General features: G+C 46.0%; 2 protein-coding genes and 1 non-coding gene across 9 annotated transcripts in view; 1 reads left to right on the top strand and 2 right to left on the bottom strand.

The window, feature by feature from the left end:
* Positions 1-1,477: 1,477 nt before the first annotated feature.
* Positions 1,478-1,585, bottom strand: LOC124981483 (U6 spliceosomal RNA). Its single transcript, XR_007108006.1, has one exon. It is a non-coding gene; the product is annotated as a U6 spliceosomal RNA (small nuclear RNA).
* A 6,538-nt stretch (positions 1,586-8,123) lies between these two features.
* On the bottom strand, positions 8,124-35,646 carry Mpp3 (MAGUK p55 scaffold protein 3). Of its 3 annotated transcripts, none has more exons than XM_047542765.1 (19): positions 35,567-35,646; positions 34,381-34,434; positions 34,038-34,156; positions 33,726-33,803; positions 32,500-32,580; positions 32,143-32,280; positions 30,315-30,396; positions 28,923-29,008; positions 28,125-28,199; positions 24,495-24,691; positions 22,460-22,524; positions 21,104-21,124; positions 20,540-20,581; positions 19,292-19,456; positions 19,108-19,188; positions 16,620-16,713; positions 16,336-16,444; positions 14,790-14,912; positions 8,124-9,158 (listed from the first exon to the last, which is right to left on the bottom strand). In XM_047542765.1, the coding sequence occupies exons 2-19, from the start codon at positions 34,403-34,405 to the stop codon at positions 8,982-8,984; spliced, it is 1,758 nt and encodes a 585-aa protein (XP_047398721.1). In that variant the 5' UTR covers positions 34,406-34,434; positions 35,567-35,646; the 3' UTR covers positions 8,124-8,981. The 3 variants fall into 3 exon arrangements, with proteins under 3 accessions (XP_047398721.1, XP_047398720.1, XP_047398722.1); XM_047542764.1 differs by lacking the exon at positions 35,567-35,646 and adding an exon at positions 35,241-35,481; XM_047542766.1 differs by lacking the exons at positions 32,500-32,580; positions 35,567-35,646 and adding an exon at positions 35,241-35,481.
* Positions 35,647-48,470: 12,824 nt separating this feature from the next.
* The window catches only part of Cd300lg (CD300 molecule like family member g), a 16,361-nt gene continuing 3,695 nt past the window's right edge, over positions 48,471-61,136 (top strand). Inside the window, exons 1-6 of one of the 5 annotated variants that reach the window (XM_047545493.1) lie at positions 48,471-48,575; positions 50,162-50,497; positions 53,575-53,676; positions 54,522-54,606; positions 55,942-56,054; positions 59,203-59,255. In XM_047545493.1, coding sequence (XP_047401449.1) covers positions 48,533-48,575; positions 50,162-50,497; positions 53,575-53,676; positions 54,522-54,606; positions 55,942-56,054; positions 59,203-59,255 — 732 coding nt within the window. In that variant the 5' untranslated portion in view covers positions 48,471-48,532. Of the gene's footprint in view, positions 48,576-50,161; positions 50,498-53,574; positions 53,677-54,350; positions 54,607-55,941; positions 56,055-59,202; positions 59,256-61,136 lie in introns of all 5 variants that reach the window. The other 4 variants (XM_047545491.1, XM_047545495.1, XM_047545494.1 and 1 more) reach the window with 4 other exon arrangements.

The raw sequence follows: 61,136 nt of genomic DNA, 5'->3' as shown, positions 1-61,136 counted from the left end.
ACCAATGAACTACACCCCCAGCCCTTTTAAAATTTTTGTGGTGCTGGGGATTGAACCCCCCAGGGCCTTGTGCTTGACAGGCAAGCACTCTACCAACTGAGCTATATTCCCAAGTCCCAGCCTTTTTCTATTTTAGTTTGAGACAGAGTCTTGCTAAATTGCCCAAGCTGGCCTTGAACTTGCAATCTTCCTACTTTGGCTTCCTGAGCTGCTGGGCTTACAGGCATGCACCACCATTCCTGGCCATGTCCTTCTTTTAAGATTAGTTTGGTCCATTATATATAACTTCCTCGAGGTTCATCCACGTTGTATGCATCGATCACTTGTTCTTCTTATAGATGAGTAGTATTCCATGCTATGGATGTGTCACATTTATAACCATATGACCACTGAAAGACATTTGAGTAGTTTCTAGGTTTTTAAAAAATATTATGAATAAAACTATTATGAAGACCTGTGCACACATTTCTGCATGAAAATAGGTTTGGATTTCTCTGGGATAAGTACCCAAGAGTGCAATTGCTGGGTCATATGGTTAGTCTGTTTTTAGTTTTAAAATGAGCCTACAAAACTGTGTTCCAGAGTGGCCATACACCATCTTACATTCTCACCAGCAATGAATAAGTGATCCAGTTTCTCTACATCCTTAGCAACATTTGATATTATCTTTTTTAAATTTTAGCCATTCTGATATGTGTGTAGTGACATCTCATATGGCTTTAATTTGCATTTCTTTGATGGTTAATGAAGTTGAACATCTTTCCTGTGCTTATTTGCCATCTGTATATCCTCGTTGGAGAAATGTCTGTGTCTATCCATGTCTTTTGCTCATTTTTTAAATATTGAATTCTGAGAGTTATTTACATATTCTAGATCCAAATCCTTTGCTAGATATGTGGTTTGCACATATTTTCTCCCAGTTTGTAACTTCTCTTTTGGGCCTCTTAACAGGGTCTTTCACAGAGTGAAATATTTTTATTTTTATGATGTCCAATTTATCAATGCTGAAAGTGTTCTGTATCTTGACTGTATCCATGTCAATATCCTTGTGTGACATCATACTAGTTTTGCACTATACCATCTCAGGGGGGAACTGGGTAAGGAGTTCACAGAATCTCTCTGTATTATTTTTTACATGCATACAAATCTATTATTTCATAATACAAAGGTTAAAGAAAAAATCAAGGTAGTATATATTATTAACTGGTTCAAATTGATCTCAGTTTGAGGAACAACCATTCTTCTAGACATTCTGGGGGGTCATCCTTTACCCTTTTATCACCACCCCCAACCCCAGGCATAGCTTAAATTGACAAGGCCTACTTCTCAATCTCTATATGTGCTGCCTTCCATATTTCAAGCACTGATGATTTATTAGGATTTTTTTGCATTTATTTTGTAGGTACTGGGGGTTGAACCTAGAGGACCTCTACTACTAAGCTACAGTCCCAGCCCTTCTTACTTACTTACTTTATTTTTTAATATGGAACAATTCATGAATTTGCATGTCATCCTTGCAAAGGGGGCCATGCTAATCTCCTTGGTATCGTTCCAATTTTAGTATACGTGCTGCCAAAGTGAGTACCTTTTTACTTTATTTTGAGACAGGGTGTTGGTAAGTTGCTGAGGCTGGCCTCAAATTTGCAATCCTCCTGCCTCAGTCTCCTGAGTAGCTTGAATTATAGGCATGCACTACCATGCCTGGCCAGGCACTTGTGATTTATGACTAGTATTATTAATGCAAAAATACATCCATATCACTCTCTAGCTTACTGCCTCCAGTGATTTCCCATTCTTCCATAATGGGACATTGCCTTAATTATGACATACAAGGCACTCTGTGATCTTGTCCCTCTGACTTTGCAGACTCTACTAATAGGAATTCTTAATTTCAGTGAATAAATGTCAAATGTTGATATAAGTAGTGAAGTAGTTTATTAGAAGAATATAGATTCAGCCTGGCATGGTGGCACACGCCTGTAATCCTAGCAGCTCTGGAGGCTGAGGCAGGAGGATTGTAACCTCCTGCCTACTGAGTTACCAGTCTCAGTAGCTTAGCAAGACCCTGTCTCAAAATAAAAAATAAAAAGGTCCTGGAATGTGGCTCAGTGGTTAAATATCCCTGGATTCAACCCTGTGCAAAATAATAATAATAGTAATAATAATAATTCATTAGTAGCATTTTCTAGAAAACCACAGAACCACATTTTAAGCTACACATTAAGAGACCATATTAACGGCCTGGTGTGCAGGTGCTGCAGCTTGCTTTGCTGCCCCTAGAACTAGAACTTGCTGAACTGCTACTGCTACCTTTAAAAAGTCATCATTGGGTTGGGTTGTGGCTCAAGTGGTAGAGCGCTTGGCTGGCATGTGTGAGGCCCTGTGTTCCACCCTCAGCACCACATGAAAATAAAATTAAAGGTCCATTGACAACTAAAAAAAAAAAAAAAAAAAAAAAGTCATCATTGTCCCTGACATTCTGTCACTAGCCCCAATTCTGTTTCAGAGAAGGTGTATCTGATTGGTGTAAATAGATCCTCTGCCCACTCCTTAGCTGCAAGGGAGTCTGAGAAGGTGATACATGGTGTTTTTTTGTTTTTTGTTTTTTGTTTTTTCCACTTTGAGACATGGGCTCTGCCTCTCACCAGGAGAAGACAGAAAGTTTACCCCAAATTAGGAGGTTCAGATGCTAGACTGCCACAAAATGACAAACTTCTGTAACCCTGTAACTCTTTGCTCCTTGCCTTTTTCAGCTAACAGGGAGGCTTGTGATTTTTCTCTTCCCATTAATTTTTATGCTGTTCCCTCTGCCTGGAAATCCACAGCTCTTCCTCTTTGCTTGGACACCTGTTCATTTTCAACATGTGAGAGCTTCCGTCCTCTAGGAAATTTCCATGAACTGCTCAGTTGGAGTTCCTTTGGGTACAGTTTCATTCAGAGGTTTTCCTGTTGTCCTTGCTAATACTGATTTTTAGTTTGATTCCAGAGAACAACTATAGGCAGAGAACAATCCTATTATTTCAATTCTTTTGAGTTTGTTACAGTTGTCTTATGACCCAGGATACCATCTATCTAGGTGTATATTGTATGGGCATTTAAAAGAGAGCTGTGGCTGTAGCTCAGTGGCACAGCGCTTGCCTAGTACATGTGAGGCACTGAGTTCTATCCTCAGCACCACATAAAAAAAAATAATAATAATAGGGGGCTGGGGATGTAGCTCAGTTGGTAGAGTGCTTGCCCAGCATGCACAAGGCCCTGGGTTCAATCTCCAGCACCACCAAATAAAATAAAAGTATTCTGTCCATCTACAGAAAAAGAGAATGTGTTTTGTGCCATTATTGGTAGAGTGTCCACAAACTCTGTTGGATGCTGTGGTTCAGTTCTTTAGATCCTGATGATTTTCTATCTGGTAGTTCTATCAATTGTTGAGAGTGTGGTGTTGAAATCCCCAGCAATAATTGTGGCTTTGGTTAATTTTCCCTTCAGTTCTATCAGGTTGTGCTTCATCTATTCTGAAGCCCTGGTGTTTAGTACATACACATTTAGGATTGTTATATCTTCTTGGTGGATTGATTCTCTTATCATTATTTAATGTCCCTCTTTGTCTCTAGTAATTTCCTTTCTTTGAATCTGACTCTGAGAGTAATACAGCACTATTGCTTTTTAAAATTTATGTTTGCATCATAGATTATTATATTTTTACTTTCAGTCTGTGTCATCACATTTAAAGAAGTATACACTTGTAGACAGCACATCATTGAGTTGTTTTCTTATCTACTCTGATTTTTTTTTTTTTTTGCAAGTGTGTGTGCACGCGCGCGTGTGTGTGTGTGTATGTGTGTGGCATTGGGGATTGAACCCATGGCTCCACGTTCATGCTCAGCAAGCATTAACCACTGAGACACAGCTCCATCCCTTTTTATTTTTATTCTGAGATGGGGTCTCACTAAGTTACCCGAACTGGCCTCAAACTTGTGCTCCTCCTGCCTCAGCCTCCTGAGTAGCTGGAATTACAGATATGTGCCACCACACTGGCCCACAGCCTTTTAATTGATCCTTTTGTCTTCCTGTTTTAGTCAGCTTTTGCATCACTGTGATCAACATACCTGTCAAGGACAACGCAGCAGAGGAAAAGTTTATTTTGGCTCATGGTTTCAGAGGTTCAGTCCATGGTCGGTCAACTACTTAGCTCTGGGGCTGAGGTCAGGCAGAATATCATAGTGCAAGGGCATAGCAGAGGAAAGCAGCTCCGGACATGGCAACCAGGAAGCAGCGCGAGAGCTCTGCTCACCAGGGACATAATATAAACCCCCAGTGACCTCTTCATCTTTACCTACCTGCAGTTACCACACAGTTGATCCATATCAATGGATTAATTCACTGATGAGGAGAAAGCAATCATAATCCGAGTGTTTGCTTCTGACCATTTTTGCATTGTCTCACACATGAGCTTCTTGGGGACATCTTATACCTAAACCATAACACTTTCTCACTTTTAAAATATAATTATCTTAATTCCCCCACAAGCATTGAGTACTACATCAGACAATGATGTTATTTTGCTTCAACAGGTAAAGAAACTCAAGAGGTGAATGATAGTGTACTGTTTCCTTATGTTTTGTCATTTTTTTTCCTTTCGGAGGGTCCCAGTCTTCCTCTGATACTATATTTGTTTGGAGAGTTACCTTTAGGGAAATTGTTTTTCCCTTCTTCCAATAATGTCTTTATTCTCGTTCATTCCAGAAGGAGAGTTACACCAAATACAGAACTCTAGAGTGACAATTAGGGGCTGGGGATATAGTCAGTGGCAGAGCACTTGCCTGGTATGTGTGAGGCCCTGGGTTCAATTCCCATTACAAGGGGAAAAAAAAGATTGATAGTTGTTTTCAGAATTCGATAAAGGTGTGGTACTTCTTTCAAGCCTCGATAGCTTCCCTTTGCCTAGTTTCCTATTGCAATTTTTTTTTTTTTTTTTTGTACCAGGAATTGAACCCAGGGGTGCTTAACCATTGAGGTACACCACCAGTGCTTTTTATTTTTTTTATTTTGAGACAAAGTCTTGCTAAGTTGCTTAGGGTCTCACAAAGTTGCTGAGGCTGGCCTTGAACTTGTGATCCTTCTTCCTCAGTCTCACACACTGCTGTAGCAGACATTACAGGCGTGCACCACCACACCCAGACTAACTATCTGATTTTAAAATGAGCTTCATGCATATGCTGAAATCTTAAGTTATTAAATAAATCAGCAAGACCTATCATTGTTTGAATGTATGGTACTGTGACTGGTGGTATAAATGAAGTGACACCTGATAAGTAGATGCACAATATGATTGTCCACATGCTTTAAAGCATGTACATATTTGAATATACAGTGGCAAAAGCACCACTGGCAAATTTGCTCACGTCTGAGCCCCATGTGTGAATGACAGATGGTTGTAACTTTCTTAAACCCATCTCTTGCATGGAGTGGAGTGGATGCAGGAAAGGCTACTCATCACTGCATCAAGGTTGGCAAGCAAGATGAACTCACTTGCTAATTCTGTTCGATTGATAGTGAACACTGTGTCCTGAAAGATCCAAAGGCAGGGCCTAGATTTGACAGGAGAGTGCTGTGATCAATGAGTAATGTCTGCTATGGGTGCAGGAATGAGTGGCAGCCTATATACCACCCACTTAACTTCCCCGACCTAGAATATTCGTGGAGAGTTCACAGTCCCTCTGGCTGTAGAAACAGGCAGAGGACTTACCTGTGTTTAAAGGCCCAAGGAAACAAAAGGTGCATCTTGAGGAGTTTCAATGAGATTTATTGGTGTGGCAGCCCAGAGTGATGAACTTCTGCAAACATTTTCCCCAGGGGCTCAGAACAAACCTACTGCTAGTTGGGATGGAACTTGGAATTGCATTTACATGTATCACACCAGTATATATTTTAAATAGGTGCATTAAAAAAACAAAACAAAACAAAACACTTTTCTGCCTTTTACAGACAGCAAGAACATGTCTTCCAAATGACCTCCATCCCTGGGGCCCTATTCTTTCTACTCCCACAGATCTGGTGGCAAACAGCTGTAGACCAACTTGTCTTGGGGGTGGAGCAGCTACCGCAACAGGAAATAAAGCAAGCACACTTTAACACCTTGCTTATAATATGTAAAGAGAATCACCACATTTCATCTCAGAATTGGGTAAAAACATGGAATAAGAAGCAGAAAATGTCTGCTGAGTAGTATGAAATGCAGAAAACATCATGATCTGGTGCCCGATCACTGGAGTCCAACTTTGGAGGACAAATCACCCAGGTGAGACTTCATAGGGTCTCCACCCTGGTGTGCTCCCTACGGGGTGTTCAAAAGTTATTTTTATCTAAGTATTTTTTTGCCTGGGAGTAGACTTTTTTTTTTTTTGTACTAGGGGTTGAACCTGGGGATGCCTGCCACTGAGCCACATCCCCAGGTCCCCTGCACTGCCCCCCACATTTTTTTTTTTTTTTTAATTTTGAAACAGGGTCTTGCTAAATTGCTGAGGCTTGCCATCCTCCTAACTCAGTCTCCCAAATCGCTGGGATTACAGGCGTGCGCCACCACACCCATCTGGAAGTAGATTTAGATTAGAAGAAGACTTTTAGTCTTCTGCCTAACAACTTTGCATGTACCCCTCATGGGGCAGCTACCTTCCCGTGCCTGGTTCTCTGTGGGATAGCTTAAGACCAATTTTACTTGATAAGAATCCAATACTCGGGCTGGGGAGATAGCTCAGTCAGTAGAGTGCTTGCCTTGCAAGCACTAAGGCCCTGGGTTCGATCCCCAGCACCACAAAAAAAAAAAAAAAAAAAAAAAAAAATACAATACTCTGTAAGTGCAAGGAGGTCGCCATCCTTTTGCTAGAAAGTTTGGAAGAATGTGATCCTGGTAGTTGGATCTGCCAGGGTAGTGAGCTAGCGAATAGCAGAGTCCTTGTGCAAGAAGGTAAAATGGAAGTTTCTAAATGGGCAGCAGACCCTCTCCCTGATGCTTCACCTGGGACCTGGCCTTCTTTATCTCCTCATGAATAAAAGCTTGAAAATGTAGATGTGTAAGCAGCCTCTTTGTAGTCTTAGAAGTTACAGATATGTTACATACTATTGCTCACCCCAGCTATGAACACATTCCTCAGTTATAAGTCAATTATTTAATGGGTAGCCTCGAGGACGGGACCACAAAACAGTGAGGCAGCATTATATAGTGGTTAAGAACCATCTCTTTTTGGGTATGGTGGCGCACACCTGTAATCCCAGCAACTTGGGAGGCTGAGGCAGGAGGATCTCGAGTTCAAAGCCAGCCTCAGCAATTTGGTGAGGCCCTAAGCAACTCAGCAAGACCCTGTCTCTAAATAAAAATTAAAAAGGGCTGGGGTTGTGGTTCAGTATTAGAGTGCTTGCCTCGCACGTATGAGGAACTGGGTTTGATTCTCAGCACTGCATATAAATAAATGAATAAAATAAGGTCCATTAACAACTAAAAAATTTTTTTAAAAAGTCTGGGGATGTGGCTCAGTAATTAAGCACCTCTGGGTTCAATCCTCTGTACCAAAAAAAAAAAAAAAAAAAAAGTAGAAAGAAAAAAAGAATCATTTCTGGTATTAGGAAGACTTAGGCTTAAATATGACAGTTTTGCCATTTCTGTAAATGTTGTGTAAGCTCAGGTACATTATTTAAACTTTCCTTCTTTTTTTGGTCCAGGTATTGAACCCAGGAGTGCTTAATCACTAAGCCACATCCCCACATCCCCAGATCTTTTTGTATTTTATTTAGAGACAGGGTCTTGCTAAGGTGCTGAGGCTGGCTTTGAACTCAGGATCCTCCTATCTCAGCCACCTGAGTTGCTGGGATTGTAGGCGTGCACCACCATACCTGGCTAAGCTTTCTAAACCTCATTTTATCTCAATTATAAAATGAAATGATAAGAATATTCACTGGCTTGGTGTATTTGTGAAAGTGGTGCAGGTAAAGATCTTAGCATTGCACTCAATACAGAAAAAACACATACATCGACTGTTCCTCTGAGCAACTAACATGGATCACAATCCCTGTGTGACATTAGCCACTTTTGCTCAGAGACAACCCATCAGGCCCATGTTCTGAGTCTATATACTTTTATTTTGGCAGAACTGATTCATCATGGCTTAGACACAGTTTTGATGGGAGGAAGGGGTCATCTGGTTCCCTATGATCTAGAACAACAGGAGCCCTAATAATCTGAAGGTGAGGACAGCTAACCAAGGCCAATATCGATAACAAGAGAGAGAACTGATGCAATAGACCAAATAACAAAACAAGGACTCAGTTAGGAGCATGAGGGTATTCAGAAAGGGGACAAGCAGCCTTCCATTCCTCAAGAGTCCCTAAAGGCACTACTGCTTTACAGAATAGTACAGTGATTCACGTGGACAGTTAAGTGTGCCTCAGCCTTCCAGAAAAAGTTCATGTATGCTCACTATTTAAAAAGTCAGGGAACCAATTTTTCTATTACCAGACAAGTTTGGAGTTGGAAGCCAGGGGAACTTCAACTACATGGAAAATCCCCTTGGATACAACATCTTAAGCTTCCAACACAGTTGGATAAATTCAGTGTCACTGTTTATAAAGCTTAAACATTGCCGTAAATCAGTACTACATAAATTCACCACCACCACCACCACCAAAAGACAGTGGCTACTTAACTTTGGTACAAAGAATCAAGGTCCACTTGCCTGCGATACTTTAATGAATGATATGTGTGGTTTTGTGACATGCCCCTTTTAACTCATGAGCTAAAGGGGTGCAAGTGAAAAACGACAGACAAAAGCCAACAACAGACAAGACTTCCCATTTCTACTCTTCTCGATGATGGCGTCTGTGGAAAATTCTGCCCCTCTCTGCACTCGACATTCCTTGATGGTAAAGTGAGGGAAGCTGGACCATCTGGTCTTCGAGGTCCCCTCCAGTCTGGATGTTCTGGGATAAAGTTACCTGACCCAACTAACAGGTACCCAGTGGGTGTCCTTGCTCAGCTTCTCTAAGAGCACCTTGAGCTGGCTGCAAGCGCCCTGCAGATCTTCCTTCACCAGCACAGCATCCATCAGGTGCCCGTAATGCTGGTCAATGAAGGCGGCAGAGGCGGCCATCTCCTGCTGCTCCTCATCCTGCAAGGAAAGAGGCAGTATGGAGCAAGAAATCTACATGTAGCCTTTGTGTCCAGCAATGTTCCCATCTTCAATTTTTAAGGGATGAGGGGATGATGATGCACCGCTATTCACCAACTGCGTACATGAGAACAGAATGTAGTGACAACAGATCAAACTTCAAAGAAAGTTAACGGGCAGCAGACATCGTTCAGTCATTCACTCCCCAAATACCCAGAGGATCTATGAACTGAAAATACAAACTGCTTTGGGGGTATGTTGATTTTGTAAACTTCATATATATGTCAATATCATATTTCCTGCCCCAAAAGAAGGGTTTCCCAAGAAATAGTACTATTGTGTTGCACAAAAATGTATGCATTAAATAATTATAAAAACTATAAATAACCTTTACTGTATAAAAACAAAGAAAGCATGTCAGGAAACAAAGGGGGGAAGAAGATGAAGAATGTGTAACTCTAATATCCTTCTAAAAACTCTTCAATTCACCATGTAGAACTCCATTTTCTTCTGTTTTTTTTTTTTTTTTTTTTTTTTTTTTTTTAGTACCAGGGATTGAACCCAGGGACGCTTAGCTCTAAGCTACATCCTCAGCCCTTTTTATATTTTATTTTGAGACAGGGTCTCCTTAAGTTGCTGAGGCTGGCTTTGAACTCGAGATCCTCCTGCCTGTCTCCCAAGTCGCTGGGATTACGGTGTGCACCACCACACCCAGCCTCGATTCTTCTTTTCATCTCTTCAGGTCAAGGCCAAACAGCAGAATAGACAAGGAAGAATGGCTTAAGAAAATGTCAGCGCAACTCCATCATTCTCTTCTCCTTAGGAAACTGATTTCTTTAAGATAAGCACTCTACCAACTGAGCTATCTCCCCAGCCCAGGAAACCTGATTTCTTTAATCAGATTGCCTTCCTAACACCTAACATCGAGGTGTAGACCAAGACCTTGTATTATCCAATCTGGGAAGTGCTCTCTCCTTCATTCAAAGAACTTCTACTAAGTAGAATTTCAGGAGTGTAGCAGATGAACAGCCTGGTTTATGGAAGAAAGGAAAGTGGCCGATCGATTCTAAGAAAAATTCCCACATGAAACTTGCTGCCAGCATTCACCTCTCTCCTTTTCTGTCCCTTCCTGGTCCTCTGTGGCTTATTCTGCTTCCAGGGGCTCAGAGTTTTCATGCTGCCCTGTGGGAAGAGGGAATTCTATCCTCCCTATCCCTCCATAGAGACCCACTTTCAAAATATTCCCTCCTCTTCTCCCTTGTCACCAATTTATACATTCATGAGGGCATCTACAATTTCAGGAGATGTGTTCTAAAGGTCCAGGGAACAGTTTTTCTACCATCCCACAAAGACAGTAGAAACCTGAGAAGGTTGAGATACCGCCTCTCCTTTTTTCCCCCAGGAGAAGAAAAACTGGCTTCAATGGGGAGGCGCTTCGTCATTCTCCATTCTATCTTTTGGGGCTGCCCTCATGCTGGAAGCACTCTGTAGCATCCCCATGTGGCCCCTACAGCTTCAATCCCACCTCCCCCACTCAGAGACACACACACACACACACACACACACACACACAGAGCCCGTGGACCTGCTGCTGTTTCCAGAGTTTGCCTTCCTGCATGGTTTATCCGGAGGCTTTTAGACTTTTGAGTAAAGATAGAAGGAAAATTTTTGCCACAAGTCCCAAAATCTTCTTAATAAATATTTGCCTCTAGGAAGAACTCAAGTAAACGTCTGATAGAGTGCAATGTACAACATTTCCTTTGCATCCATAAATCCCCTGGACCTTTTTCCTGGTTAGTAAAAGCAGAACTCATCCCCTGTGACTTCACTAAGAGTCACAATCCTGAAAAGCATATAAAAAAGATTCCCTCCACCCCATGCCATCTCTTGTCCCCATTTTGGATCAGCCTAATGGATCAGAAGGCAGAAGCCCCATTAACTTGTGGGACAGCAAACAAATGGACAGAGGATCTGCCCATAGGGTCTTTTATCAATCCCCCTAGCTGAAACTCAAGGGCCAGGTAATGGACAAATATTTAGTGATTAAAAAAAAAAAAAAACAAAAAAACTCAGGCCTTATATAAGAATTTTTTCAAATGTGGTCTGGGATTTGCCTGCATACATTAAAATCACATGAAAGTATATGTGTTAAAAATGGAGATGCTGAGCCCCATGCCAGCCTCCCAGGTCAGAGTCTTTGGGAGCAGAGCTGGCACCCTGTATTTAAACAACCTTGGCATGACCTTGGTGCCTACTCATGTTGAAAGTGACTCTGGCTTCAGGACAGTGGGACACATTTGGAGAGAAGCAAAGTGGGATTTCACAATTGGCAGGTGGACTGACCCACAGACAACAAAAAATATCAGCCAGCTGCGCATCTGCCTGGAGCGCACCTGCGTGGAACGCAGCTTGCTGGTGAGCGCTGAAGGAAATGGACTAGATGGCAAAACCGGTCAGACTGGAGGGACACCAGTAAAAGACTGCAGTCCACTGCAATGCCAGCCATGGGTCAAGCAGGGTCTGACTCCTAAAAAGTTGGCACTTCCTGTGAACCTGATGGTTTGGCAGACCTTCCTTTGTATCTTAGGAAGCTGATTCTTCTTTCCCCTTGTGTCTTCTTGATTCTTTTTAAATAAGTTTTTCCCCATGGTTATTAAATTCTAACAACTCTAAAATATTTGTTTAAAAAAGTAAAATCAAATTGATAAGCTGATTCTAAAATTTATATGGAAATGCAAGGAACCCAGAAGAGCCAAAAGGATCTTAAAAATGAAAAAGAAGTCAAAAGATTCACATTTGTTGTTTTCAGAACTTACTACAAAGCTACAGTAATCAAGACAATGTGGTCCTGGCATAAGGCTAGATCGATGAAATAGAATTCAGAGTCCGTCCAGAAATAAATCCTTACTTTTTTTTGCCAACTAATTTAAACAAGCGTGCCAAGATAATAATTTTAAAAATGGTGCTGGGAAAACTGTATATTCACATGCAAAGAATAAAATTGGACCCCCTACTTCACACCATACACATAAATTATATAAAAATGGATGATAGTTTCAAATATAACTGATAAAATTGTAACTTTTTAAAAAAATAGCAGCAAATTTTTATGACTGGATTATTAGGCAATGATTTCTTAGATATAACACCAAAAACCTAAAAAAAATTTCTTGAATTTAGAAGCAATAAATTCAAAAATTTTAATGTCAGACACATGGTACATTCTTGTAATTCCAGCAACTAAGGAGGCTAAGGCAGGAGAATCGCAAGTTCAAGGCCAGCCTAAGTAACTTAATGAGGCTCTAAACAACTTAACAAGAACCTGTATCCAAAAAAAAAAGAAGAAAGAAAGAAAAAAAGAGGGCCAGGGGAATGTAGCTATCTCAGTGATAAAGTTCTCTTGGGTTTAATCCCCAGTACCAAAAAAAATTATTTTTAATGTTGAGCTTCAGATGGCACTATCCAGAAAGTGAAAAGACAATCCATTGAATAGGAGAAAATACTTCCAAATCATACATCCAATAAGGGACTTATACCCAGAACATAGAATTCTTTCCATTTAATAATAAAAAGATCAATAATCTAATTTTAAATGGACAAAATATATGTAAAGACATTTCTCCCAAGAAGATACACAATTGGCCAATAAACACATGAAAAGATGCTCAACATCATTAGTCATGCCAATTAAAATCACAGTGTGGGCTGGGGTTGTAGCTCAGTGGTAGAGCACTTGCCTAGCACACGTAAGGTACTGGGTTCAATCCTCAGCACCACATAAAAATAAATAAATAAAATAAAGGTATTGTGTCCAACTACAACTAAAAAAAAAAAAAAAAAAGTCTGCTACCAGTTCACACCCACTTAGGATGGCTATAATCAAAAAGATAGACAATAGCAAGTGCTGGAGAGGATGTGGGGAATATGGAACCCTTGAATACTGCTGATGGAAAGGTTAAATTGTACAGCTGCCATGGAAGAGTCTGGAATTCCTTCAAATGTTAAACAGAATTATCAGCAATTCCACTCCCAGGTCTATCCCCAAGAGAAATTAAAAATAAATGTTCGAATAAAAACTTGTATCTGACTGTTCATAGCAACATTATTCATAATAACAGAAAACAGAACAACCCAAATGTCCATTAGTTAATGAACAAAGAAATAAGATATAGTATTAAATGTGATGGAATATTATTCAAACATAAAAAAGAATGTGGTACTTACATATGAATGGAACTTACATATACTAAGTAAAAGAACTCAGATTTTAAAAAGGCCACATATATGATTCTATCTGTATGAAATATTTAGAATAGATAAATTTATAGCAACAGAGACTATAGATTAAGAGTTTCCTGAGGATAGGAAAGGTTTTTTTTTTTTTTTTTTTTGGGGGGGGGAGGTGGGTAGAGTTTTCAGTTTATGATTATCAAATGTTATTAAATGTTTCTCAAACACATGACTTTAATTGGTTATATAATAGTCCATTCTATCCTGTGAATATCCTGCCATGAGCTGGGGATATAGCTCAGTTAGTAGAGTGCTTGCCTTGCAAGCACAAGGGTTCAATCCCCAGCATTGCAAAAAACAAAACAAAACAAAACAAAAAACCCACCATGATTGTTCCTGTCATATAGTCTATTGAACTGAGCCCTGCTATTAGATATTTTAGATTGTTTTTTATTGTTTTATTCTTGTTGCTATTACGTCCACCATGATAAATGTTCTGCATGTCTCTAAATAGTTCTATGCCCAAGTTCCTCTTAGTGTTTCTAAAGGGAAACATTTCTAATGTTCTAAATAATTCATTGATGTGGACAGTTACCTCAGAGAATTAGCATGAACTAGGACTATGTCAAAATCTTTACTTGGAGGGAACTTCGCCATCCAGGGGAAGATGTGAGAGGGCCTCCCTCAGGTGGAACCAGTCAGGCTGGACAGTAAGCCAAGTCTGCTGTGGAACTGGGTAGCTTCTCACCCCCATAACAACTTCCCCACTCCCCAGCTGACCCTGCTGAAATGGGAAGAGATGAATCCCCATGCCCATGTCTTCTAGGAGAACTCATTCAAATATTCAGTTTTCAGGAAGGGGTCCTGGCAAGACTGAGTTGAACAAAGAATCTATGACAGTTGAACAGAAGTTTATTAAGAAACCATTGAATGATCTCATCTAATAGTTTCAAAAATAGATTCATTTGTTGATGATTTGAACTACTTTGAAAGGAATGACAATGACCTTGTTAGTTGGTGTTTCAACTTAAAAATACTTGGGTTTGGCTTAGGAGTTCAACAGATGAGTGTGGTTTGTCACACTCAGATTAGGTCTCTGACAGATGTTAGTCCCTTATTTGGTGGCAGGGGGGTGCTTATGTGAAGGAGTGGGGGTGGTAATCCTAGGCAAAGCCACCTTGCCTGGATTGGGAAGCACTTCTGGCTGTCTGACCCTGAGCTTTCTGGCCAAGTGACCATCTTTCCTTAGACTTGCCAATAGGCAAGATAGAAAGATGGTCTCGTGCAGAAGGTATGTCCTATGTCCCTCTTCCACTGAAAGTACCCTTCTGCAGCTAGAAGCATTCCCCAGAATCATCCCCTTTAAGCCTTCATAAAGGAAAGGATCAATTTGAAACTTACAAGTGGGGTTGCTGTGTCCTCACAAGCTGGGGACATAGGTGGCGTCTTCCTTTTTTCCTGAATTGCAGGTTTTACAAATATAACATAGGGTTTGAACTCTGAGGTCCTCAAATGTTTCAGTGCCTGAAAAAGAAAGTTCGGGAAAATTACACACTTTTGAAATAGTCTATTGTGAAACATACTTTTTGAAAGCTTGATCCTCATGTGCTTCCCTCACATAACCTCAACAGCAAAGGTTCCGGTGACAATGGACTTCACTGCACAGACTAACTGCACACTTACTCATCCTTCACTTTGACACTGAACTCAGCTGGGCCCTGAAGGCCACTTACTGAGAAAGGAAGGTTCCAAAGTCTCAGTTCAGAGTTGCTGACTCTCTTAGCTCAGATCCCTCTAGCTCCAATTAACCTTCTCAGGCTCCTCCACCTGCCCATTCCTGATGGTCCAGGGAGCAGGATTCAATGTGCATCTATTTAGTCTAACATCATCAATTTGTCTACATTCATGCAAACTCTGTGCTATCACACATGCCGCCTCCTGAGAGTCAAAGAAAAGATTTGCAAAGCAAATGAAAACATGACCTAAGGGATTAGTTGGAAAGAACTTGCAGACTTGAGGTTTTCCGTATGCAAATCATACAGTTAATGAGTATTTACACTGTAAAAACCTCTGTTCTGGAAACACTAGTATTAAACTGCTACATGCCCTATCGGCACAGGCAAAGATCAATAAAATCACTCTTTGAAAAACTTTTGAAATTTAGACTTTGAATTTTGACCAGCAACTCCCAGTAAGTCCAAATGAGTGAGGGTTTTCCCTCATAGGCAAAAATGTGCTTTTTGAAATGTTTCAAGTCGACTTCTGTAAAATAAAGCTTACAGTTTGTATCATAAAATCAAAGATCTGTTTCTATAAAGGACAAAAAAAAAAAAATCCTCATATGTGTTCAAAGCTTGGAAGTTTTTCTGAAAGACAAGGTTAAAAAGATGGCCAGGTCCCTGTGGAGCCCACAGCATACTGGGTGTGTGGAACTGGAAATGGCTTTGATGCTCCGCACAGGGTCACATCTCCCTCCCTCTCTTTCCCTTTCAAATTGCTCTCCAGACCGCCTCTCCCATTGTCTCCCCCAGGGGTTCTCTGTGTCACTAATTTCACTGGTCCTGGTTGGGGGAGGGTGGCCTGGCACAGAGAGCTCAGCCCCAGCTTCGCCTGGGTACTTCATCTAATTCTCTGTCACGCTGTCACTGGCTGGGTGGTGCCACTGGTTTTTTTTTACATGATTTTCTCCATGCAGGGATTACTGTCCTGGGTCTGTGGGCCACCAGGGGCCCATGAGTTCCCTCTAATTAATGCAATATTTGTGGACAGAGATACATGTTTGGGGGTTCAAAGTTTTTATTCTATTCTCAAAGACAGACCCAAGGATATTTAACATTTGATATTTCAGACTAAGAATTCCTTAGAGGTCAAATGTTCTGTAAAAGCTACAATCCTCTAGGTTATAACCTCCATTCACTAGACATGCCCCGCTGGCCCGGGAACTCACTTCCGGTTCCACGTCCACCAAACAAACTTTGTTTCTGGCCATAACAGCCCGAATGGCCTCCAGGCTGGTTCCATAGAGGTTTTCCTTATATTCACCATGCTCCAGGAACCTAAAGCACCACCACAAACAAGGGAAAAGAACTTTAGGTCCTGAGCTTTGCCAAACCAGTAAAAAATAAAATGACATCCCAACGCAACTTCTCTCCCACTTCCCCTGCCCCTTCTGGAAGCCCTCCTAGGCGGTCAAGCTACCGGGAGGGCTAACTGGCCCACCAAGCAACATACTTGCTGTGATGTAAGTCGGCCTCAAATGCTTGCTTAGACACAAAGTGATACTCCACCCCTTCCTTCTCATGGCTCTTTCTGGGTCTGGTGGTATCTTTTAAAGAAAGAAGAAGGAGAGTTGGGCAAAGAGATGTCACATCACAATGAATGAGAATAGCATCAAGCTGTGCCCACCCCAGGAGGCATTCATCAAGTGTCCTGGGTGTCAGGCATTGTGCCTTTTCCAGACTTATCTGCACGACTCTTCAATATAGGCCAAAGGAGCCTCCCATTTTGCAGCTGGGGAAAACTGAGGTTCAGAGAAGTTAAACACCATGTTCAGCAACCCACAGCCAGTAGGCAGTAGGCCACTCTCTTTAGCCCATGCCAAGCACATGCCCTTTGCTACTCTGCTGAACTGCCTCCTTGATGTGGGGCTTTGAAGGACCCTAGTTTTTTGTGGAGGGGGTGGGTACTGGGGATTGAACTCAGGGACACTCGACCACTGAGTCACATCCCCAGCCCTATTTTGTAATTTATTTAGAGACAGGGTCTCACCGAGTTGCTTAGTGCCTCGTTTTTGCTGAGTCTGGCTTTGAGCTCGCGATCCTCCTGCCTCAGTCTCCCAAGTCCCAGGGATTACAGGGGCGCGCCACCAAGCCCAGGACCCTAGTTTTTAGTTCATTATTATTTTTCTTTTCCTGAGAGCAAGAGTGCCACAAAGACATTGGGCCCTACTCTGTGCTTTTAATTCTTTATTCGGTTATTTCTCCTTTGGAGAGGAAAGGAGATATAAAGACAGACAGCCCATTATGGATTGGATGTGTTTCAGCAGAGCTGGATCTCAAAGAAATATGTTTAACCCAAGGGCTCCCCCATTGATTTCCGTAATGGAAGTGAGATGCACACTTCTGGGGACAACCAGGTCCTTTCAAAGCAAGTGCACCCACGAGACAACACAGCTTTTTCCAAAAGAAAACATGAGAACTTAGAGGACAAGGTTTTTCTGGCCTTTCGGACACTTTGTATTCCCTATTTGGCATCGTAGTCCAGCCCCTGGAGGAGCTAGTGGACCACATCTCCCAGTCATTCACTTGATTTAAAACTTTTATTCACCCACAGAAAGGATTTTAAACATCTCAATGAGCATACAAGACCCTCATGATCTGCCCAGCCTTCCACTCAGCTTCACCTCCTGCCATGTCATCCATACTAACAACCCAGTCCCTGGTACGGTTACCCAAGGTCGCACCTTCATCCCTTTGCACACGGCCCCTCTGCACAGTGAGCTCTTCCTCTCTTCTCTTCTCTGCCTGGAAAATTCCTATTTATTCTTTAACACCCAGCATAAAAGTCGCTGCCTCTGGCAAACCATCCCTGACCCCTCTAGTTCCTAAAACCCAGCAAGAAACAACTAGAAGACCCCCTGAGGTTCTTCAGGGCCATCGCCGCTATGCTGTCAGAATGGCCTCCACAGTCCTTCCAGCTCTCCTGCATCCCTGCCACTTCAGTCTGGCCTCCGAGAGACAATTGCAACAACCTCTAGGCTGGGCTGTGGGCCCCGACACCCGGAGGAGAGCAGTAGAATCAAAGAAAGGCTCTGGTAGGCACTCTGGAAAGTTCTATTCCTGCTGCCATAGCATCCCCTCAGGCATCCACAGTGCATGAGTGAGTCCCCAGAGGCCAGCCACAGCGAAGGGCAGGATGTGGCAGGCGGCGGTGGAGAAAGGAGCCTTTGTGCCACTCTTAAACACATGACTGGGGCAGGCTGTCTGGGGTCCAATCTTGGCTCTTATCAACTGTGTGACACTGGACAAGGTAGTTAACCTCATGGAGCTTCAGGGTCCTCCTCTGCAGAACGGGAGGATGATAACAAGCCTCTCCTCAGGGGTACCAGGAGGGCCAACCAAGGCTCTACACACAGACGCGCTTGGTGCAGTACCTGGTACCTCTGTTCTCCTCCTCCCCTTCCCCCTCCTCCTCGCCATCATTATCACATTCAGGAACAGGACCCTGGCCCAGGGATCTTGGCATCAGTGCTGTCTCTAGCAGCAAGAAGTCTGAGGAACTGGCAGGGGTGGCATTACCCAGGACTGTACCCCAACCCTGACAGGCTGAATCCAGCTACAAGGGAGTGCCAGGCAAAACTTCTCTGTGCTTCTCTGTCCTGCTCTCTTATCTAAGCAACAGCGGCTGGGTGTAGGAGTCAGAGTCACTGGGAAGAGGAGGCTGGAAGACCCCCAACTGTGGAGATCCTCTTGGTGTCAGGCTGAGGCTGCCACGGTCTACAGTATGCTCTGGACTCAGCTCCCTCCCCTGGCAGGAACCAGGCAGGTGGTCCTCCAGCTCCCACCTCAGAGAGTCTCAGTGTGCCACTGAGAGTCAGTTTCTTCCCATCATGCCTTGCCTTGGTCCCACAATTTGCCCACCCACAGCAAGTGGTGCCTGGAGGTCATTCACACCCAAAGTGCGTGCACCCAATCACACACACCCACATGAGCCCTCTTACGTGGAACAGCAACACCAAAGCGCTGTGGGTTCTCAGCCACCACCTTTTGCTTCAGCTCATGGAGTCGGGCTCCTAGAGACCCTGGGAAACAAATGGAAGACTGACAGGGTCTGTGTTGAGCTCTCTCCCCACTCCTGTGGGGAGGAAACCAGCCCACTTCCCAGAAACCCAGGATGTCACCTACCAATCAGAACCACCAGGCGGGGCCGTTCACCCGGCTGCTGTTGGTACCTGGCCACCTCCTCGTAGGTCAGCAACTCTGGGGACTCAGCACTGGCACACATCTTCCCTTCCTGTGAGCTACCCAGCCTCTCCCTGCAGCCTAGCCGGAAGCTCCTCCGGAGACCAGCTTGGAGAAGGGCAGAAAGACGTGGGGGTATCTGTCCCAGCATCTCCCAGGAAAGACCTTCTTCACCTGACCAGACCTGGCAGTAGGGCTGACCCCATTGGCCTCCCCACCCTCCGGTTTAGAAAGAGGCTGTTCAGGGAGCACAGTGATACAATGAAAGGGTGGCCCCCCAATACCCAAAATCTAGGGTTCAAGATCACTGTTTTGCCGGGCATGTAAGTGACTTTGGGTGAGTCTGCATCTCTCTGAGTTTTGATTCCCTTATCTGTGAAATGGGAATGCAAGTGTGCAATGGGTGGTCTTAGATTGGATTCTGGATCCAGGAAAATGCTCTAAAGGACATTATTGGGACAACTGGTGAAATTGTAATAAAAGCATATAATAGAATTGTACACATGGTGAATTCCCAGAACTTGATCATCATCCTGAGTTATGTAAGAGGATGTCCTTGTCCTCAGGAAGTACATGTTGTGGTACTTAGGGGCAAAGAGGCATGATGTCTGCATCTAACTGTCCCATGACTTAGGAGACAAATGCATATGTGTAGAAAAGGGAGGGACAAGGCCAACAGGGCCACAGCTCCCAGCTGGGAATCTGGGGTGAGGACATGGGAGCTCTTCCTAGGATTCCTATCACATCTCAGTAAGTTTGAAATCACTTCAAAATAAAAGTTAAAAGACTTTTTGCCTGTCTCTAAGGCCTTTGAAAAAACTGATAAAAATAAAAGAAGTGAAGGTACTTTGGAGGCCAGTAAAACACTCCATGAATGTATACTGGTGGCAGTCACACTGAATAAACTTTAATTAAGATGATGATAAAATTAGTGTTAACACGGTGCTCAGTGTGCCCTTCTGTCCAGGGCTTTTTGCCCAGGGGCTGGGTAAAAGCCAGCATGGAGACCCCCAGGGATAGACAGGCTCAGTCTCTTCTCCGGTTGACAAGGTAGAGGAAGAGGATCCTGCAGGCTGGCTGCTCCCGATCAGCTCCCAGGGCTCTGCCCACATCTTTCCTCACTCAGAAGCCTGAGGCTACAGACCATTCGTGGGCCGGGAGCGGGTGCTGAGGGACAGCCCAGGTACTTACCCACATAGTGCCCCTTGAAGTACCCCTCACAGTCACAGGTCTCTATGAACCAAACAGAGAGAGGGAGGCCAGTGAGTCATGCTGGACATATCTTCAGGCCCAGAGGGACCCAATTTCTGGATAGTCAGGCAGAACCCTCCAGAGTAATGTCCCAGGGGAACTCAGGAAAAATACCATATCAGGGACAAGCCCTTCTGTTTCCCTGAGTTCTCCATACTTAGGCCCCAACAGCCTTCCCAAGCCCTGGTGGGAGTTCTGGGCAGAAGATCTCCTCACGGTCCTGAGTTGGAACCAGTGGGAATAAGGCAGACAGTCCCGCTACCCTGCCCTCCTCTCTTGGCTCCTACCTAGCTGCACCCCACAACATTGCTGAGTCTAAGGAAGGCTGGCGCCTTCGTACTGGCAGGAGGCGAGGGTCCCCAAGTTCTTGAATCCCATCTCCACCCTACACATCTGGCTGCAGTCACTCAGATGGGGGAAGGAAAATCAGCTCTTCCAGCCCCAGATGTTCCACAGGAAAGGGGCCTCAATCGGGCCCTCACAGGGGACAAATACCAGGCCTACCTTTGTCACAAGGCTGATCATCTGCGGTTTGCACAAAAGACAGATGGGACAGCATTAGTAGAGGGGACCATGAAGCCCTGCGGCTAAGAGGCAGCCACAGCCTCAGGAGCCTGAGGAGCCTTCCATCTGTCTCCTGTTCCTTTCCTCCAACAAACCTGTGATCTGAGCTGTGGTATGTCATTAAACCCCAAGACCTGCTCTAATTAGTCTTCTCGTGTGTGTCTCATTAGCAGCCCAGGGAAAACAGCTCATGGCTGGTGGAAGCAGCCTCCAGGCCAATTTACCCAGCAGCCTTCCCACCTACAGGGAGTCAAGAAAAGTGGCCACTGGCAGTGACCGATGGAGTGGCTTCTGCTGGGGTCCTGTGGTGGGATTAGGATCTACTGTCCCTTTTCTGAGGTTGGAGGCTTGCCTGAGAAAATAAGTGCAGGTGCCAGAGGATGGGGTGGGGTGGAGCAGAGCTGCGGACCAACCATGCTCAGGCCACCTGGCATCTGCTCAGGCCCCTTCCTTGGTTACAGCCTCTGCCTCAGAGAGGCCAGATTCTGGAAAAGCCTCCTTTCTAACCTGGGGCTGTTGTGAAGGTTAAAAGGTGTGGCTCGGCACTGGAGCACTTGCCCAGCATGCACCAGGCCCAGGTTACATCCCCAGCACCACAAAAAATAAAATCGAAGTAAGTAGAAGGTAAGAAGATAGGTGGACATATTTTCTAAAAGGTAATGTGTTACGCAGGACAGGGCTGTCAGATAAAATACAGGACACCCAGGTAAACTTGACTTTCAAATAAATAACAAAAGATTTCTGAATATGCCTCACAGACTGCAAGGGATGTACTTATACTAAAAAAAAACAATTCATTGTCTAACAGAAATTCACATTTAACCGAGCATGCTTGATTTGTATTTGCCAAATCTGTTACCCTATCAGAGGCACAGGTCACTCAGAGCCTCCTCCGTTCCCTCCTAAAATCAGTGGCTCTTGAAACTGTTCGTCAGAGAATCCTTTGGGAATCTAATGAAAGCTGCTGACAGACCCTCTCCCAAACACACGTACATACAATAGAGGTTGGCACACCATTTTGGGAGGTGGTAACATATCACCAATACCATAGATGGACCCCAAATATAGAAGCTCCTTTCTGGGGAATAGCTGCCCCCACCTCACCCTCATTTTACCCCCTCAAGCCTCTCCCATCTCACTTTCCTCTGGAGGTCTACAAGCTCAGACAGGACTCCTGATGATGTCCTGTCTTCTCAGATAATACATCCATCCCAGTGCCAGCTTCTTCCCAGCACAAAGTACCCAACTCCTAACCCCAGTCCCTCCCCAAAGTGCCATCCCTGCCAATCTACTCACAGGGAGGCTTCTTGAGGCTCTGGGGGCTTGGCAGGGTGCCTGTGGCTCTCCGGTAACTTAGTCGTCTGCAGGGATACAAGGGGATGGGAGTTCATGAGCTAGGACATACTTAACAGAGCAGCTGAAGAGTCTTCTGGAAAACTTGGGAAAAACGAGGTCTGGATCCGACAAGTGGGCCCAAGTCAGGCACTTACCCAGCCTCCCCATTTCTGAGGAAGCTGGAAAAAAAGCAGAACAAGTCCCAAACTCCCAGAGGAGAGCTCAGCCTAGAGTTGACCAAGATGGCTGTCAGTGGAAAGGCAGCCACCAAGATCATATCTGAGTTGAGGAAATGCCCAGGGCTCTTGGAGGTATCTGGCTACCCACATTTAAATGCAGCCAAGAGCCCTCCCTGTCAGCGATCATGTTGCCAAGACCTGTGAAGCCAGAAATATAGATGGATCTAAGGGTCCCCTGTGGAAACACAGCAGCAGTTCTCACAACTTAACACCTCAAAACCACATGAACTTTTATCAGAACGCAGATCTCAGGCTCTGCCCTGGAGTTTCTGCTTCAGCAGGTCTAGGATGAAGTTCAAAGATCTGCATTTCTGGCAAATTCCCAGGTGATGTGGATACCTCTGACCTGGGGACCGCACCAAGAAGACCCCTGAAACAGGTGACTGTGAGGTTCTGTCATCACTGCATTCCGTACCCCAAAAGATATGAGGAGGGCTACAACCCAAGGGGAAGCGATAATCCGGTCTGCCTTGCCCCCTGCCCCAGGATTTGCCTTCTTGGCAATCAATCCTTAGGCGGAAAAATGTGAACTATGAAGAACACCCTGTGTAAGATAATTTTTGCAACCTTAACACAGAGAAGAATTGGAGACCACAGGCAAGCGGGCAGCCACAGGCGAGTAGGGGAGTCGCCTGACACTTCCTGAGAAGCCTTCCCTGTGGGCCTGGTGAGGGCACATCCTCCTCCCCACACCATCACAGAGACCTCTGGGCTACACCATAAGCCACACCAGGACCTTCCGACTTCCTCCACGCCTGGCACAGGGCCAGCCCAATTCACAATGCATACCCGCATAGCTCCTGAGGAAATTTCCTAAATCAAAATCATACTACAAAGAATACATAATAAGATGGGAAACACTAATGTCAAAATATTAAGTTAAAAAAAAAGAAAAGGAAATAAAACCCCAAATCTTATATGTGATACTCAGGAAGGAGATAAACTATAATGTTCATATGATGATAAGATTTGGGATAATTTTCTTTTCTTAGTCCTTCTCTTCCCCATTTTCATATTTTGCTTATTTTGTTAAACACTTTTTTAGTTGTTAAGGGACCTTTTTAATTTTTTTAAAAATCATTTTTATTTTTATGTGGTGCTGAGGATGGAACCCAGTGTCTCACACGTACTAGGCAAGTGCTCTACCACTGAGCAATAACCCCAGCCCTCTTATTTTTATTTCTAAACTTTCTCTAAGTGTGTATTATAAAATATGGTTGGACTGCTGCATCCATGGTGCAGATTCAACCAACCGCAGGCTGAAAATATTTGAAAAACATTGCATCTGTTAGGAACATTACAGACTTCTTTCTTGTCATTATTCTTTAAACAATACAGAACAACTACTTGCATAAAATTTCCATTGTGCTAGGTATTACAAGTCACTTAGAGATGATTTAAAGTATTCAGGAGGATGGCGTAGGTTATATGCAAGTACTACACCATTTCATTTAAGGGATTTGAGCATGTGCTGATTTGGGTATCCACAAAGGGTCCTGGAACCAATCTCATGGATGCTGAGGGACAACTGTATACATTAGCTTAATAATGTAAATATTGATACATTCATTTAAATCTCAAACGGACATCACCACTAATCATGGAACAAGAAGAGACACAAGTTCAATTGATACTTACCTCCAAAAACAACACTCAGTGGCTCACTCTGGCTGTTGGTGGCAGAGACTTAGGAGTTTGTCCAGTAACTGGGCCATTGGCCACTTGGGAACCTCCCCATGTCAGCACCCCAGACCCACCTCTCCTGGAACTGCTTGGAGGGGATAAGGCCGGCTCGAAGGTTGGTATCCCCCACTCGCTTGGCTTGCCACCACGTGGGGTCATCCTGGCTCACCACCTCCAGGACCTGCCTGCGCTGGAAGGGTAGGCCTGCCTCCTGGCAGGGGATGGCCCGATCCTCCCGAGGGTCGTAGTGGAAGAGGGCCCTCATGAACACCTGCAGGGGAAGGGCCCAGGTGAGCCGATGGGTGTGTCTACGCCCCGATGAAAGCTAAGGAACAAGCAGCCCTGGCACTAGAAAACTAATCAGCCACTCAGCGTACGCGTTTTTCTCTGTTCTTCAACCATCCTGGACATTCTAGCCAGGAAATCCATCGAGAACTGGAAAATTAATAAATGGGCCCCACGGCTGAATTTCTCTTTCCAAACTAAACATTTCCACATTTACCGAATCTACTGTCCTCGTAACAGCCTCATAGTGTATACACAAGGCAACAACCAATCCTGGGGACAGAAAGTAAAGGCAAGCACAATTCACAACTCTAATGTTATTTTTACTACACCAACTGCTCCTAGTGAAGTCAGGAGCCATCTGTTAAACAGGTAGTCTAGACTTTCTGGTAAAAACACAAATATTAACAAAACTACTGTTCTTTATCATCCCATGGGGGTGGGGGATTGAGGGTGCTGGGATGGAACCCAGGCCCTGAGCACACTCGGCAGCTCTCTACCACTGAGCTGCACCCCCTATCCCCACCATCACTTCTTAGTGGGTAACTGACACCCACATTTTTTACAGTTCAACCCTGCCTCATCTGTCACTTGGAGAAGTCCCAAATCCCTGCTTGCCCTGGAGTCCCCTCTCTGGAGAAGATGTTGTGAGGACACAACACACTTGCTTGTTCTCTTCTATAACCCAGTAGCATGGATTTATTTTAAGTATTTCTAGTTCTAGACCATTAGGGCCTAATGACTTCAATAGCAAATAGAAAGAAAAACAAAACAAAACAAAAGACCAGCCAAGGGTCTTCCTCAGACAGATCCAAATTATGTTGCTGTATGTACCAACCAGAAAAGATTCAGTTAGACAACAATAAGAACTTCCTGTCCGAATGTTGTGGAGATAGATGCCCGCATCCTGCCACAGATGTTCCAGGGGCCCCAGGCACTCAGAAAGGTATGATCTTTATTAAGTGGATGCCCGACTCAAACACTTGGATCAAGAAGAAATATTTAGAAGGAACAAGTTAAGGGACAGGCTATTCATTCTGTCCCCTAGGAAAATCAAGTTTTCTTCCTGTATCATGCCAGAGTCCTTGCATGCATACAGGGACCACAGTAGCTTGTCCCAGGAAGAATCTGTTTCCATGAGGTAAGAGTCAACATTATTTATACCCTGGGATTTAATCAAAGGGTGCAAACAAGAAACAGCCATGTAAAGATTATTTCTTCACTTGCTGTAAAAACAGTCACTGAAGACCTTGTCCATTATTAATCCTCATTCAAAGCATTTAGTGACATCTCCTCTGTGCCAGAAGCTGTTGGGTCCCTTTTTTCATGCACTTAGTACCCAGAAGCAGGGGTGGGACTGGCCTGCTTTCTTCCATCCACTGATAGAAAGCATGTAATTCATTATCTCCTTTCAGCCCTGGCTGCCAGAAGTTCAGATTCAAATTTATTATGAAATCAAAGCAATGCCCTCCTCTCTTCCTCTACCTCAGCTCCTGTCTTTTTTTCTTTTTCTTTTCTTTCATTCTGTCTCTTTTTTGTTTTTTCTATTTTGAGACAGGGTCTCATGTTGCTGAGGCTGGCCTCAAACTCAGGATGGTCCTGTCTCATTTTCTCAAGCAGCTGGGACTTCAGGCCTGGGACACTGTGCCCTGCCCGGCTTCAGTTCCAGCCTTAATGTTCTCTCAACTGGGCTTTTACAATGGCCTCCTACTAAGCTCCCTGCCTCCAGCCTCCATCCACTCAACCTACCTCCACTGGCTGCCAGGGATCTTTCTAAAACACAAAATGTGGCTGGATCACTCCCTTCCTAAACAAAACAAAACACCTTTAAGAACTTCTCACCACCTACGGGGTTCTCTCTTGGGCTGTGGGATGTGCTCCCCACCACCAGGGCTGGACCACTTCAGTGCATCGTGGGCTGATGTCCAGCTACCAGCACCTGCATCTAAGGACGTAACCTCCTCTGGCCACTGAATGCCTGCTCTTCCCTAATTCAGCAGGCAGGAGCTGCTAAGAATCCCCCAGGTGCAGCCTGGCAGGAGTTGGAGTACAGATTTCCCTAGCTCCCCAGGGCTCTTGAGCTGGATGACAGCAGCATGTATTCTACAGGGATCCCTGAATTCCCCAGCCGGATTAAGCTCTGGTTACCCACAGTCGTGACTTGCTGGATAACATACCCTTTGTCAGACGAGCCTTCCTTTCCCCACTTGCTTACTGGTGTTTCCTGGGGTCACTTCTCACCCACGAAGAAACATTTGCATTCAAACCCTTGTCAGAGTTAGCTTGTGTATGTGTGTGTGTGTGTGTGTGTGTGTGTGTGTGTGTGTGTCTTGTACTGGGGATTAAACACTGGGGCACTTTACCACTGAACAACACCCCCAGTCCTTTTTATTTTATTTTAATATTTTTTTTTTTTTTAGTTTTAGATGGACACGATACCTTTATTTATTTTTTATGTGAGGCTGAGGGGCCAACCCAGGGCCCCACACATGCGAGGCAAGCACTCTACCACCGAGCTGCAACCCCAGCCCCCTTTTTATTTTAATTTTGAGACAGGGTCTTGCTAAGTTGCTTAGGGCATTGCCAAGTTGCTGAGGCTGGCCTCAACTTGTGGTACTCCTGCGTCACCCTCCGGAGTACCGGGGATTGCAGGCTCAGGGTCAGCTTCTAAGAGTCCTCACGCAAAGTGGGAATTATGGCAAAACCATTCACAAAGCAATCGAGGCCCTTCAGAACAGAGGCTTAACTCGCATTCCCAGCAAAACCCACTGCCATCCTGCCCTGAGTGCCACCACTGTTCCCCAAACATGCTCCCCACCACATCTTGGAGCCCCTGTATAGCAGACCCTTCTCTACCTGACCCTCCCTCCAAATCCCTAGTCATTTTCACCTTCCTCAAGTCCCACCCCAGCACCCCCATACTGTGACCCTTCCAAGGTGACTCTTAACTCTGTTCTGGCTCTTTCCAATACACTTGTCACATGGCAATGAAATATACTCCCCAGACTCCCTTTCTGCACTAGGAACCCTTGAAGCTACTCATTGTCCCTGTCTCCAGCATTTGGCAGAGTGCCCTGCACAGAGGGGGTGACCTCCACAGGTAGGCTCAGCAAATAATCAAACAAATGGCAATTATTTCATTGGTCCAGAATCCAGCACATTTAGTCCCTTCTCCCTCTCTTGAATGCCCTGATTTTCTATTTCAATTAAAGTAATCCCGTCTTTTATTTCCAACCTGCATCAGATCCTGTTTAAAAAGAGGCAGGGTACAAACAAGTGAATAACCCTGTGACTGAATTAAAGTCCTCCGCTGGGCCCAGGTTACCGACTAGGCGCATGATCTGTTCCCAGTGACTGTCAAAAGACATGCCCACACTGCCCCTCGCACGGCATGCTCCCGTGAGCCCACCTCCCCATACCTTGCTCTCCTTGAAGCGGTCCTCCTCCTGCGTGGCTGGGATGATTTTGAGGGTAATGGATCCCTGGGACTGGGCCTGAAGGGAGAGGAAACAGAGGCCTATCTCCTTCCAGGTCTGACCACCCACCTGGAGCTGCAATCGCCCTTCCCAGTTCTAAGAACTGACATTCAAAATGGAAGTCAGACTCTCAGCCTCCTTCCCTGTGGCCCACCCTTCTAGGACAGCACCCCAAATTAAGTAAGGCAAAACTCAGAAATCAAATGTCTGTATTTTCCCAGGACACAGGGAGATTTTAAATGAGAACCCAAGGATGTGGTGTGCATTTGAATCCCAATTTTCCCACTCCTGGCCTCTTGGGCCCTAATAGCTCCCTTCTTGCTTTTCTCTTGGGCCATTTCAATAACCTACTTTAGTTTCATTTTCCTCCTTGACTGACTGGGGCTGCTCCCCAGTTAGTACTTGGCTCTTTGCTTCCATCTCCCCCAACGGCTCTCTGCTGCCACTCCCACCTTTCTGGGAGGTCCCCTTCCCTCCACCTGATAAACACCCAGTGCCCCAGAGCCAGAAACACAGGGGGACGCACACTGTCAGAGGAGGGCACGGCCTGCCAGCTTGCCTCCCAGCCCTGCGTCACTCCCCAGAGGGCCCAGACCCAACATCACAGGCACACTGGAAGGCCACTTTGTCTCCTCTTGAAAATGTGAGGCTGAGCTAGAATCTGCCCTGGCTCTGGAAAGCACCCCATTCCGGGTCTCCAAAGACGCCCCACAACCCAGCAGAGCATGCAGCAACACAGACCAGAATCTGGCTGATTTCGTCAGGCCGCTTGTGCAGGACTGCGATTCCATTCACTTCTCGGAGCTCGTCTCCAACGTGGACCAGGCCTAGGAGACACAGGGACTGACCATCAGGACAGGAAGGCACCTCTGCCCAGGAGCTTGGGGCTCTGGGCACTGAGGAACCCACTACCAAGGCAAGCTCAGGGTTTAACGACAGTGTATGGGGCTGGGACACACTGAGTCCTACTAAGTGCTGGGCACTCAGTATCAAAGTCTCACGGTCACTGGGTGACATCCCCAATATACAAGCTGGCTGCTGAGACCCAGGAGGATCAAACAGCTTACCCAAGGTCACACTGCTAAGAAATGATGGAGGCAGTTTACAGACACTGTTATTTTGGTGTAGAAAGTTGTATTCCTTCTACCACCACCTCTTCTTCTTTAAAGATATCAATAACTCATCTTCCTGAACTACAAACACACTCCAAGACCTACCTTCTTAAATCTTTTATTTATTTTTTTTTTGGTACAAGGATTGAACCCAGTGTCACCTAACCACTGAGCCTCATCCCCAGTTCATTTTTATATTTTATTTAGAGACAGGATCTCGCTAAGTTGCTGAGGCTGAGCTTTGAACTCACTACCCTCCTGCCTCAGTCTCCCAAATGCTGGAATTACAGGCATGCACCACCGCTCCCAGCTGCCTTCTTAAATCTTAACAAGGAAACAAGCCGTAGCCAAGATGTCATCAGAGTGTTAGACTAGTCATCTATTTACCTCTACTTTAATGACAAGTGTCCCTGCGTATTCAGGCCCTATTTGCTGCTCCCCAGTGGGAGAGGTCAGAAGTGCAGGCTGCCACCTCAGTGTCTGCTTGGCACCACGATGCTCAGGATGTGTATGTGCCCATTAACATATGGCAAGCACTGCTCTAGGTCTCTCCATGATGACAATTCCCCCTGAGTTTAAGGACAACAGTCCTCCTATACCAGGAGGTTCACCTCTTAGCTTGGTAGTTCTTCCACACACCAGTGATTCTCAACCTCTTTTTCACCCCAACCTGGACGTGAACACCCTCCCCTCAGTAAGAGCAGCTTGCCAAGGCAATGGGCGGTGGCAGGGAATGCTGTGCCTGGCCCCAGCGAGGAGCCCGCCAGCAAGCCCATGCTGCGTGCTTAACTAAACGGATGCACGAGACCTTTCCCGATTGCCCAGAGGACCCAGGCCAGCTGTGTTTTCAATTAAAATTTCTTCTGGGCTTGGACAGGAGATGGAATTCAGTCCTACTCCCAAAAGCAACGCACACTCCAAATAGGAGACCGAAGGTGAAATGAGCCCTGGGAGCAAAGGGGTAGGCTCTGGGACAATGACCGCCATCGCAGCCAGGCTGGCCGCTCATTGCTGCACTCACCACTCCGGTCTGCTGCACCCCCACGCATGATCCTTGCCACCACAACAGCCCCCGAGTGCTCATCCCGTCGGATAGTGGCACCCTGCATTGGAGACAGAGCAGGCAGGCTCCTAAGAGGTAGCCCCAACCCTAAACCTCAACTCTCTGGGTCCAACTGCCTCCTCTATCCTGCCACTTGTCACCCCAGAGGGTGGATCAGTGGGGATCTTCCCAATGCTAAGACTCAATAAAACCAACATCTCCCATGAGTATAGCACCACACTTTACAATTTACAAAGCACAATTACCCTGTGACTTTTTAGATGAGGAACAGGGGTTCAGAGAAGTTAAGCATCCTCAAGGTCACAGACAAAGATGGAAAGCTTTTTGAAACACTGAATTCAGTGCTTTCTCTATCACATCGCGGACCTTGCCACTTGCAAAGATGCTTAATAATGAGGACAACATGTGCCAGCAAATTCTCAACCTGCCTCAAACAAATCACAGTGTTCCTGGGCCTTCTGTTGTTGCCAAGAGGAACCAATCATGCCTCCACCAGAGCCTCAGGACCAGGACTTGGACCATGAAGCACAGCAGAGATGACATCTAGGATGTGAAAGGCTCTAATGAGCCTTGATTTCCCACCTCTGTGAGCTGGATGGTGCCAAGGCAAGAGTGAGGTTGAGTTGACAACCCTGGATTTGAACACAGACCTGCCACTGACCAAAGAAAGCACGTGGCATTAGCAAGGAGGTTCCTTATCCTCTCTGAGCCTTCTCCTCTGGCATACGGGAGAGCATTTAACTCACAGGATTGTTGCAAGAATTCCATCAGGGAATGCATACAAGACACTTAGTGCATAGTAAGTGCTCAATAAATGTTAGCCGCTTATTATTGGTTGTACCCACAAACACATTTGTACACTTAGTATGAATTTCATTCATGTTACCTATCTGAAATATGGAAGATCACTCTTGCTGGCAAGAGAAGTCATTCATTAAGTACCTCCCCCATGAGGCTTCTTGCCCCTAGACCTGCCAACTCTCCATCATTTATTCAGTTCTGAACTGCCAGCCCCCAACACAATGGCTACACAGGAGGGCTCCCAGGATGTTTACCAAATCCACGGTTGACGGTTCCATTGTGCAGATGAGCAAATAGAGGCAAAGGAAAGATCTCTGCCTGTTTGCAGACATGGTTCACCACAGGTCAGTGTGTGAAAAGTGAAACTTGAGAATGGCAGCTGTGGTATTCTCTAGGGCAGGTACTCAGGGCTCTGGACTTCCATTTCCTTCCATCTGATAAACAACCCTATCCCTCTGCCGGTCAATCAGTGTGGACCCAGGAGCAAGATAATTGTCAGCTGGAGAGAATGGATGGGGCCCTGTGCTGCCTCACTATTCAGAGCAGGGAGCAGCAAACTTTTACAGTAAAGGACCAAATATAAATGTCTTAGGCTCTGGGGCAGGGGGCATACAATCTTGGAAGCAACCACTCAACTCTGCCATGGTATGAATCATCACAACCATGATAAAAATAATTAAAAAGTATAAAAATAAGCTATAAGCTAGGCTTGGCCCTTGGGCTGAGTTTGGCAACTTCTGGTTCAGCGCATACAGAGGTGCAGGTTGTTTACTGCACCAAGGGGGTTGGCCACAGTTGTAGGGGGAGCTATATCCACCCAGAGAAAGGGGTGCCCTGTACATGGAGGTGTGGCAGACTAGCACAGGCCCTGTCTGATGAAGCGGCCATCACTCACCCTGAAGATTTCAGGAGGGTCCCTTCACAATTTTCTGGGTGGGAATGAGATGCAGAGAAAGGGTAGGGAGGAGAGACAGACACCACATACCAGGGGTTCCTTGTTCTTCACCAAGCGGACAATCTTCACTGATTCTTCATCAAAATCCTCATCAATATTATCGGGCAGAGGGGGCAGAACAGGGTCAAAATTCTTCTGGGCAACTGTGTCATGTACCATGAGCACAGCCTGTCAGGAAGCCAGAGACAAGAAGGGCTGGCCCCAGAGTTCAGAGGGGTCAGGGGCCTTGGCAGGGGAAAGGGGCTGAGGGGGCTCTTGGATCTCAGGCCAGAGAGACCCCCACCCTAGACACCGGTGCTGAGGATCCCTCAGGACCCCAAGCTCCCTCCCGCCCCCATCCCAAGAGACACAAGATGAGTGGGTGGGCAGGGACCGTGGCATGACTACCCTGAGGTGGGGGGTGGACAGCAGCTGCAGCAGCTCCCTCTCATCACTGTGCACGGAGGCAGCCTGCAGCTCCTCCATCACCTGTAAGACAATGAGAGGGGACGCCACGGCAGGCTGGGGCGCCCCTGCCCGAGGCTGTGGGGAGGCCCTCAGGGAAAGCCCGGGGTCCCCCCACCAGAACAGCTGCAGCACCCAGGGGCACATCAGCCCCTCGACCAACCCAGGACTGAGGCACTCAGGGGTCAGGAGAACTTGGTCTACAAGCAGACCCACTAGAGGCTGATTAGCAAGCCCCTGCTGTGTGCTATTGCTTTATATGCGTCTCCCCAGTTAACCCTTGCAACAAACTGGATGTAATGGGTACAGTTTTGCCATTTAACGGATGAGACTCTTGAGGCCCAGAGAGATTATCTTGCCCAATGTCACAAAGTTCACTTGTCACAAAGTTCACATGTCACAGTCAGGATCTGAACCTGGCCATGTCTGTCTGTACCCTCATTGCTTTGCTTTTATGCATGAGGAAAATGGGTCCCAGAGAAGTTGATTTGACTTATTTAAGAGCTAGTGGTAAAGGCAGTGCTGAGCCTGGGTGCTGGGTGATCTAACATACTACTAATCACACTCCAGAGAGGAGACAGGTGTGGGGAATCTGTGTCAGGAGGCTGCACAGGGCCAGCTCCTGGGGTCAGGTGAGTCATTTCAGAGCTGATCTTAGTCACCAACCAGGACAATTTTTCCCCATACAACCCACAGACCAGTCCACAATAAGTTGAGAAGCATTCCTTTAAAAAGTAAGAAGCCTGAGTCATTTAACAGGGAGAAATTACAAATCCCTTGACTTTGGGACTTCACATTGGTCTCCTGAAGCACAAATACAGGTGCTTATTTGACATATTCATATCACCAGTTCTCAGAACAGTTGGGGAACTGCTGCTCTGATCAAATGCTGTCACCAACAGCTGAGGAACAGTCTTGCTCCAGACACACAGTAAGTGGGCGTCATCAAGTCACCATGTCTCCCAGCTCAGACCAAGGCTCTTGAGTTCCTCCCCACCCGCTAGGAGGCCCAGGGAGGAGGAAGAAGAGGAAATGGGGAGATGCCTCTTCAACTTTGGGCTCCTGATCCCTCCTGTCCCCAGACTAAGCAATGGTGACCAAGCAGGAGGAAAAGAGCCCTACAGGACTCGGAGTGCAGCTGATACCATAAGGAAAAATTTGGAACTTACATCCTCTGCGAGGGCCACTGCGCTGTGCAGGACAGGGGTTGGACTTTGCCTCTCGTAATAGCGAAGCTTTTCATGAATCTGCAAAGACACCTGATGTCAGTTTACCCTGGACACCATATACTTCCCACCCATGGCTCTGGGGACGCCTAGGGCTACAGGCTAAGTCACCAACAGGGCAGCAAATGAGAAAGGGCAGTTTAGTGGGCTAGTGAAGATGCTTCTGGAGCAAGGGGATAGGTCCAATGAACTCAAGGGCCACAGACAGCTAGGAAGACTCTCCCTTGGGGGAGGGATGGCCAGACAGAACTTCACCTTCATTAAATAACTGAGGCTCTTCTCACTGAAAACGTCCCTCAGGAAGCCCATCTCCTCCTTGTGGTTGGAGTCAGGCCTGAGCTGAGAGGTCAGCAGCGCCAGGGTTTCATGCAAACCTGAGGAGGGAGTAAGAAAAAGAAGGAATAACAAATGAAGGAGGGATTTCCTGCCCCTGGGAACCCTGTGCTTCAGCCCTGCCCTGAGGACCTCCCCAGGATTTGGAGGCAGGGCAGCTTCTAGAGGTTGCACTAGCATAGCTTGGTCTCTTTCCAGCTCTGGGCTGCCTGGAAGGCTCCTGCCTCCAGGGCTGTGACAAACCCAGGCCGGTGGGGGCACTCACCCGAGTCCTCTGATAGCACTGGCATGCCTGTGCCTGGCAGGTCCTGAGTTCTCCCTGCAGATTGGGGACAGGGGTGCAGGTGGGTAGCACATTCACTCAACAGTGATTATACATCACCTAGGTCTGTTATGACAGATTTGGGGTCAGATGGAACAAAAAACTCTCTGCTCACTTTTTTCAGAGAGGAAGGAAAGAAAACTAAGATGTGCTGGGTGTCCCCAGTGCCAAGCATTCTGCTGGATAATTGCATATCCATTTTTTTGAATCTGCATAAATCCCTCAGGAATGGATACTAATGTTTCCATTTTACTGATGAAGAAACAGAGGCTTAGAGGGGTTCAGTAAGTAACTTGTAGGACAGAATCCATACTCAGATCGACTCTTCCAAGCTGGCTCCGGAGATGCCAAGTGGCCTTGCCTGACGGCAGGTGCTCTCACCCAGCAACATTCCCCTCTCCACAGCTACCTTCTAAAAGGCCTTGCCCAAGTCCCCTGCAGCAACACCCCCTTCAACAAGTACCCGGCTGGGCCTACAATCCCCCCTCTTACTTCCCCACCGCCAAGCTCCTGTCCAAGGGGAGCCTCCAGAATGGAACGCAGAAAGGAGGTGGAGAAATCAAAGTCGGGTTTCTACTACGCTGGAAGTGGGGGGAGGGGGCTCTATCTCAGGAGCCCTCCCTCCCAGGGTACTCTGCAGCACGTGGACCTCAAAAAGTCCTCCTTCAGAAGGGACAAGGAGAGTCATGATTCATTCATTCTGCAAACATGGAGCCAGCCCGCTGCGCTGAGCACCAGTGACACTAAGAGGCAGAAGAATGGTACCCGGCCCTCCAGCCCCCTCCCCGCCACTCCGGACTCACCCCCTGGCTGCTTCCCGCTGCGGCCCCCCTACTCCCCCAGGCGGCTAAGCACAGACTCCAGCCCGCTTTCGAAAGGAACCTGTGGGACGGACAAGGAGCGGGGCGAATCCGGGGCTCGCTCGGAGGATGCGGAGCGGCGAGGATGGAGCAGGACGCACGGGGTGTGGGCGCCGGAGAAGGGAGACTGGGGACCGCGGGCCGGGGACAGAGCCCCGCAGCTGGGGGCCCAGTGGACCGCTAGGCTGTGGGGCACCGAGGGGCGGGTCTCTGCCCACCCTCCCGCCGCGGCGCCCACTCCCTTGTCTGCTGCCCGCACCGCCTCCTACCTCGTCGCGCCAGGATCTCGGTTCGGTGACCGCGAGCAGCGCGGGAGCCCAGAGCCTCGGCCGCCGCTGGCTCCGCCTGCGTGGGCCCCTCCCTTCGCTGGCCGCGAGGGCGGGGGCGGCGGAGCTGCGGAGGCGCGGCGGGGCCGGGAGGGGCGGGGCGCGGACGGCCCGGCGTGCGGCAGCGCGGCCCCGCGGCCCAGGCGCAGCTCGCCACCTCGGACCCCTCCCCTCTCCCCTCCGCCTCCGCGAGCCGGAGGAGCCCCCGCCCGGGCACGCAGCCAGCCTCCCTTCCGCCCGCGCCGCCAGCACGCACCCCGCTCCCCGCGAGTGGAGGGGTGGACACCTGCTCCACGGAGATTCCGATTTTGCGAACATTTATTGAGCGCCCTCCAAGTGCCAGGCACTGTGCCAGGGGCTGGGGCCTCAAAGACGGTCAAGGCAGAGAGGCTGGGTTTGAAGAACACCCAAGCTCGGGCGGGGGGACCGGTCAGACGCGAGGGCAACTCGCTGTAACAATGCAACGTGCTGGGAAAGATTTATCGGTGCTCGCTGCCCTGGGGGCGCGGAGAAGGGAGGGAGAAGCCGGGCTGGAAGAAGGCGGGCTGGATGCTGCCTGGGTGTAGGGGGTGGGGCTGCGTGGAAAAGGCGACTGGAGTCCAGGGGCTTCTCCTGGGGTGAGTTCTGAAATGGCAGTGATTATCCCCGACTTCTGTGCTGTCCCCCAATGCCCCAGGTGCTCTTCAGATCAGTTCACATCACATTAGCACCTGAGAGATAGCATTATTATTGTGGCTCTGCAATTGAGGAAACTGAGGCTCAGGGGTGGAGGGATGTGTATGGAGAGAACACGAACTGTTGGGCGAGTGAGCAGGTAGTTGTGGCTATCAGTGAGGAGTGGGCTAGGGGGTGTGTCCCCTTCCCTCAACCCAAGGAACATGAACGCATTTACTGGGAGGGGTGTACCCAGAGATTCAGTCTAGGAGCAAGTAGAGCATGTCACAGAGAGGAAATGAGTCGACAGGCCCTCGCAGCCTGCAGGGCACGGGGAGGCTGGGAGAGGCAGCAAATGTCATGAAGATATTTCCCTTCGTTCCTCAAAAAGTACTTAAACCAGTGCGCCTCAAAATGAAATGTTTCTGTGAATCACCTGGGGCTTGTGTGGGGTCAGAGTAGTGCCCAACTTTATTTTTCTTCTGACACAGGCTCCCAGATAATGTGATGCGGTTAGTCTGCAGACCACTTTAAGTAGAGAAAGACTATACAGATGCAATCACATTTTTACTTGGGGTATTCCGTTTTGGAAAATTATCAAGAGGCATCTAATCGATTTTTGACAAAGGTGCCAACAAATGGTATCAGAATTTATGTATGGGAGAAAGAGACAGATAGATAGAAATCTATGACATTTGACATTTGAAATGTCAAATCCCTACCTCACACCGCATACAAAATTCAATTTAAGAGAGATCAGAGACCTAAGTAAATTGATACAACTATTAGAAGAAAATACGTTTTCAGGTTTGGGATAAGCACAGATTTCTTAGAAAGGATACAAAAAGCATGGACCCTAAAACAATTGATAGACTTCATCAAAATTTAAAACTTGCTGGGAGCAGTGGCGCATGCCTGTAATCCCAGTAGCTGGGGAGGTTGAGGCAGGAGGATTGCAAGTTCAAAGCCAGTCTCAGCAACAGTGAGGCACTAAGCAACTCAGTAAGACCCTGTCTCTAAATAAAAATACAAAATAGGACTGGGGATGTGACTCAGGGGCTGAGTGCCACTGAGTACAATCCCTGGTACCCCCTCCCCAATTTAAAACTTACGTTTGTAAAAATACATATATCAAGAAAATAGGTAAACCACAGACTAGGAAGAAATATTTAATTTTGTCTTATATATATATATGACAAAAGACTTGCATTCTGAATAAAGAACTCCTGAAACTCAATAATAAAAAGACAAATAATCAAAAAATAGGCAAAAGATATGAATAAACATTTCACAAAAGAAGATATACAAATATAGGCATATGAGAAAATGGTAATCCAAAATCATTTGTCATCAGGAAAATGCAAATTAAAACCTGTCTTAGTTCTTGCTGCCATAACAAAATGCCATATCCTGGGTATTTTATAAACAATATAAATGTATTGCTTCCAATTCTAGAGGTTGGAAAGTCCAAGATCAAGGTGTCAGCAGGTTTAGTGTCTGGTGAGGTCATGTTCCTCCAAGATGGTGCTACATGGGTGTCCTCACATAATGAACGAAATAGAAGGGCATAAAAGGATGAATTCTGTGCTCTCCCATGATGGAAGAGGCCAAGGGGACCTGGGTGCTCTCCTCAAGCCCTTTTATAAGGGCATTAATCTGATTCAGATGTCCATCAACAAATGAATGAATACATACATTTTGATACACATGTACAATGGAGTATTTACTCATCAGTTATAAGAAACAAATCACTATGCAAAGATTATCCCCACTATGCAACAATATAGACAAATGTCAAAATACAGTAGATGAATGAAAGAAGGCAAATGTAAAAAAGTACAATATTGTGTGATTCCCGGGTCATTGTGATCTTGAGGCTGTCACTGCAGAGGCTTTGATTTGACTGGTACAGAACCCACTTTACTATTTTTATTGTCATTATTACCATCATCATTAGAGAAGTTGCCACAGAAGAGAGGGAAAATATCAACACACCATTTTTGAGAGTAGAGCTGTCAAAGAATTGCTTCCTCAAAAAAGCATGAGGCCCTGGTAGTTCTACAAGAGAAATCTCCCAAGCGTTTAAGGAACACTTATTTATAACTCCTCTGGAATGTAGAAATAAAAGGAAATCTTCAAAATTCTTTCTATGATAGAATAAGAGGAATTGATAATAAAAATTGTCAAAAAAGAAAAAAACTACAAATAGGTCTTACTTATGAATATTAATACAAAAATCCTAAAAACTATTATAACTAGCAGTTTTATCAGAACATCAAAAGAATAATACATGATGATGAAGTAAAGTGCATTCTAAAAATTATTTAATGTTTGGAAATTGAATTGTTTAATCTTTGGAAATCTTAGCTGTAAATCCGTAGAAGGCAATTTGTCAATAGGACAAAATTAAAATGTTTATATTCTTATAACCATAGGTGCTGGAAAGTCATCAGTACATAATTTTCTAAAATATCTCTCAAAAATGAAGTTGAGCTGTCACCTATAATTCCAGTGACTGAGGCAAGGAGCCTGAGGCAGGAGGATCGGGAGTTCAAAGCCAGCCTCAACAACTTATCGAGGTGCTAAGCAACTCAGTGAGACCCTGTATCTAAATAAAATACAAAAAAGGGTTGGGGATGTGGCTCAGTAATTAAGTGCCCCTGAGTTCAATCCCTTGTACCGAAAAAAAAAAAAAAAAAAAAAATGAAGTTGAACTAAAGGTTAAACATAAAGTTGCAACATGAAACAGCAATTCCACTCCTAGGTATGTACCCAAGAGAAATTAAACCATCTGTCTCTGCAAAATCTTGTACACAAAATATTTAAAGCAGTATTATTGATAATAGCCAAAAAGTGGGGAAAAAACAAATATCCATTAATTGATAAATGGATAAAATGTGACATATCCAAACCATGTAATATTATTTGGCAATGAAAAGAAATAAAGCACTGATAGGTATCATGGCATGAAAGGACCCCAAAACATTATGCTAAGTGAAAGGTGTCAGTCACAGACCACAGATCCTATTAGTCCATGAAAAAAATGCAAAATAGACAAATCTATAGAAACAGAAAGTAGGTGAGTGGTTGCCTGTGCTGGGGAGGCAGGCAGAGCAGAGGTGGGAAGTGACCGCTAATGACTGCGAGGTTTCTTTTCAAAAAGATGAAACCGTTCTAAAATTAGATTCTGGTGACAGTTGTAAAACTGTGAATATACTAAGAAAAATTGTATTGTACCTTTTAAAGAATGAATCTTATAGTATGTAAATTATAACTCAATAAAGTCGTTATTAAAAAAAAATGATCTAAGGGCTGGGAAGATAGCTCAGTTGGTAGAGTGCTTGCCTTGCAAGCACAAGGCCCTGGGTTCAATCCCCAGCACCGCAAAAAAAAAAAAAAAGGTCTAGCTAGGCACTGTGGCACATGCCTGTAATCCCAGCAACTAAGGAGGCTCAGGCAGGAGGATTGCAAGTTCAAGGCTAGCCTCAGCAACTTAGTGGGACCCTAACCAACTAAGCAAGATGCTGTCTCAAAATTAAAAAAAATAAAATAAAAATGGGGGATATGGCTCAATGGTTAAGTGCCCCTGGGTTTAATTCCTGGCACCAAAAACAAACAAACTAACTAACTAGCTAACTAAAAATAAATAAATATATAAATGGTCTAATCTGGCTCTTTGGGGCAGCACATCTGTAATCCCAGCTAATAGAGAGCCTGAGGCAGGAGGATCAAAAACTGTTGGTCAGCCTGGGTAATTTATAGTACCATCTCAAAAAAAAAAAAAAAAAAAAAAGGCTGGGGATGTAGCTCTGTGCATGTGGCCCTGGGTTCAATTCCCAGTATTTAAATAAATAAATAAATAAATAAATAAATAAGCAAGACTTACATATATGCTTTATAGAAGAAACTCACTTTAAAAATTAAAGATTCCAGGGCTGGGGATATAGCTCAGTTGGTAGAGTGCTTGCCTCACATGCACAAGGCCCTGAGTTCGATCCCCAGCACCGCAAAAAAAAAAAAAAAAAAAATTAAAGACACAGATATGCTAAAAGAAAATGAATGAAAAAAGATTTACCATGGAAACACTAAATGTGTTTGAATCTTTGATCAAACCTCAAGGTATCTACCAACATCAAAGCCATGTAATATCACACTGGATGTGTTGGTCAATAAGAGCAGGGGAGAAAAAGAAATAATTGACACAATGCTAGAATGAAGGAGACTGTACAAAAGTTAATGAAGTATGGTGAAAGGAAAAAAATTCGAAACTAAAATAGCAAGCAAAAGATTAAATACCAAGTTATGAACTTCATAGGAAAAGTGAAAGACCTATTGATACGTGGGAGGAAAGAAATCTTTCAAATGCTAGTAAAAAACATGAAAGATAACATATGACTCGAGTGGATAGGAAAAAGGATAGTTTGACAATTTAAAGGTTTAACATTCTGAAATAATCTCCAAAACCAATGCAATTCCAAATGAAATAAACAGTTTTCAGAGGGAATGTATTAAATGCCAAAATTGATTAGGAAAAATAACCCTTGGTGAATGGCAGGAAAGGGAAGAGTTTTGGCCTTGGGAGGTGAGATGGACGGTGCCACGCAACCTGTCACATATGAATCAGTTCAGATATGAAAACAAACGTTTCGTAATGAAGCGTCAGTCAACAGCTAAACAAAGAAATGAATGCACAGAAATACTCAGATATATGATACTTTTATTTACTTATTTTGTGGTAATGGGAATTGAACCCAGGGCCCTCTACCTCTTTAACTACACCCCCTTTATTTATTTTGAGATAGTGTCTAAGTTGCCAAGATTGACTCAAATTTGTGATCCTCCTGCCTTAGCCTCCAGAGTAGATGGGATTACAGGCAGTACCCTCTGCACTTTTAATTTTTGAGAAAGGTAACAAAACAAATGGGAGGAAAGAAATTACTAAAAAAATTTTTTTAAGTATGAGGTCGGCTTGGTGGCACACGCCTGTAATCCCAACAACTTGGGAGGCTGAGGCAGGAGAATCACAAGTTCAAAGTCAACCTTAGCCACATAGCAAGGCCCTAAGCAACTCAGTGAGACCCTGTCTCAAAACAAAATATAAAAAGGGCTGGGGGTGTGGCTCAGTGGTTAAGCACCCCTGGGTTCACTCCCTGGTACCAAAAAAAAAAGTATACTATTAGTGACCCTTCATGGGTAAAAAGGGGGAGAAAGAAAAAAGGAAGCAAACTAACTACAGCTCCCCACACTAAAATACTTCCTGATGGATTTATTTTATAATCTTGCAGTGAGGGAAGTCTTCCTTTTCTTCTTTCTTTCTTGCCTTTCAAATGAGCTAGGTTAATTCCGGATGGTACAGAACTCAGAGGAGGATGAAGACCAAAGAGCAGATTCTGGTAGAATTCTAGGCTGGGTTTCTTTTATATATTTATTTATTTATCTATTTATTTTGGTACCAGGGATTGGACCCAGGGACACTTAACCACCGAACCACATCCCCAGCCCTTTTTATTTTTTATTTTGATTCAGGGTCTCACAAAATTGTTGAGAGCCCACTGAGTGACTGAGGCTGGCTTTGAACTTGTGATCCTCCTGCTTCAGCCTCCCAAGTCGCTGGCCTTACAGGGTGTACCACCTTGCCCTGCTAGGCTGGGTTTTATTTTAAATTCACAGCTGAGGTAGGAACGGCAGCATGAAAACTGAAGAGACAGTGAGCCGCTGGGGCTTTTTCTTTTCTTGTTTTCCTATTTTTTTTTTTAAACAAAAGTTCATGCTTAAATTTACAACAGACTCTCATTCTGGTTATTGGTGGCAAAAGATGTTATAGCAGGGAATCCAGATGTTTGAATAGGAATGGAATCAAGGGTCACCATCATCTTAGGCATGCAGCTTACTTTTGACCAAATTTCTTAATGCCACCTGAGGCCAGGGGGCCCTTTCCCATGGCCTTAGCTTTTAGCTTCTGGAGTTTCTTCTGCTCCTCTTTTTGCTTCTGCTGGAAATCCTTATCTTCCTCGCCCATCTCCTTGCCTACATGTTGGGCCATTTCAGGGGTTTCTTGCCACCTTTGCCCCTGGACATTATGCATCCCCAAACCCTGCTCTTGAGGGAAGCCTTTCTAAGCAAAATCCACACCCAAATAAAGAGAAAGAATATATGTGAATAAAACATAAATTGTAAAATGTAAACTCTTATTTTTGCAACATAATATTGTATGCAATATGATCAATTCCTTAATTTAAAAGAGTTCATACAAGTCAATAAGATGAAAAAATAGAAAAATGGTCAAAAATTGATGGTCTACTACAAAAATACACATACAGCCACGTAAATATGTCCCCCCAAAATGTACAACCTCACTCATAATCAAATAATTCAAACTCAGGAGCAGAGGCATAAGTCTGCAATCCCACCTACTTGGGAGGCTGAGGTTGGAGGATCCCAAGTTAGAGGTCAGCCTGAGAAACACAGCAGGACCCGGTCTCAAAATAAAATAAAAAGGGCTGGGGACGTAACTCAGTGGTAGAGCACTTGCCTAGCATGTGCAAGGCTCTGGGTTCAGTCCCCAGTACTGAAAAAAGAAAAAATTCTAAACCAAAATAAAAAGTGATGTCCCTTTGTCACCTATTAAGGCAAAAACATTTAAATTTTGTAGGCATTCAGTGCTGTGGTGGTTGTGACAAAAATAAATATATTTATGCAGTTGGAAGAAATGCTAGTGGTGCAAACTTTCTGGATGAAAATTTAGCAATATGCTAAAAATGTTATATGTGCCTGTCCTTTAGCCCCAGGGACATTTGGACAAGCAGGTTGGAAGAAAAGACTAGCAGAAAAAGAGAGAAATTTGGGTGAACGAGAATTCAGAGAGGTAGTGGGGTGAGAGAGCTGAATTCCACAGCTGGGCAAGTGAGAGGAGAGCAGAGTTGGTCTAGATGGCTGGGAGCCCAGGACATGAGTCACCTCGCCTAGCCAGGGCTTTGTCAGAGTGCTCTGTCTAGAACAGCAACAGAGGCAACGGAAAGATGAGCTTCAGGCGAAAGGAATGAATGACTCTGGGTCTGTCTTTACAGGGAAAAAAGAGTGTAGGAAGCATACTTTGGAAAACATAAAATGCCAATAGTCCTTGAAGAGGTGACAGAGAGAATCTGTCATGGGTGTATATGGCTTCCTTTGGCATTCAGTCCAGATACCGAAGGGAACACAGAATCATTTCAAGACAAGAGACGGGCTCAGCTCTACACCTGCATCAAGAGCCAGGGCGTGGTGGCGCATGCTTGTAATCCCAGCAAATCAAGAGCATGGCAAGTTCAAGGCCAGCCTCAGCAAATTCATGAAATCCTCAACAATTTAGCAAGACCCTGTCTCAAAATAAAAAATAAAAAGGACTGGGGATGTAGCACAGCATTAGAGTGCAGCTGAGTTCAATCCCCAATACCACCCCCACCAAAAAAAAAAGAAAAAAAAAAAGAACTCTTTCCCTATCCTAAGGCCATGAAGATGAAGATGTTCTGTATTATATTCTAAAGGTTTTATCATTTCACCTTCTACATTTAGTTCAGTAATTCAGCTAGAACTGATTTTGTGTATGATAGGAGGCAAGGCCGATAGTTTTTCTATATGGATAACTGTCACAGCATGACTTACATAGAGACCTTCTCCCATGACTCTGCTGTACCATTTTTATCATATATCAAGTGCTTAGGCCTTACCATCTCCCTTAGACCAGGGCAAGAGGGGCTGGGGCACAGGTTTTAGCATCTGGAACATTATAAACACACACATGTACACACATAAATGCACTGAGTGCAAGGTGTACCGGGTGTGGTAGCGCTAAGCCTCCACCCCATCTTCCTGCTATTTTCAATATCTGGAGTCCCCATAGGTCTGACTCTGTTGCCCACCATCTCTGCACATTCTTGCTATAGAAAGAATATATGGTCTCCTCATATATTTGGTTATCTTTGGTTATGTACTTGAGAATATTTCTAAAAATGATTTGTAAACAGAACTTGAGGCTGAAGCTGATGCTAATTTCCTTCTGAAAATATTTTTCACTGGTATCTTTCAGATACCTGGAGTTAAGGAGAGGAAGATGCTTCCAGACTAAGACTACCTGTAATTCAAATTCAAAGTTTGAAGTTTCCCAGGACACCTATATGACAGGAATTTGCATAAGAATCCATAGTGCCCTGGTTTATTTGCAATTCATCCTTTTCCTAGAATACAACTCTTTGGGGTCCCAGTCCAATGTGATAAAAATATGCCAGATTCCCCCTATCCCTGGAACATTCTAGACTCCTAGCTCATCCGTTTTGCTATATCTTCTGAAGCAGTAAATGCTCCTGAGGCTAAAGCACCTGGTATGCTGAGCTCATCTTTCTGGGTTTCTGTCTACTTGCAGAACTCAGCCTGGTAATCCCTCAGGCTCCCTTCAGCAATTCACTGCTTTATTTTTTTTTTAAATATACTTTATTTATTTATTCGAATTTTATACTTCAAAATAACCTTAGATTTACAAAAAGTTTGCAAAGACAGTACAGAGAGTTCCTGGATAACCTTCACTTTGCTTCCCCTAATGTTAGCATCTTACATAACCATGTACATTTATGGAAACTGAGAAGTTAACATTGGTGCATTACTATTAACTAAACATTATTAGTATTTCTGTAGTTTTTCCACTAATATTCTTTGTCCGATCTGGGATCCAATCCAAAATACCACATAGCATCCAGCCTTCAGTGTTTCTGACAGTTTTTAAAAATACACAGCCATTTCCCAATATCCACAGGTAATTGGTTCTAGAATCCCCCTGGAATACCCCAATCTGTGGCTGATATATCAAGTCCTTGATCTAAAATGGCATAGTATTTGCATATAACCTACAAATATCCTCCTGCATACTTTAAATCATATCTAGATTACTTATAATACCTGATACTAAGTAGATGCTATGAAATAGTTGTGCTGTATTGTTTAGGGAATAATGACAAGAAAGAGTCTGTACATGTCCAGTACAGACCGCAACCATCTTAGGCTAACTCCATGGTACATCAACAAAATGCAAGGTGAATAATGTTCAAACAAGTGCTGGAGACTGAGGATCCATGAAGTGGCCACTCCTGATGTTCCCTTCCGTGAGGACAGAGCCCCAGTGGTATCACACTCTTGGTCTCTCTCCGATAATCCTTCAAGGATCTGATTGATGAACTTGGAAGGAAAATCAAGGTAGGTGTTACCAAGCCCCTTCCTTTCCCTTCCCTGTCCTCTGGGAGCTGGTCTCCTGCAGAGTGTGTGCTCTGTCTGCATGGCTGTGCCTAGGCTCTCCTTGAGTGTTAGCAGGGATCCAGGGCTGAGGTTCTCAGCATTGCCTGTGACTGCGTAGAGACTACCTAACTCAGGGTCCAGCATTAGGAAGCCCACTGTCCTATCCCAAGACCTTGTGACTATACCTGCACACACAACTTACACAAAAGCACACTTGTTTGATGGTGTTCTGAATTTTTTGGAAGACGAGAAATTGAATCCAGGGCCTCGTGCATGCTAAGTGCTCTACCACTGAGCCACAATCCCAGCCCCGCAAAGCATACTTACTTGTTCTATAGATTTATTCATCACCCAGGGCAGTGATTCTCAATCCAGAGCAATGTTGCCTGCCATGGGGACTTTTGACAGTGTCTGGAGACATTTTTGATTGTCATAACTGGGAAAAGAGGGACTCCTACCCACTGGTAAATAGAAGCCAAAGATACTGCCAAACATCCTACAGTGCATAGGACTGCACCAGCACAAAGAATTATCTGCCCAAAGTGTCACTAGTGCTGAGGTCTGAAAAGCTGGATCTAAGGGCACCAAAATACCATCTTAGACCAACTCAGTCCAAACAAGTCCAAACCCCAGAGAAGTTGAACCAGAGTGACTATCGAAGCCCTAGGAGTTTGGTCTCATCCCAACCTTTGCACCTCCAGCCACAGCTGAGCCACTCTTGAGTACATGGAGCCCTTGGTGAGGATGCAGTGAGGCTGCTGTGAGACCAGGAGCCCTTCACCCGTGTACTCCCTGGGCATTGATGGCAGGGTGCCTCCCAGCACGCCAGGGTGCGACAGAGTCACACAAGTGACACAAGTGTCCTCTCCTCTCACCACCATGGGTCGATCCACTGGCCACCATCAGCCACAGGGTGTAATCTAGGCGCAGCACCTACACCTACACCAGCACCCCACTTACACCCTTTTCCCAAAGCTCACTCCACTCCCCAGCCAGGAGGAGTTGTTTTAAAAGGAGTGCTCTAGCCCAGCTTCTGCGCCAGGTGTGGGACTGGTTGATTGGAGGGGAAAGATGTTCGAGTATACTGGAAGGTTCAGGAATAACTCAGGTTTGACCCAACTCCCTCTTTATGTAAGTAAGCGTTTGGTAACACCTCCTGTCCCCTCCTGAAATGACAATCATAAATAACATGACTCTCACACAATTTTTTTAAAGTCATAATATAATGCCCAAATTGTACTAGGGAGAAAAAATTAATAAAAGGAAAACAATTTATTACCAAATAACACATATTTCAAAATGTCAGTGCTTAGGCCCCATGACACTGGAAAACATAATGAAGTGTCAGATGCTTGCCCCTGCTTGTGAGGAATGAATTAGGCTTTAAGAAAAGTAGATTAGAAATTATTCTGTATAAGGACCAAATAAAACAGCAGCATATACTATGAGATGCTAGATAAAAATTATTTTAATTCATGCTTTTTTTTTTTTTTGCGGTACTGGGGATCGAACTCAGGGCCTTGTGCTTATGAGGTAAGCACTCTACCAGCTGTGCTATCTCCCCAGCCCCCAAATTTCTCATGCTTTTTTTAAACTTCAAAACCTGATTACATTTTGTAATCTGTGCATGTAAAAGGGAATCCAGTTCTGAACTGAGATCTTCTAACAGAGTTTTCACGACATGATGTCCCCGGTCATTAAACGGCAGCAGTCAATCATTGTGAAATCAAAACACTTCCCCCCACATTACCAGAATCACGTGCATAATCCCAGAACCAGAGTAAATGTTTCAAATATTAACCTGCCCTGTGGGTAAAATTCCAACTGTGTAGACGGAAGGAAATATGCCAAAATATTAACGGTGGTTTTCTAAGGCAGAAGGCAAATTACAAGAAACATTTTCATTCTTTTCTCTTTTTTTCTTACAGCTCTGCATTGTGTAAAAATTTGCCTGTAACCTGTATGCAATCAGAAGAAAAACGACAGAGCTCTTTTGGAAAACAATGCGTCAGGGCTCCCTCTAGTGTGCGTGTTTGTTTGATCTTTTCAAGGAGGATTCAAATCTGCGGTGGGAAAACCACTAATCGCCTTTTCAAGTGCCAAAACAACCCAAGCCGGCCTGGTGGGGACCAACCCAGCAGAGTGGTTAGGGTATCTGGCTCAGCTCAGCTCAGCTCAGCTCAGCTCCGCCTGCACCGCCACCCTGTGGTCAAGAGCGGAACTGCGTCCCAGGGCAGGAAGCCGGCAGAGGAGGGGCAGTGGGTCCTGCAGAAGGGAACCTGTGCTCTGTACCTTTGACTACTTGGCAGTGTGGTGAAGTTTACAGAACCCCAATCTCAGAATAATGACATTTATATATAAATATATAGGTGCTCAAAATGAAACTCAAAATAATGAAATGGTTATGAATATATAATTTTAATAAACATGCTTCTTTATTAAGCACTTTAATAGCCAGCTCTAGTGGCATGTCTAATAACTAATGATTTTTCCAAGCAGTGAGAAGTATACATAGTATTTCAAAATGTCCATATCTGTGACACTTGATGAGCTGGGGTCTGCCATTTTTATTGGTAACAGTTACAGATACTGCTAACACTACACTCAAAGGAGGAAAAACTAAATGTCAGAGGTTCATGAAGGTCAATATGAAATTTTTTCCTGTCCACATCCATGGACTCCTTGAATTCTTCCTACAGATCCTTTGGGGTGCATGAACAACAGGTTAGCGCCTGGGGAAGGGGCCCTAACCTGTTGGAGAAATTTTTGGTGGCTGGAGAAGTGAGTCACAGGATTGGTCGGGGGCAGGGGTGTGAAGTAAAGAGAAGTGCAGAGTCGCCTCCCTGACTGGATGTGCCGAGGGGTGACCCTCATGCCCCTCCCTTCCCTTCCTTATCCTGATGTAGCGCTTCCACAGGAAGCTAAAGTCACAGTGTGGTCTGGAAAGGAGCTCACAGCTGCCAGCGTCTGCACCCCAGGAGTCCAGCACCCACCATGCGACCTCTGGTCCTGCTGTGGAGCTGCCTCATGCTCCCAGGTGAGATGGGGATGGGGGAAGTGGGAAGGATATGGGGTCCATGCCTGAGCTCGCCCTTTGGGGTCTGCAGAGAGAGGACCTCCTGAATCATTTCCTTCCCCGCTCATGCGCATGTGCACCTAATGCTTCCAGGCTTCACCCCAGCCCATGCATCCTCAATCCCACTGGCTCTCAGAAGAGGCCCACACTTGCTGTTTCTGAACTTCAGGACTGGGTGTGCTCCCTGACAGGGGTTCCAGCCCCTGTGCAGCTGTGCAGCTGGAAGAGGACTTTTGCTTCTCCGGTCTTATTTTCCTGTGCAAAGCCTGGAGGCAGACAAGACACTGTCTAGTAGTCCTGTTAAAATCAGAAAGTATTTGTCAAATCTCTGCTACGTGACTCCCAACAACCCTGAAAGTTAAAGAATTACCCTGCTGCATCAATTCCCAGGCCTGCTTTTGTTTCTTTAGTTTTTAACACCAAAATCAGGATGTGTCTTATAACTGACACCAGTTTTTCAATTGGCAAGGTCTCCCCACTCCACTGCAGTACTGGGGATTGTACTGGACAGTTACATCCCAGTCCTTTTTATTTTATTTTGAGACAGGGTCTCACTAAGTTGCTGAGGGCCTCACTAAGTTGCTGGGGTTGACCTCAAACTTGCCATCCTCCTGCCTCAGCCTCCCAAGTCTCTGGGATTGTAGGCATACACCATTGCAGCGGGCATTAATTAGCCATTTTTTTTTTGTGGTACATAAAATGGTGGTGTGTCTTACCTGTGACAGCCTCTGAAATGCAATGAAGCAGGACATTATCATTGTCTATAAGTGAGAAAATTCAGAGACCCAGAGAGGTCAAGCAGTCCCTAATGTCACGAATCTACTAGCTGACAGTGCTAGGATTCAAACAACCGACTGGGTGAATCTAGGGTCAGTGACCCCCCACTCTCCCCAGTATTCCAGGTTTAGAGAAAGAGGAACAGCCTTGCAGCAAGGTCTCCCTGAGGCTGGGAGAGTACTGGTTCTTACAGAACTGTTCCAGAAGGACCGACTGAGGAGAGCCTTCCTGTCTCCCAGGAAAACAGAAACTTCTGGTATTGACAATGGTACCTGGACCCAGGATAGTCCCACCTCCACCTCTTCTGTGGTTTTGATACCGAAAGCTTGGTCCTTGTCCCCCAATGCCAATCCAATAATGAGGACAAGGTTTTGAGAAAAAAGAAAAAAGTTTGATTGCTTTGCTAACAAAGGAACACACACAGGGGACTCCTGTCCCAAAGGCTATGATTCTAATTGCTGGGAGAACAATGGGCATTTAAAAAGGGAATAGGAAGGCTCCAGGTGCGCCCTGTGGGGAGTTCTAATTCATTTGTAGCCTTCCTTAAATTGGCAGGTGCCATCCCAAATCTGGATTCCCTTATCCCTGTGGTCAGTGAGCCACAGACCAGATAACTCGCCCAAGGACAGGAAGGTTAATCTTGCTTCCCTGCATCCCCCATGGTTAGGGAAGGGGAGAGGAAGAAGAGGAAGAAGGAAAACATGTCGGTTTTTAAATAAGCCACCGGTGGTGGAGCAGCAAGGTGATGTGAACCATTGTCACGGTTTCAGGTTATGAAGCCCTGAAATGTCCAAAGGAGATCAGTGGATTTGAAGGTGACACTGTGTCCCTGAAGTGCACCTACGGGGAAGAACAGAGGAAGCTCAAGAAGTACTGGTGTAAGGAGACCGGGATCTTCATCTCCCGCTGCTCCAGCACCATCTACTCAGGAAAAGACGGCCAAGAGATAACGAAGGACAGGGTGTCCATCCGCGACAGCCCCCAAGAGCTGGCGTTCACCGTGACCCTGAGGGACCTCACCCTGCAGGATGCCGGGAAGTACTGGTGTGGGGCCTATAGACTGGGCGTTGATGAGACTTCCCCAGTCTCTCTGATCGTCTTTCCAGGTAAGACTCCTCTCTTTCCCCTGCCTGGGGGACAGGAGATGCAGAGGCAGAAGAGAGAGGGCCTGGGGCTGGGGCTGGGGCTCAGTGGTACAGCGCTGGCCTCCCACATGTGAGGCGCTGGGTTGGATCCTCAGCACCACATCAATGTAAATAAGTAAAATAAAGAAATTGTATACATCTACAACTAAAAACATTAAAGAAAGAGAGAGAAAGCCCCGTAGGTCATTGGCAACAGGTCATGTTCCCCATTACAAAAGTCGGGGTGGAGTTGATCTTGGAATCAGTCTCATCAACCATCTGAAGGACTCAGTGACATCATTCTAGTGAAGTGAGAGTTTCAGTGGGTCTCAGCTTTCTGCTCAGTGCCTTTCTTCTCTGCCCAGATATGCTGAAAGGAGATGACCATGGATTAGGGACAAGATGGTCATCCCAAAGACTAAGGAAGACCTTCCCTTCCAACCTTCCCCTGGTGTCCGAGCTATTCTTGCAGCCTCCTGAGGCTGAGCCAGCCATTGCTGCATCCCAGACCCGACCCACGGCATCGTCTAAGCCATGGCTGTTCTGGCTTCTACCAGCTTGAGGCCTCAGCTCCCGTCCTGGCTTTCTCTTTCCCAGATCGTCAATTCCAGGGACAGATGCTAGATGTGCCTGGGAACCAGCCTCAGGGTCGGGTGCCTGAAAAAGGGACTCTTTTTGAGCTCGGGGACACTAGGGAGCTGAGGCTGGAGCCATAGGGATGGAGCAACTGTCTCAGGGCTGAGTCTCGCCTGGAGCTGCTGGTCTAAGAGAAAAGAAGCCAGAGAGGGCCCAGGGCTGCAGGCTGCTCCAGTATCCTGCTGGTCAGAGAGAGCAAGGTAGGTCTTTGAATCTCCACTTCACAGATGTGAGGCCAAGGCTCCAAGAGACTTAGTGACTTAATCTGTCCAAGAGACCAAAGTCTCATGGCAGGAAGTGGTAGAGGCAGGGTTCAAATACAGGTCATTGTGGGCTTTTTTTCTGTTCTTTTCCTCTCATAGGCCCATGTCTGGGTCCAGATCTCTGTTGCCCATGGGTCTCTGTTTGAATTTAGAAAATAAATTTATTGAATAATAACAGCAGCTTCAAAAACACATTAATAGGAGTTGGGGGTGTGACCCAGTGGTACAGTACTCACCTAGCATGTATAAAGCCCTGGGTTCAATTCTCAGCACTGCAGAAAACACACACACACACACACACACACACACACACACACACACACAATCTGTTTTTATAAGATTCTGATCTCTTTGAATTCTTATCTGTATCAGACCTTATTTTTTATAACTTCAACTAATTAACTAATTTATTGACTGTTTTAATGTGGTGCTGAGGATCGAACCAGTGCCTCACCTGTGTGAGGCAGATGCTCTACAACTGAGCCACAACCCCAGCCCTCAGACCTCATTTTTACCAAGTTGTGATCAAGTTTACCTATTTTGAGGCTCCTGTGTGTTTGACACTCTTCCTCATTTGTAGTTACTTCTCTGTATTTAATGTATGCATTTTATATTATCCTTCTGTGTCAAACCATTTTGACCTCCCGCTGGTGACAACTGGGATACTGAAAATGTTAAGACAGTGCTGTGCTGGCAGACGTTTAACAGCAGGCTGGGGACACTCTGACTTACCATGTTTGCCAATTTCTGTGGTGTAAATGGTCCTGCTCTGGCCAATTTCTGGCTACCAAGTTTAACAGCCAGCTTACAAAATTCCCCAAAAGTTAACAATCAGCCTCCTAAGCCAACGGGAGCCATCTCCAGCACACCATTGAATATGATGACATATTTAGCGGAATTTCTAGAAAGATCCAAATAAGACAAGTGCTTTCACTACCATTTCTTTCATTCATCATTGCCTGGAGGCTCTAGGCAAGGGAATATGACATGAGAGAGAATTATAAATATGGAAAGTAAAAGATAAATACTCTTTATTTACAGAAGATTTTGTCATCTACTTAGAAAAATCCAAGAATAAAGTAACCTAGTCTTAGAATAAAGAAAGGCAGAGAAAAGGGGAGAGTCCCAGCTGGCCATAGTCAGAAAGGACTGATGAGGCCACTGATGGGCATGGGGGAGCTCAGCAGCTCCTAGGGTCCTGGGCGCTGAGAATAGGATTTTGCCCTTAAGGGTCCCAGCCTAGTAGGGAGACCCAGTAGGAATAATTGCCGTGTAATCATCAGCTTCCCTGAAGATGCCTCCCTTGGAGGATACTGCCAATACACAAAGGAAAAGGGGATTTGCCCTTCCAGTTGAGCAGGAGCTGACTCTGAAGCTGGTGCTGAAGGACAGAAAGAAGTGTGTCAGGCAGAGTTGGAAGAAAAGGCATCACGGGCATGCAGAAGAGGGGCCTGTCGAAGGCACAGCAGCAATCAGCAACAGAGGGCAGCTCTATGTGCCCTCTGGGGTACTGCACGGGGAAAGAGGTGATGCTGGCATGGTGGTTTGAAGTTCAAGTTTAAAAGGCCTTAAAAGGCATGCTACAGTGCTGGGTGCGGTGGCGCACACCTGTAATCCCAGTGGCTCCGGAGGCTGAAGCAGGAGGATCTCGATTCAAAGCCAGCCTCAGCAACTTAGCGAGGTCCTAAGCAGCTCAGTGAGACCCCGTCTCTCTATAAAATATAAAAAAGGGCTGGGGATGTGGCTCTGTGGTTAAGCACCCCTGGGTTCAATCCCCAGAACAAAGAAAAAAAAAAAAAAAGACAGAAAAGACATGCTACAAAGTTTGAACTTCACTTGGGTGACGAGGAGCAGGGACTGATCCAGCTTATGTCTTAGAAATAGAACTGGCATCCAGGTGAAGGGGGCGTGGAAGCAGCAGGTTAATGGGCAGGTGAGAAGCAAGAGGAACAGAAGTTTAAGCTAAGCTGGGGTGGCAGGGACTACAGGAGGAAAAGACGCCAGGATGTGGCTCCAATTAACTGAAATGAGAACAGGGAGTCCTCTGTGCCTGCCAAGATGGGAGGTGGGAAAATGGCCAGCTGCTTCCATGGAAGGTCAAAGGTTTGGTTGGATCTGGGTTCATGCCTCCCCTGAGAACAGCCTCTCCCTTTCCTCTAGGACCCTGCTGCCCCCCTTCCCCAACTCTCTCCCTCCAGCCTCTTGCTACAACAAGACTGCAGCCCAAGGCAAAAGCTCGGCAAACTCAGCCCCCAGTATTGAGTGAGTGAATGGCTTTTCTGCCCCTCCTCCACCTCTATTTCAGGAAACCTCCAGTGTCTACCTGGTGCCAGAAGCTGTTTTATCGACATCTGGGTGCCCCCAAAAGCCTGGGAGCCAGATTGACCAGCTGAGGAATTAGAGGCTCAGGGGGTTAGGTCACTTGTTTAAGGTCACATGGGAGGTAACAGAGCCAGGAAGTGGCCACACCCTGAACCCAAAGCTCATTCTCTGTCTGCTTCACCTGTGGTCTGGAGGGTAAGCCAGAAAGACCAGGCCTTGGGCCCTGACCACTGGACTTATCCCTGCCACACTGCTCTGCTGGCCCCTGGCTGTTGAAGGAGGTCAAGGCCTTACAGGTGGCAGGAACATGTGATGTTGATAGGAAAACTTACCCTTCCAGTAAGGGAAGAGGTGGCAATTGACCTGGACTGGTAGGGGGCAGGAGCAGGAAGGTGCCAACTGAGTGGTACTGGAATGGGTCCTAGCAGTGGGGACAGGGGTGCCTGATATATGGTCTACTTGCTCAAAATCACCTCATCTAGGCCTCTGCTTGCGGTGGGGAATGCTCTGAGAAATTGGCCCCAGAGAGGTTAGAGTTCAGGGGTCAAGTTCAGTCAGGGAGACTGGGATTCAAGGGTCAGGAAGGTGCTGAGGCATTGCTTTTGGACTTGTAGCTTCTCCTGGTCTCCGCCTGACAGTCACCACAGCCAAGCAGGGGAAGACAGAGGCTGAGGCCTCTCCGGTCACAGGGACGGTCCCGTTCCAGCACACAGGAACCTCCCCACACACAAGAACCTCTCCGTATGCAGGGACCTCTCTTCACACAGCGACCTCTCCTCATGCAGGGAGCTCCCGCCCACCCATGCCGCTGGACTCCACCCTCGCAGAGGACACCAGTTCTGTCCCCAGCAGCCACAGCTCCAAGTCCAGGTGAGTCCAGATGACCAATGTCACCCTTCAGGCCATCAATAAACCACAGGACACCTTTGAGTCAATAAGCCCCTAACACTTCTTCCTCCAAACCGGTGTCTCCTCTTGTGGCCATAGCCTGCCACAAGACAGGACGGATTCCAGCCCCCATCTGCCCCTCATGGGGGCTTTTAGCTTGAGCAGTGTGTGTCTTACACTATAGGATCCCACAGCCCTGCTGCCCAGAACACCCAGGCCCACCTGAGGTGAAGAGTCTGTCCCCACCTCTCTCTCCCTATCCCAGCCTGAGGGTCAGTCACCCCAGTTGAGTAGTTTTTGCCTGAATCCTATGCTGTGCATAAAAATATGGAACCCCCCACACACACACACAATTTTTTTTTTCTTTACCCAACTGGAGTCCCAGCCTGAAGGATGGTTCTGGGTTTATAACTGCACTCAGTTCCTGTTATGCAGGTACTGCTAGCAGGTTCAGACTCAGATGCAAGGGTCTCATGGGGTTGAGGGCAGGGACCGGGAGTCCTTTCCAGCCCAGACAGAGCTCAGCTGACTGGACACTGTGGTCCCAGGTGCACTAACCTCTTGGAGACAAGGGACTAACTGGACTCAGAGTCAGAATGCCATGTTGCCTAGTGTGGCGGTACCAGTGACACCTACTTGGATGTGGAACAAGAGAACTTCCCCCATACCTCTGTGTGATTTAACAAGTCACTTAAACTTCTTCAAGAGTCATTTTCTCCAGCCGGGCACAGTGGCGCATACCTGTAATCCCAGCGGCTTGGGAGGCTGAGGCAGGAGGATCTTGAGTTCGAAGCCAGCCTCAACAATGGTGAGGCGCTAAGCAACTCAGTGAGACCCTATCTCTAAATAAAATACAAAATAGGGCTGGGGATGTGGCTCAGTGGTAAAGTGCCCCTGAGTTCAATTCCCCATACCCGCACAAAGAGTCAGTTTCTCCAAAGTGAAATCAGGCCACTCCTACCAAGAGACATGGGGTGGTGGAATTTAAGTGCTGACATGGTACTTGGCGTGTGTGTGTGTGTGTGTGTGTGTGTGTGTGTGTACACATCCCAACTTGACTAGGAGGTTAAGTCACTTGCCAAGGTCACCCTTCTAGAAATTGGTGGAGCCAGGGTTCGAACCCAAGTAGCCTGGCTGCAGGGTCTGAGCTAATTAAATGTCTGTAGAGTGCCAATGGCAGTAAATGCTCTGCCCGTCTTTGTCACATTGAATTGGATTCCACAATAGGAGTTGGCTCTCCCAGTCCCCACATGGGCCCCTGGTACACAGATGTCTTATCTGGTGACTGCCACCAGGCTCCTTCCATCTCGCCCCCAGGGTGTCCATCCCAATGGTCCGCATATTGGCTCCGGTTTTTGTGCTCTTGTCCCTTCTGCTGGTCACAGGCCTAATTGCTTTTGGGAGCTTCATACTCCGGTGGAGAAAGAAAGGTGAGCAAGGGCAGGTGGGAGGAGGGTGGGAGGCTCACAGCCAGGGACTTCATTAAGACCTGCAGTCCCTCACCCACCCTGGAAAGACTTGTGGGACTTAGTGTGTCCGTCTGAGACATGGGCATCCAGAGTCCAGCTACTACCTTCTGGAAACTACAAGGCAGGCAGCAATGAAAGAAGCAATTCAAACGGGGTATGGGAGGAGGGGGTTCTTGGCTTCCTCCTATCTGGCCAAGCTCATCAATCATTCTTCTCCCCACTGATCCAGCAAATCATGTCCAGCTCCCCATATGGGAACTGATGGGGGTGGAGGGGGTGCAGGACCAAGCACTTGAACCTAAACCGGACGGGTATTACATCCTGAGATGGACTGCCACTGCGTCTCTGAAGGTGCTCAGTTCCTTTCATAGGCTTAAGTTGAAATCCCAGTTCAGCCACTTCTTAGCTCCATGACCTTAGGCAAGGAACCAAATGCCCTGAGCCTCAGTTTCCTCACCTGACAGATAAATGTCAAATAGAAATAGAATATAAGCCACATATATAATTTAAAATTTTCTAGTAGCCACATGAAAAAAGTAAAGAAACCAGTGAAGTTAATTTTAATAAGAGTTTATGCAACAATATATCTAAAACATTATCAGTTCAATAAGAAATCAATATAAAAATACTAATGAAAGTCAGGTGTGATGTCTCATACCTGTAGTCCCAGATACTTTGGAGGCTGAGGCAGGAGGATCTCAATTTCGAGACCAGCCTGGACAATTCAGTGAGACATTCATTTTTTTCATATTGAATCCTTGAAACCTGGTGTGATTTGAAGTAGTCACAGTTTGGGTGCTCAATGGCTATGTGTGGCTTATGACTCTTGCCTTCCGTGCTGGATGGCACAGATCAAGAAGATTAAGTGAAATAATAGTAATAAGAACTACAGGTGCCAAGAACTATTGTTGGGGGTTGTGCCATGTGGGCTGTGCTGGGATGGCGCCTGGCGGCCAGTCGGAGGTTGCTTTGATCACATCGGCAGTGAGGAGGTTAATTAACATAAGCACACTCAGGTGATTTATCATTGGCCGTATTCGATTAAGTCCATGCACACAACGCATGCACAGGTGTTCCCGAGTGCTCCTGCTCATGCCTGCTCGCTTTAACCTTTGCCGTGATAGGGCAGCTGGCTCCTCGCCTGATCTCAACTAGCGTGGCCCCGCCCTCCGCCTCCTGGAGGGGATATAAGCAGGAAGTAGGCAGAAGGCAAAGGGCAGCAGCTAGCAGAGAGAAGAAGCAGCAGTAAGAAGCAGCAGCTAGCAGAGAGAAGAAGCACCAGTAAGCAGAAGCAGCAGTAAGAAGAAGCAGCTAGGAGAAGCAGCTAGCAGAGAGAAGCAGGCAGCGGCAGAGGGCAGATCGTAGAGCCGAGAATTGAGAACACACTTCTAGGTCGTAGATCACAGATAGATAGCACCTAGTTCACAGGATGCAGGATGCACCTCTAAGAAGAAGCAACAGAACTTTAAGAAGAAATAGATCTCTGATAAGCGTAGCAAGCCTCTCTTTCTTTAAAAACTTCCTGATAAGCAAAGTCTCTCTTTCTATAAGCAAAGCCTATCTTTCTCTCAAAGTTTCTCTTCCTCTAAGCAATTCTCTTCCTCTAAGCAAAGTTTCTCTTCCTCTAAGCAAAGTCTCTTTTCCTGATAAGCAAAGTTTCTCTTCCTCTAAGCAAAGCCTATCTTTCTCTCAAAGTCTCTCTTCCTCTATAAATTAGTAAATATAGGAAAAGTAGTTTATTTTCAGTCCACCTCCGATAAATACCCATGCAATTGTTGCCGCGGGCGGCAACACTGTCCTGCAACGTATAATGCTTATCTCCTTTAATCATCTCAGTACTGTGGAGTACCCCCACTTTACAGGGAGGGCAACTGAGACACAGGGTGATTAAGCAGCTGGCCCTATGTTTGCAGAGCTAGGAAGTGATGGATCAAAGAAGATATGTGCAATGGCATCCCAAAGAAGGAGGCTCTGGGAACCTGGGCCTGCTTCCTAACTCCTGCATGACCTTCAGGAGGAAATGGTGGTTTTGTCTATGTTCCCGGGTACCTTCAGAGATATCTGGGACAGAATGTACAGGATTGGATCATTCCTTGTCACAACCTCAGAGCCACTTAGCACCTTACCTCTCCAGGTCCCCAGCTAGCAGCAGTAGCAGCCTCTGGTACCTGCTAGAACAGTCTCGGCCCAGCCCCACCCTACTGAATTAGAATCTGCATTTTAAGCAAATTTCTAAAGGGGTCCTTGCATTAGTCAATCTTCTGTCACTATAATGAATACCTGAGATGATCAACTTATAAAGAGAAAAGGTTTGTTTTGCTTCACAGTTTTGGAACCTTCAATCCATGATCTGTTGACCCTCTTCCTTTGGGCCAGTGACAAGACAGCACATCATGGCAGGAACAAAAGTACTCATCTTGTGGACAGGAAGTGAAGGACAGTGAGGTGGCTAGGGCACATCCCATTGACATAAATATTCTTACTAGGCCCCAACCTTTTTTTTGTTGTTGTTTTCTTTCAGTAAAGGGAATTAAACCCAGGAGCTCACACATACTAGTCAAGAAGTCTACCACTGAGCTGCCACCCCAGCCCTTTTTATTTTATTTTATTTTATTTTATATTATTTTATTTTAAGGTAGGGTCTTACTAAGTTGCCTAGACTGGCCTTGAACTTGGGATCCTCCAGCCTCAGCCTCCCCATTAGCCAGGACTACAGGGTGTGCCACCACACCTGATTTAGGCCCTACCTCTTAAAGGTTCCCCAAACTGGGAACCTATCCTCCAATACATGATCTTTTGAGGGACATTAAAGACCCAAGCTATAGCAGCCTTATGTGCACAGAAGGTTTGAGAAGCAATGGTCTTAGCTCATAGATTAATTTCCCCAGCTACTTTCTGGCCCAAGGTGATCTCCATCTACTGAACTCCAAAAGGAGGCTCATTCCCAAAGGGCTGAGCTGCAAGGAACTTCCTGCTCCCCACCTACCTGCCGGATTCTTCCAGAAAGTCCCTGCTCCCAAGTATGGAGGCCAGTACTTTCTCTGGGAACAGCTGCAAGCTATTCCTGGATACTCCTGGCTTCAAGATATGCCTTTTACATCTCTTTCAGCTCAGCTGACCCTGGAGACCCAAAAGAACGAGAAGGTCCATCTCCCAACCCTGGTAAGGACAAACAGGGCAAAGTACCATCTGGGATTCCTTTGGGGCTGGAGATCTCCTGGGCTATGCCCACCTCTGTCTTCCTCCTAGTCCTCCATGCCTGACTCAGAGGCAGAGCTTGCTTTCTACCTGGGACGAGGAATCTGTGTGAGCCCCAAGATTAGCCCTTCAAGACGTGAGCTGGACAGAGTGCCCATTATTACTCCTGATTTCCCACCAGGTGCCAGAGGGTACAAAGCTCTACCTGACATGTCTCCCCCAGGCCTGATATTCTCTTCTCATCCCCTTTTCAGAATCAGAGGATCTCAGAACTGAGTCTAGAGATCAGTCCAGCCTTCTTCTCTTTTCTCACTCTCTCTCTCATTTTTTTTTTTTTTTTTTTTTTTTTTTTTGGTACTGGGGATTGAACCGAGGGGTGTTTTCTTTCTTTCTTTCTTTCTTTTGGATATACATGACAGTAGAGTGTATTTTGACATATTACACAAACATGGAGTACCCAGGGGTGTTTTACTACTGAGCCACATCACCCATCCTTTTCTTTCTTTCTTTCTTTCTTTCTTTCTTTCTTTTTTTTTTTTTTTTTTTTTTTTTTTTTTTTTGCGGTGCTGGGAATTGAACCCAGGGCCTTGTGCTTGGAAGGCAAGCACCTACCAACTGAGCTATATCCCCAGCCCTCATTTTTTATTTTGAGACAGGGTCTCACTAAGTTGTTTAGGGCCTTGCTAAGTTGCTGAGGCTGGCCTCAAACTTGCAATCCTCCTGCCTCAGCCTCCCAAGCCTCTGGGATTACAGGTGTGTGCCACTGAACCTGGCTAGTCCAGCCTTTCTCTAAATTCACTGCAAATCCCATCTTACTTGTCAGCACCTAGGTGTGACAGAGCTCTTAGAAATGCACTGTCCAGGGCCCAGTCCTAACTAATCCCTCTAGAGATGGACCCAGGCACACGGACAGCACACCAGAGTGTGACAACTACAGACTCTAGTGTGCTTTTGCAAAGAAAAGAAACTGAGGCCCCAAAAGGGTAAAGGTGTTGCCCAAAGTCACACAGAAAACCATGGCCCAAGTAGAGAGCAGGGCCCAGATATCTCCATTCCCATCTCTTCTCTTTCCAGAGCACCCTGATGTCTTCTCTGAACCTTCCTTGGCTCTGAGACCAAGGTAGCATGACTGCCTTGGGACCCAGGCTGAGGGTGGTGCTCTGGGGACCAGGGGACAGATAGAATGGGGGTCCCATTCTGGAGAGGGGAACCTGCCCTGAGGGTACTGCTCCAGGACCCTTCACCAACTTCTGCAAGATGGGACAACACCCTTCCAGCCAGTGCCGTTATTGAGGAGGAGTAGGGGTGCGGAATCTGGTCCAGGAAACTGGAGTCCCACCTGCCTCGCCCTGGGCCATCCATCCCCCTCCAGTTGTTTACTGAGACTCCTCCATTTGGATTCCCTTAGACTCAGTGCAGGAAAGGGTGGCGCTCCTATTCCCTTCTTTCCTGGCGCCAAGAAGAACAAAAGACTCAGGACCAAGCCCCCAGGGAATGGGTTCTTCCATGGCTTAGGAAGCAGCTGCTATTGTCTCAGGAAACTGGACAAGGCCAAAGGTAGCAAAGGGAATGAGGGAAAAGTCATGTAGGGGGAAGGACCGCCTCCCAGGCCGCCTTCACAGCCCCGCCTCCGGCCTGCCTCTGGCCTCCAGGCCTTGGCTCTCCAGAAGGGGCCCGGGCATGAGGACTGACCCCTGTACCTCAGCACCACACCTTCCCTCTGGGCCGACTTGCCCTTCTTCCTGCCTGAGGCACCTGCCCTGGCCCAGCTGATGTGACCCCAGGAAAGAGCCCAGGACCAGTAGGCAGAGGAGCTCTGGGGGGTGGCCCGTTATTGGGAGGATG

Source organism: Sciurus carolinensis, chromosome 3 (genome assembly GCF_902686445.1).
Source record: "Sciurus carolinensis chromosome 3, mSciCar1.2, whole genome shotgun sequence".
NCBI lineage: Eukaryota > Metazoa > Chordata > Mammalia > Rodentia > Sciuridae > Sciurus > Sciurus carolinensis.
This window is presented reverse-complemented; position numbering and strand designations above follow the sequence as displayed.

Bases quoted from the DNA above. Each gene is read 5' to 3' on its own strand.
- Mpp3 (XM_047542765.1), bottom strand. From the start codon at position 34,405: ATGCCAGTGCTATCAGAGGACTCGG. The intron at 32,281-32,499 runs GTAGTCATGCCA...GCTTCCTGACAG, and splicing joins TGTCCACCCCCCACCTCAGG to GCTGTGCTCATGGTACATGA. The intron at 28,200-28,922 runs GTCTGTGTTGCT...CTCTCCCTTCAG, and splicing joins ACGAAATCAGCCAGATTCTG to GCCCAGTCCCAGGGATCCAT.